Raw genomic sequence first — 70,709 nt, 5'->3', positions numbered from 1 at the left:
CTTTTATTGCAGAAGAAAAGGTCACACAAAGAAAAGCTGCAGAAGGAGGATGATGGATGAGAGAATGTTTAAAGAAGATTAGGGGTGTCAGGGGCTCTATTTGCTGGGGACCCGAGAACGAACTGAGCCCTTGATAAAGTTAAAAGTAGGTCCTCAGCAACAGGAGGTAGAATTTTTAGTAGATTCAGGAGCGGAGAGATCTACCGTTCAATCATTGCCCCAAGGGTGTAAGATTTCATCAGAAAAAGTACAAGTAGTCGGGGCAAAAGAAGAACCATTCGGAGTACCGGTAATTAAAGATGTACTCCTTGAAACAGATTCTAAAGTGGGGGTGGGATCCTTATTGTTAGTACCTGAGGCAGATTATAACCTACTGGGGAGAGATCTAATGATTGAATTAGGAATTAGTTTGGAAGTAACAGAACACAAACTTGAAATCAAACTATGCCCCTTACGGGTTGAAGATGAGGCTAAAATCAACCCTGAAGTATGGTACACTCCAGATACGGTGGGAAAACTGAATGTTGAACCTTTTATGGTAACCATCCGGGATCCTGAGGTACCGGTGAGGATTAAGCAATATCCCATACCTCTGGAGGGAAGGCAAGGATTAAAACCAGAAATTCAGAAATTAATAAAGCAGGGATTATTGGAACCCTGCATGTCCCCTTTTAACACTCCCATTTTACCTGTCAAGAAGGCAGATGGGGGGTATAGATTAGTCCATGACCTAAGGGAAATTAACAAAAGGACTGTAACTAGATTCCCTGTAGTAGCTAACCCACACACTCTCTTAAGTCAGTTAGGCCCGAATGACCGGTGGTACAGTGTAATAGACTTGAAGGACACTTTCTGGGCCTGTCCCTTAAAAGAGGAATGCAGAAACTATTTTGCTTTTGAGTGGGAGGACCCAGATACCCACAAGAAAACTCAACTCCGGTGGACAGTCCTACCCCAAGGTTTCACTGAATCCCCAAACTTGTTTGGACAAGCCTTAGAACAAATTTTACAGGATTACCAGATAGGAGATACCCTTACCCTAGTCCAGTATGTAGATGATCTTTTAATAGCAGGGGAGGATGAGGAAAGGGTTCAGGAAGAAAGTATCAAATTGTTAAATTTCCTGAGCTTAAAGGGACTGAAGGTGTCAAAATCCAAATTGCAATTTGTTGAAAAGGAAGTTAAATACCTAGGGCATCGATTAAGTCAAGGAACTAAGAAATTAGATCCAGAAAGAGTTAAAGGGATACTTTCCCTACCAAGTCCAAAAACTAAAAAACAAGTCCGACAGCTATTAGGGCTATTTGGATACTGTAAGCAGTGGATCGAAGGGTATAGTGAAAAGGTGAAGTTTTTATACACCAAAATAACTAAAAATGGATTATTAAAATGGACTCAGGAAGATGATCAACGGTTAAAAGAATTAAAAACTGAATTGATAAATACTCCTGTTCTGAGCTTGCCCGACCTAAAAAGACCATTTTTCTTATTTGTCAACACAGAGGAAGGAACTGCATTTGAAGTATTAGCCCAGGAATGGGCAGAAAAAAAGAAACCAGTAGCATATATCTCAAAATTACTGGACCCCGTAAGTCGGGGATGGCCTACATGCCTACAAGTTGTGGTGGCAGCTGCTTTGTTAGTTGAGGAAGCGCATAAAATAACTTTTGGTAGTGAATTAAGGGTACTATCACCCCATAATATTAGAGGTGTGTTACAGCAAAAAGCAGAAAAATGGATAACCGATGCTAGACTGGTAAAATATGAGGCAATCCTCATTACATCCCCCTACCTGACCCTTGAAACAACATCGTTACAAAATCCAGCCCAATTTTTGTATGGAGAACCTAGTCAAGATCTTTTTCATGATTGCCTCCGTAACATCGAGGAGCAGACTAAGATAAGACCAGATTTGGAAGAAGAGGAATTAGGGAAAGGAGAAAAATTATTTGTAGATGGATCCTCTCAAGTGGTAGAAGGAAAAAGAAAATCAGGGTGTGCCATAATTGATGGAAAAACTTTTAAGGTAATAGAATCAGGACCCTTGAATCCCAGCTGGTCAACACAGGCATGTGAATTATATGCAGTATTAAAGGCTTTACAATTACTAAATGGAAAAGTGGGAACTATATACACTGATTCTAGATATGCCTTTGGAGTAGTACATACCTTTGGAAAAATATGGGAAGAAAGAGGCTTAATCAATTCTCGGGGGAAAGGCCTAGTACATCAGGAATTAATATCACAAATTTTGCAAGCTATACGAGGGCCCAGTGAAATTGCAGTAGTACACTTAAAGGGACACCAGAGGGGGCTAAATCCTTTAGTACGGGGGAATAACCTTGCTGATCAAGAGGCAAAGAGAGCAGCGCTATCAGCACTGCACTTGGATGATCCGATAGAGGACAGAAAGCGGTGTGTTAATTGTGGAGATAATTACCTCCCCTGTTATGGTTGCTGGAAAGAATACGGAGTAGATGGCATAGAATGTGTATGTGAAAGACCAGGGTTTAAGTGGTGCTTTTTTCATGGAAAATCCTATGAACTTTTAAGTTTTACTGTTCAAGAACAAGCAAAATTAAATCAAATGGGGATTAAACAGAAAACTAATGGAAAATGGGAACTCCCGGACGGCCGAGAAATTCTCCCAAAACCCATAGCTACCAAAATAATGCAACAATTCCATAAAAACACTCATTGAGGAACCCAGGCATTAGTGGATCAATTTGCAACTAAATACATGTGCATTGGGATATATAATATAGCCGAACGAGTGATAGGAGAATGTCTTGTTTGTCAAAAAGTAAATAAACATCAAATAAAAAAACGAGTATATGGGGGACGAGAATTGGCTCATAGACCTTTTGCAAGAATACAAACAGACTTCACTGAATTACCAAAGGTGGGGAGGTATAAATACTTATTAGTAATTATAGATCATTTAACCCAATTCGTAGAAACCTTTCCCACAACCCGAGCCACAGCTCACACAGTAACAAGGATATTACTTGAAGAAATTATACCTCGGTATGGAGCAATAGAAGCAATAGACTCAGATAGAGGTCCACACTTTGTATCCAGAGTAGCCAAAGACACTTTGGCTGCGCTGGGTACACAGTGGCAGTACCACACTCCGTGACACCCGCAGAGCTCAGGGAAAGTTGAACGTATGAACGGAGAAATAAAAAAACAACTTACCAAACTAATGTTAGAAACTAAAATGTCATGGATAAAGTGTCTCCCTTTAGCCTTGTTAAATATCAGAACTCAGCCCCGAACTGATGTAGGCATTTCTCCCTTTGAAATGCTATATGGGATGCCTTATGATTTAGAAATGCCACCGGATCACCCCCAACTTGAAGAATTAAAGATAAAATCCTACCTAATACAGCTAATGGCAAAGAGAAAACAACTGCAGGCCCGGGGGATGGTAGTACAAAGACCTCCATTGGATGTGGCCATGCATCAAATCCAACCAGGAGATAAAGTACTAATCAAATCATGGAAAGAATCTTCTTTGACACCCCCGTTGGGGAGGACCCTATGTTGCTCTTATCACTACAGAAACTGCTGTTCGGACTGCTGAGAAGGGGTGGACACACACAAGCCGAGTAAAGGGACCTATACAGGATCCGGCCTGGAAAGTGACCAGCCCTCCTGGGGATCTACGAGTCACCCTTCAGAAAACCTGAAAGAGCTCTCTACACATTGTGAGAAAAGAACCTTCAAAGGACTCGATGAGTGAGACCCTGATATTTTGTCCAATTGAAACTTGTATTTGTTTTTCTTTTATATGCATAAAGTGTAATGTATGTAAAGAAGGCTGGGAGATTCATAATGCACATGGAATAAATCTTCGGTCTAGTTGTAATTAGTGTTATTAACGAGAACGGAGATTAACTAATCAGACCCTAAAAATTGGAGTAAAAACAGGAAAATAATTGAAGATTCTAAAATTTGATGGAAAATATTTACTAAAGGGATAAATCTTGAAAGAGAGTGCACTCACCCTAATTGGCCTACTGAATAACACCCTCAGAACCTAAGGGTGATCTGTAGAAAGCAGATCTCCTGGGTCCGGTCCCCTATCGTGAACCCGAGGTCAAAGATAAAACTTGGGAAACCTATGTGTCCCGGAGTAGAGGCAAACGTACCCCTGAAGAATACGGCTGCTGCCGAGAAGATGGAACACCCTGCTGCTCTAAGCAACAGAGTAGGCAGAGGAGGCAGAGACGTACCAAAGTGGGGAAAAACTTACTGCCCTACTCTGAAAAAAAAAAAAAAGGCCTCTGAGGGAAAAGGGTCAGACGAGAGTGCCAGACACCCTGATACAAAAGAGACTAAGAAAAAATATGCTAATTTATAGAATCCCGCCAGTCTTCTGTTGGAACTATTGGATAGTTTGGCTAGGTGTATTAACTACAATGAATACACTACCAGGATGGGCTAGAACGACTAACCAATCCCACCAATCTTTTGAACATACCCTAACTAACCAAATCATATGGCCTTGGACAGATGCTTATTATGGACATACAGGAAGTATGGATGCAGATTTGTATGAGACAGAGTTAGCAACTACCATACTAAACAATAACCTAACACTCCAAACATATAAATGGGAGAATTCATCCCATACCTGGACAGCTAAAAAAGGAGATGAGATACAGATAGGCTGCAGAGTATTCAATGTAAATGTGATAATAAGTCGACACCCTTTAATTCAAACCGTCCGTCAGCCCCCTTTTACTCAAATCGTTATCAGAGACAAAACGGAATCTAAAATAACTCAAACCCATTGTGAGTCAGAGGCCTGTTGGTATGCATTTACTACAACCCCACCGGTGTCCATAGTTTGTTTGGGAGGGACCAGGTCAAGAGATCAAGCTATATCTTTCCGATTTCCATTGAATATACAGGAAAAAATTACAACAACTACAACCCACGCTTCCAAAGAGACTACTCAGACTACTCATACTGTTCCAACACAACCAGCAGTCGTGCTTAGCCCAAGAATTTTTGAAATTAAACCATATGCAATTAGAAATACAGGTCAACAACAAATGCTGTTTAACCCGGCGTGGTCTCTCAAACAGGTTAAATTGCTGATGCAAAATAATGTTTCAAATATTCAACCAGCCTGTTCACCTTTCCTAAAGACTTCTTACGAAGGATGGACAACCTGACTGCAAAAACAAATTCCTCACGCAAAAAGAACGTAGAGAGACTTAACGGGTACTTTGGGAACAGGATTGGGAGTTTTAAATAGTATTGATTCGGAGGTGATAATGAACAAATTAGCTACCTCAATTAGTGATTTAACTAATATACAAAGGCCTTTGCGATCTTCCTTATTGGCTTTGGGGGCTAACCAGTGGCTGTTATCAAATATATTACAAAAAGGGGAAAAGGTAAATATAAAGGATCATGAATTGATTACAGATGCACTCAGTGTGCTCCAAAATAACCTATCTTTAGCTCTCAGCTGCATCCAGGCTCAAATATGGATGCAGTCGATAGCTACCTCAATTATAAAAGAAGGTGAAGAAGGTATTCTTCCTACTGAAATTCGGAAAATAATTTGGGACAGTGCTACTAATTTTGAAAAGAAACTCCAATCCTGGTGGAACCTGGTAAACTTTACCTATGACCCCATCACAAACACAGCTACTACCTTTATACTCACTATTTACAATGCCACCATATACCAAATTTACCCTATCATTGCCTTAGGTCTGAATCACAACGGGACCATACTCTACTTTTTGAGCATAGAGCATGGGCCCGAAAGGTAAACGAAAAATGGCAAACTGTCAATCTAGAGTCTTGCATTGTACGGGAACAACAAGGATTCATTTGTGAAGGCAATGCAATTGAGGCACAAGATATTTGTCTAGATACCGAACAAAATATTTGTCACTTTGAGGTCCATCCCAATGAAAATCCTAAAACAGTACTTATATATATTGGCGAAGGTTGTGTATGTTTGAGGACGGTTTGTGAATTCTTAACCGTAAACAAGATCATAATAGAAACAAAAAATTATTCAAATCTCTGTGTTTACAATTTCACAAAGATAATTGGATGTGACTTTTCCTATTTAGCCCCGGTCATGTCTTACGAATTCCTGCAATCCAATTATACATTAATACATAATTTACAACCTACACCCATTGGAATGAATCTCACTTTGGTTAGGCAGTTACTTCAACACAAAGACTTAATTAGAATTTTAGAGAAAATTAGAGAAAACGGACAAAAAACCTTAATAACTGTTCATCACAATGTGGAAGAAATACACCGAGTCTTGGAAAGAGCAAAAAAGAATGCAGAACATAACTGGTGGGACACCCTTTTTGGATGGTCACCTACTGCTACAGGCATCTTGAACAAGTTGTATCACCCCATTGTGGTTCTCTTGATATTAATCTTAATCAGTTTGACTTTGTCAATAATATTATATGTCATAACTTGGAAAATGATACAACGGGTAACATATCTGATGTCTGTCACCTGTCCAATACTCATTAAAGCCAAAAACGACCAATTAGATGATGACTTTAGATTGAAAAAAACTCTCCTGTTAAGTCAACAAGAATTGCAACGATTTGATGAACAAAATGATAAAAAGAAAAAGGGGGGATTGTGATAGACAGTAAACTGTTTGTTCATCAAATTCCATAGAAGATACTGGGAGCTCGTGACATGTTATTCCATAAACTATGTAGGCCTAAGCTTAATCTTAACTATTACACTGTGTAACGACTAACTGACTGTAAGTGCTTATCTCAGTTGAAATGCTGAAGCAAGGACTCCTACTAGGCAAAAGACTGAAAAGAGGGAGAAAGGGGAGAAGGACAAAGGGGAGAACAAGAAAAAAAAAAAAAGAGAGGGGTAGTGCTTATATTCTATAAGATATAAACAAAAACTTTGTGAGCCACTCTCAGGAAAGCAGGAAATACGAGGAGTTGGTGACGCGAGGAAGACCCGGATGGAGCGACCCCCTAGCTGCAAAGTGTGCAGACGCAGGATACACCTCTCAGAGAGACCCGATAACGGAAGGCGGAGGATATAAAAAAGACGGACCCTCGGGGAGTGATTGCGTGCCGTTAGTGAAGCAGGGACTCCCCGGCCGCCCAGCGCTGTTTTGCTTATTGCCGCTTGCTAAATAAACAATTTAAATTTAATTAGTCCTAACTTGCATAATTTTGGCAAGATAGTCTATAACAAGGAGGAAAGCAAGAAAGATTCCTCAGTAGCTCAACTGCTTCCAGTTTTATTGAAGATGTGTCTACTTCTCTGATGAGGACTTCTGAGCCCCATCTTCTTTCAAAATCTGGAATAAAAAGAAGCCGGGATCTTTCAGAAACAAAGGGTTTTACAAGGGAGCCCAAGAAATCTCTGCTGAATGTCAAGAAGAGCACCAGCTGCGGAAAGACTGCAGGACAAGTCACAGGTCAACTCCATCAACGCTACCTTCCCTGCACACTTCTAATTTTTGATTTCTATATGCTGTAAAAACACCCCATATACTTCCATGTGGGCTCTAGGACTGGCAATCACATGCTCAAGTAGGTTTTGGTTATTTTTTTCTCAAAGTTCAAAGGACTTCCCGGTGACATGAGATGCCTCTTGTAGCCTTCGTGTCTCCCCTGACACCATCGCCCCCCCTAACCAGGTGTGGAGGCTTATTTTCTAGTCATATTCTCTTCATCAGGTTCTGGTAGCTGTGACATCCCAATTCCCATCTCCAATGCTTTCTACTGTTCAGAAGGAAACTGCAGATGGAGATGGGTGCTCCTAGCATGCACATGACCACACCATTCTAATGTTGCTAGGGTGGGACTTTGAAGGAATGCTGTCCTTTTGAAGTAAAAGACATACAATGATCTGAATTAAAATGTAATGTTCTCAAATAGAGACAAGTGAAACCTGGTTAACCTATAGAGTGGTGAGGGATACATCTTTTTTTTTTCTTCAAGTCTTTTTGGTATGCTACACTCATCATACAAAAATGATAAAATGAATGAAAAAAGTACTTACTGTGAACTCTGTCTCTGTTCACCACCTTAGACATGAATCTAGGTATATTATATATTGTTAATTCTACAGGCAAATAAAAAAGCCTGTGGGTTTGACTTCCAGCATCACTTTCAGAGTGATTGCTTTCTTCTTTAGCAAAACATTCTCAAACTATACAGAGATTTTGTTCTGAATGGTATAGGAAAAAAAAAAAGTTTTAAAATTTTTCAGCAGTTCTGATAACTCTGTGTGGTTGCAAATGAAACACCAGTATTTACAGTCAGGATCGTTGCATTTGAACTTCTTTAAGCCATATTTCTAAACCCTAAAAAGTCTATAGAGGTGGTAAAACAGATGTTGATGTCCATCCTGAGACAAGCCCCTGGTTAGTTTGCTTGATATCAAAAGGAGGGAGAAAGGGCAAATGAAATGAAAACAAACATCAATAAGGGCAGTTTCAGAAATACGACCTTTGAGTTTAGTGGTATTCTTACAAAAATAACATTAAAATAGAGTACTGCCTTTCTTACAGTTGTGTTGCAGTTGTATTACAGTTAGTGTTGCTGAACACAACAAAACTATTTTTACTGTACAAGTGGTTGAACAACGGAATGGGTTGCCCAAGGATGTTGTGGAGGTGCTATCTGTGGAGATATTCAAAGCCCGACTGGATGCAGTCTTGGAACCTGTTCTACCTGACCCTGCTTGGACTAGATGACCTCAAGAGTTCCCTTCCAACCTAATTATTATGCAATTCTGTGACATTTTTGGAAAATTACTTAAATGAGTAAACATAACTGAATAGTGGAAATTTACTCTAGTGCAGTTTGTCTATATAAAAGTCCAGGCACTACCAGTCAAAGGTCAGTTCTGACTTGAATGATGAGAACCTGTCCATGAAGGAGGATAGATCATCTATGGTAATGCTGTCTTGGTGAAGAAGATAAATCTAGTTTTCTTACAGTCAAACTTCTGTCAAGGTTGGACTGAAAGCAGTGTAGTAATTCTTCCTGTGTTCCTAGAGTTTTCATTTATATGACTGTGTGTCCTCTAGATCCATTCTGCATGCTGACCCTAGGAACAGAACTTCTGTGACCGAATTCAGTGCACTGGGATTTTCATCAGAGATGGCTCCCTGTGTTGAATTTGCTCCTTAATCTTGTAGTTGTTTCCGGGAACACTCTTCTTGTTACCATATGTGTGGACTGAAGCCTCCACATCCCTATTTATTTTTTCTTGGGTAATATTTCCTTCCTTGAGGTCTGCTACACCAATATTTTTCCTAGGATGCTAACCAATTTCCTCACAGAGAAAAAAACCTCTGTTTCAGGGACTGTGCTGCATAGTTGTATGTTTGGCTCCTTGGGAGGAACCGAACGTCTTCTATTAGCCATGATGCCCTGTGATCGCTATTTAGCTGTCTGCAATCCTCTTCATTATGCAGCTGTAATGAACCAGAATATTTTTCCACAGCTAGCAGCTTTTTTTCTGAATTACTGGCTTTGCAGTCACCTTGGTGATCATTGTATTGATGCCAATTTGACTTTCTGTGGCCCCAATGGGGCTGCAGAATACCATTTCTACTCATTCATCTCCCTTCATCGTGACCTCTATTTTCTATGGGATCCTTGCTGTCATGTATATATTACCACCTGCCAATAATTCCCTAAATCTGAATAAAGCATTGTCCACCTACTATATAATTGTGATCCCAATGGTAAATCTCCTCATATACAGACTCAGAAACAAGGAGGTCCCGGAAGCCGTTAAGAAGTTCTGCGGTAGGAAATCAACTTTGTGTTAATATTTGGGGGGATTTCTGGATGCTGTAACCATCCTTGAAGATGGGGTTAATTTGACCTAATCTTAAGTGTGAGATTCAACTGCCCAAAAATTCACCATTAAAAGTGTAGATGTAGAAAAGTAACCACTACGAAAATATGATGATTTTTTCTTAGAGTTTGACCTCAGTTAGCTGCCAGATGCCCATGCAGCTCCTCTCTCACTCCTCTTCCTCAATAGGACAGGGGGAGAAAAATAAGTGAAAACGCTTGTGGGTCAAGAAAAAGACAGGGAGAGACCTTAGAAATTACCATCACGGGAAACCAGACTCAACTTGGGGAAGATTAATATAATTTATTGACAATTAGAAATAGAGCAGGATGGTGAGAAACAAAGTCAAAAACTAAAACACCCTCCACACATGTATCCTTATCCCAGGCTCAGCTTCACTCCTTCACTCCTGACTCTTCCTCTACCCTCCACCCTCACCATCTGTACAGGGGGGATGGAACATAGAGGGCTATGATCAATACATAGCAGTTTCTCTCTGGTGATTCTTCCTCCTCACAATTTTGTTCTGCTCCAGAGTGGGTCCTCTCCATGGGATGCAATTCCTTTAGCAAATATGCATCTGCTCCAGCATAGGATCCTCCAGGGGCTGCAGCATGAATATCTGCTCCACCATGGGCTGCAAGGAAATACCTTCTCCTTTCCCTCTTACCTTGCTGTTTGTACTGCTGTTCTCACTCTTTTTTCCCCTCCTGCTCTGCCTGTGTGGCAATTTTTACCTTTTCTTAAATACATTTTTACAGGGATGCCACCAGCTTTGCTGATTGGCTCAGCTTTGGCCAGCAGTGGGTCTGTTTTGGAACCATCTGTGACTGGCACAGGGCAATCTTTTCACACAGAGGTCACCCCTGAGCCTCCCCACTATCAAAACATTGCCATGTAAACCCAATACACTTGAAAAGCCTAGAACATCATAAACAGCACTAGACATCCATATTTAGGCACCTGAATCCCATGCCACATGGTATTCCATTCACACTCCAGCTGTCACTGCAGAAAATCAGTCCTTTATATCCTGCCTCCTACCTGGAAGGTGTTTCAGATACCCCAGAACAGCTGAAATGGCACTGGGTGCCTATCATAGGCACTGCAGTGATACAATGAAATCCACCCTTTATTTGACAAACCCTTCTTTAAAAACAACCACAAAAAAGTCATCTAGGTTGTGAGGATGAGTGAATTAATGCCTGCAAAACCAAATAACATTGGTCTTACATTTCTACGGAAAACATAAGAAAGGTACAGAGTAGGTAGGTAGGCATAGACAGACACAGACAGATAGATGTTTTTGTGTAGTATCTGAACAGGAATTTTCTCCCTGCGGTCTGGTATTTTGAGCAGATGACTATTTGGGTACCTCAGACAAAAGCAGAATGTGGAAAAATGAAGCAAAGTTTAGTATATGCATTTAGGGTTATTTTTCAGAATGCAGTGGAAACTCTTATATTTTGGTAAACAGCAAATGTGTGAACAAGCCAGCTGCAGTGGGCTGGCCCTGGACAGCAACTAAACACCCACCCAGCCACTCACTCACTCACTCACTCAGTCCCACAAAGGCACGATGTTAATGGTGTGTGATATATTCCTTTGGCCAGTTTGGGTCAGCTGTCCTGGCTGTGTTCCCATGCAGCTTCTTGCCCACCCCCAGTAGCAGAGTAAGTTCAAATCCTGAAGATGGTGGGCTCCACAAAGCAGCCTAACAGGGAATTTGCTGCCTCCAGACATTCATCCAGCTGGACCTCTGCAAGCAGAGAGAAAAAGTACAGGGGGACCACAACTCAGTAAGGGAATACAGTGTGTGCATATACAGTCTGCCTTACAGGAGCACTGGGAAAGAGGAACAAAGGTCAAAGGGTGTCAGCTGCGGATTTGGGTGAGAAAGACCCAAAGCAACTCCTCCCACCAGAATCTTCTTACCAGCCTGGTCCTGCAGCCACCTACAAGCTTTGCCCTCCAGAAGCTCTGACCAAGGTACCTTCCATTTATACTGGTGCAACCAGACTAAAGCCAAAATGGTGGCCCAGGCAGTTGGCTGCATATCCTGTGGGGGAAAACAGAACAATCAAGGAGAAGAAATAAAAAGACAGATCAGACCTAAACCAGCATGTGGAAAAAGTAAGATCGCCACACATACACACAAACTCTCTAAGCTTCTGAAATGCTCAAAATTGGAAAGTTCCCAGGTACCTCTGCTGATTCCATCCCACATCCTCCACACCCCCCTTCCACAAGGCTCTATATCTCAACTGCTTTGATCTCTTCCTCTCAGTTCAGCTCAGACTGGAAACTTGGAGCAGAGGAAGGTTCAGCTCATGACAATGCCCCGCTCCTGCCCCTGATCTGCTTACTTCACTGGGCCTTCGTCCCTCAACATCATCCTTGCTGAGCCCCAAGGCAGAAGCCAGGGCTGCGGTGAGGGCCCAGGAGCCATTTGCTTTCTGGAGTGCCACCACTACCCTGAGCCCAGAGAAGTCACACAGTCTTGTCGACAGTGGTGAAATTGTCCAGTCCCAACTGATGTTAGATGCTGGCAGTTCTTCCATCAGCTGCTCTTCAGGAGGAGGGTCCTGCTCTGGAAGACAGAAACAGTCACACAGCTCATGAGACAGGCAACGGCTATTAACCTTAAATTCTGCCTTCTCCAGATATAGTTAATGGTCCTCCATCCTCTCTGGACTTTCCATTTTTTTTTCCAGTCCTCCACAAGCATCCTGACCTTTTTCCAGACCTCCCAGAGCATCCTCAGATCTTCCCAGTCCCTTGTAAGTATCCTAAAATCTGTCCTATATGCTCTAGTTTACCCAACATAATTCTCTCTGAATACCTTTAATTCCTCCCATGATTATCATTAATATTACTCTTTCCTGCCACTTCATGGCTCATGTTCACCATTGAGGGCCCCACAGGGGTCCTTCTCCATCATCCACTCTTAAACTCACCAGCCTCAGCATGAGCTCTTCCTTTCCATGTTCCATGACAGCACATGGGCATTATAGTCCCAGGCATGGCTCAGTTCTGGAGCAGATTTAAGAGATTTTATGGGCAGAAAAAGAAGCACTTGGGCACAGAGTAGTTGGACCAGAACTAGGGGCCACTAGGGCTGGCCTAAAGGTATACAGAGGTTGGAAAGGACCTCTGGAAGTCAGTTCATCCAAATCCCTACTCAAAGAAAATCTTATTAGAACAGCTTGCTCAGGAACCTGTGTAGTCAAACTTGAATAGCTCTAAGAATGGACATTCCAATAATTTTTTATTATCTTCATGATTTTTGAATTCTGAGAAGGGCGGAGACCCCTGAGGCAGAGGAGGAGCAAGCTGTGTTACTGAGCATAAAAGATGACTTCTGGACAACAAAAATCGGAAGCTTCCCCATCAAGGACCACGACGATCGACGACGCAGCATCAGCTGGACCCGGGACCGTTAGGACGTCGTGAGATCAGTGTTGGTAGCTATAACGTCTCTCCCTCCTCTCTCTAAACTTAACTTTACTTTCCTCCTTTCTTTCACCCATCTCTAACTATCGCGTGCTGCTTCACGGGCAACACAATAAAGTTTCACTCTTTGACTACTGCTATCCCCTTTGGTGTTGGTCACCTTAATTTTGCACTTTCGAGATTGTAGCAAACGAACCATCACGAGTCCACCGAGTGGACCGTGACACTGCAAGAAATCCAGGAGGCTGCTGTTATGTACTGAAGCATATTTTGTGATGCAGGTGCTTGATGAACCAGCCAGGAGAGACCTGCTATTCACAAACAGGGAGGAACTTGGTTGAAGATGTGAAGGTCAAGGGCAGCATTCGCTGAAGCAATCATGAGACTGGAGTTTACGATCCTGAGAGGAGTAAGCAAGGCAAACATCAGAATTACAACTCCTGAACTTCAGAAGAATGGATTTTGCCTTGTTCAGGATTCTGCGGGAAATTTGTGGAGGCCAAAGGGTCCAACACAGCTTGATCTTCCAGCATCCAATCCTCCGAGATCAAAGATGGTCCAGTCCAGTGGCAGAAATTCAAGGAAGTGTGCTAGAAGGCCAGCATAGATGGACAGAGAGTTCCTTAGTTCCTTAGTTCCTTAGTCAGATCAAACACAAAAAGCAGGTATGCAAAGGTGGAAGTGGAGACAGACTACTTGAAAGCAATACAGAGACATTGCCCAGACATGCAGAAATGGAGTTATGAACACGAAAGTGCCGCTGGAGTTGAAATTTGTAAGGGAGGTGGGGGACCACAGGAAAGGCATCTCTAAGCACATTGACAGCAAAAGGAAGCCTAGGGCAAGCGTGGACATCTTGCTCAGTGGTGCAGGGGACTCTGTGACAAAGGATGTGGAAAAGGCAGTCATAGTCTCAAACTTTTTGGGCTCAATTTTTACTGGTAATGTTTTCCCTCAGGTCTACCATGTCTCTGAGTCTCCCAGCAGATGCTGTATGAGTGAAGCAGTACCCACAGCAGAAGAAGATAGTGAGGAAGCATGTAGGTCGGTTAGACCTACACAAGTCCATGGGATCAGGTGCATCCAAGAGTGCCAAAGGAGTTGGCTGATGCCACTGCAAGGTAGTGACTTTATCATCTTCAAAATATCATGGCAACTGTGAGAGGATCCTGATGACTGGAAAAGAGTGAGACATCTCACCCATCTTCAAGAAGGGAAAAAATTGTTCGGGGACCTACAGGTTGGTCAGCCTCCCCTGAGTCCCTAGGAAGAATATGAAGCAAATCCTCTTAGAAGGACCATCCTGTATGGGTTTATCAAAAGTAAATCTTGCCTGACCAACCTCACTGCCTTCTCAGATGACGTCACTGGCACTGTGGACAGGAGAAGGGCAGCGGATTCTGTATACCCCGAATTTAACATGGTCTTTGACAATCTCCCAAATTCTCCTTATCATCAGACCTGTAGAGGCAGAAGGCTGGAAGGAGAGGAAGCCTGGAAACTGCTGTGCGAATGGCTATGCCTCTGCTAGCTGGCTCTTTTTTGCTGAACTATATGAGGATAAAGCTAAAGATTCGTGAAGATATTTTGTGACAAACTTAGTGTTTGAGTATGGAGTCAAGGATTGTTAAAGACAAGGATAAGGTTACTTCAGGGACGTATTAAGGCATTTGATTCCTAGTTTCCAGCCCAGAGCTGAGATGCAGGAGTTTGCTTTGTCATTCCATCCATCCCCAGCACAATGATAATCAGGAAGTCTGGTGAGAAGATAAATGCTGAAAGGAGAGTTCAGCCCTAGTCCAACACAGTTTGAGAATGCTCAGCTAAGAAGTTTCTCCTTACCTTTACAGGATGCTGAAAGCAGAGTGAGTGCCTCAGTGTCAGGGGCTTTGTGACCAAGCATCTCAAGGCAGAACTGGCACTTCTGGACTATCCAAAGCTTGGTGGACTTGAACCACACAGGCATGAAGCCACGCAACCAGAGCAGCTGGCAGGGAACCAGGTTGCAAGAGGGAGAGAACAACATGGAGGAGTCTGGAGGCAAAGAATCTGGGGATAGAGACAGGGAGGTGGGGGTTAGACTCATGGGTCTTAGAGACAGGCAAAAGGGTGGTCAGGCCCACAGGATAGGAGGCTGCAGATGGTGAGGAGGCATCAGACCAACTAGTCCCGCTTTCTCCTCCCAGTCCTACCCCCACCGTTTCCGGCCTTACCATGGTGCCAGGCACCCCTCTGTTTCATGCGTACTGCCACACTGGATGTGAAGGGGGACGGAACCCCCAGGCTGAGGCTGGACTTAACTGCGCTGTGCAAGATGTCCTCTGCCCTGCTTGTCGCCTCCCAGTCCAGTTTCCACAGCAGGTGCATCATGGCCATGCGGTGCACAGGCAGCCTGCAGGGACAGGGAGTTAGTCCTTGGTTCCACCTCTGGAAGGGACATGGGATACATGGAGTAAAGAGGAGGGGGCAGTGGGGTAATGGTCACCCAGGTCCTCTCCCAAGATCAGGGCAGAGGGGACGAGATTCTCTTCCCACCTCAGGCTACAGTGCGAAGGATGCAAGTGAAGGACACCTGCTGTCCCTCCTCCAGACCTTGCCAATGCCGCTCTGGCTCATGGGCAAGTGTGTTACCGTCTCACCTGTCATCTGATGATGGGGACAGGGAGAACCTCAGTGTGTAACTGAAGGACTGGCTGCCCACGTGGTACTGAAGCGTCACGGCTCCCTCATCCACCTCTGCATCCTGGTGACACAAGGGAAGGAGTCAGACAGAAAAGTTTATCTGCTGGGCACAGGCAGCCTGGCTACTTAGATTCCATCCCTGCTCTACTAAGGTAGCAGATGCCCATGGTTGGAGCAGAGGCAGTGGTGTCTCTGGGGGAAAGGATAGGGTTCACAGAGCCTTGATGATAGTGGTCTCTCCAAGATCTAACAGAGGTGAAGGACTTCCAGTGCTGGGAAGGTGAAACAGGGAGTGAGCCCCTTACCTTCCAGAAAGCCCTGCCCCAGTGCATATGGTTCCTGGATCACTCTCACCTGTGCTTGCCCATGGATCTGGGCATAGATGGAGCTCTGATGTCCCTGGAATATCACCTCAGGAGCTTTTCTGATTGTTGACACCTCCAGGCCAGGTGGAAGGTCCCACTGTAGTGAGATCCCACTAGCTCTAGGCTGCAGAGCCCGCTGCAGACATTTCACTGCCTGGTGAGGGGGAAACAGAGAGCACAGACCACTTGGGTTCTCTCCCACTTCTGGGTGCGGGGAAGTTGGAGGGCATCTCCGAGTTGGAGTGGGTGGTGGATTTGGATTGCCTTGCATGTTTAGGAGAGCCGTGGGAGGCATTGAATAGAGCAGGGGGGGTGCTGGAAGCCCAGGCACGTGGGTCATTACCTCAGATGTCATGCTCATCCTAGAGTGGATGCACACACATTCACCTTTTGTCTCCAGGGCCATGGCCTGGGAAAGGTTGAAGCTGTCACAACTGTTAGTAGGAAAACAGAAACACCTGTACAGGAAAAGAGGGGGAGGTTAGAAATGGGGCAAAGGTGAGAGGCACGAAGGACAAGAGTAGTACAAATGACAACGTCTGGAGAGGTAAGGATGCTTCTAATCATAGAAATGAAACTGTGTCTCAGAGTTTTCCTGTTCCCTCCGGGGTGAGACATGTTGCCTGATGAGACCGTGAGAATGGGTTTTGGGCCTGCAGAGTGCATTGAGGTATTGCATGGTGAGGATGAAGAGGAAAAGTGCTGAGAAGAGCAGAGGAAGGTTCAGAGAGGAAGTCCACTAGATGAAGAGTATTAGTCTTAATGAAGTAAGGCAAGCATGTGGGGGGGTTGTTGCTGAAGTTCCATCGATGTAAAGAGAAGATCTGAGGAAGACTAGGATCTGGAAGAATGTTTGAAGGACTCCGACAGTCAAGGGGAGAGGAAGGCTGTGAGTTAGCATGTTGGGGGACAGACACAGGACTCCCTCATTACCGGTGGTGGTCCCGATAACGGTAGACCTCAGCCATGACAGCTTCCTCTTCATTGGAGATCTTCCTTTGGATGAAGATGAAAAGCTGAGGGAGAGAGGAGAGGAATCAAAGATTGAGAAGGCTGGGCACCCCCGTAGAGGAAAGACACCCTCCTAAGATGCAGGCAGCCTCTCCACTTTGCTCCCTTACCCTCTCATGCCCGCTGGCCTTGAAACAGGAAAAGAGATTGTGTGCCTCCTTTCATTAACACCAGGACACCTCTTAGCACAGAGGCACTCCACAGGGTAGTTGTGCCTTCCCCAAGTGCAGGCAAATTCCACAGCAGCTCTCCTAAGCTGCCCACCCCAAAGATGGTGTCACTTTCTGCCATCAGGATGCCCCCCACATGCCAACTCCTGGTGTAAGCAGCAGCAGAATATCTCATCCTGAGCCCTGAACTCTACTCCACTGTTTGCACCCATTCCCCTCCCCATAACCCTTTGGCCCCTGATACCTGGCGGGGATGCCCATGAAGGAGAGGAGTGCTGTAGATAGACCTTAGGAGGCCCAGCAGGTCACAGCCCCCCAGATCAGGGCAGATGGAGGAGATGCGCCCCACTGCATTGTCCATGCTTTCCTGCGTGTATTCCACACTCTGCCTGTGGGAGGGCACCCAGAGTGTCAGAGGAGGGAAAACGTGGCCCACAGCTACCCTCACATGGTCACTCCATTGCAAAGCCCTACCTCACTACAAGTGCTACAGAAGCACCTTGAAAAGACGACTGACTTACCCTCTCACTGCCCCCAACAGATCCTGCCCCATAGCTGCCCTCTAGCAAGAGCTTGTCCCATAGTTCCACTTGCAAAAGTCATACTCTACTTACCCCTCCATAATCACCCCCAACTCACGGATAGAAGGCTTTGAAAGTGGCCCCAAAACTGTAGATGTTGAAGTAACAGCCCAGAGGCAAACTCTTGAGGAGGAAAAGCAGTGTGTTCTGGGGACAGATGAAGGGATGGGCAGAGCTCAGATCGGGAAGCTAAGCAGAACATCTGCCCACATGAAGCAATTTGCCTCTATCCCCACCAACTGGGCATAAGTGCTATGGAAAATCCCCCCTGAAGACCTCCTCCAGTGGTACCTGTGCATCCTGGAAGAGGCTGCGGTCCATCAGAAAGAGGAATTCCCCAAGCTGGCCTGGATTGGGCGCCGTCTCAGGAATGTTGGGTATCAGTGTCACCATCACGACAGGGTCTCCCAGCAGAGACCCTGCAGTGCGTGGGGAGAAACAAGGAGGATCTTTAGATTAGAGCCCCCTTCCCTGTCTGTTTGCTTTTGTCCTCATCTCTGACCTATTGCCTGAAAAGCCCCGCAGATCCCCCCAGTCTCTCTGATACCCTCTCCCTAATGCTCACTTCCACCATCCTCACTCACCAGGTGGGGCTTTGGGATCTTGCCTCTCCACCACAGCTCTGAGAGTGGGAGGCCCTCTGTAATACACCAGCAAGTTCAGATTACCCTTCATCCAGGGTGATGATTTCAAGGAGAACTGAGGACAAGTAGGGTGTGGAGAGAAAAGAGAAGCAAATAAAAGGATTGAGGAGTCCTAACGAGCATCATCAGGCTGCAGACCCTTCCCTTCCCTCCCACTTTGGGACTCTCGCATCTGGCAGGGCCATACCTCAGCAGATGTCTGATCTGGAGCCGTGTATTGCAGAGGGGTGTAGCTGGTGTTAATGGCTATATGGGACACACCATGGGCTGACTTCAGACAGATGCTGAAGTGCAGATTTTCGGACATCTTTTCCCCAGAGATCCAGCCTGAAGGGATAAAGAGATGTGAGAAAGTGAAAGAAGAGACCCTAGAGCAGCAGACAGCTGTGGTGGGGCACTGTGTCTTGTTGGTAGAGGGGAAATGTGACATCTGAGATGTCCTCTCTGTGGTGCTTGGGGGGGGGGGGGTGGGGGGGTGGGGGGGGGTGAATCCGTAGACTCACACTGTGGTTTGTGTAGGGATGTGGGGGCATCGCTTGCTGTAGGATATATAAGGACACTTGTGGGGTTCCTGACTGTGAGGTGCAAGGGGGAATATTCAGATTCTCTCACTGAAGCACTTGTGCAGATACAGGGGTCCCCCCTGGAGGGATACTGGGGAGCAGTGTGTTCCTCCCTGGGGGATACACCTGGGAGATCACTCACTGAGGCAGTTGCTCCGGGGAAACAGCTCATTTGGCCAGAAAAACTTGGCAGCTCCATCAGGCTGCAGTGGCAGCTCCTGGACATAGCACAAGCTGATGGCCACCTCCGCATTAGGAGGCAGGGTCCCCAAGAAACAAGCAAACACAGGGCCCCAAAGATCGCACTGATCCTGCAAGTATCTTAAATTCTCCATGCCTAAAGTGGCTTTGCACAGCTGCTGGGCCTGTCACAAAGGGAGAGAAGTGTGTCACTGAGGTCTCCAGCGGATTTCATTCTCTCACCTCCACCCCTCATCCCAACCCGTGGACCACCCCTTCCCACGGCAATCCCAGTACCTCCTCCTTCTCCCAGAGCATTGCTTCAATACGAGTGTCCCCCATGGTAGCATAGAAGGTGTGTACAACAGTGTCAGAGTTCACAGGAAAGATGAACATGGTCTCCTTAGAGACTTGCTGAACATTGCGGAAAAACAGCTCAGACACCACATCAGCCACAAAGTCCTGGATGGTTACATTTACTGTCACAGTTTCCAGCTCCACATCAGAATAGGAAGAAAAGAACCATATTCTCCTCTTGAAGAAGCCTGAGGAAGACACAGCAGCTGTCAGACTCCCTGGTTGCCCATAGGAAACTTTAAATTTGGGGCATCTACTTGTAGTGGGAAACAGTTGCGTGCCCCAACCTGTCACAGAAATGCCAGTTGCAGAAGCTGACAAATAGCAATGAAAGGTCCCGGAGGCTGCCAACATGTTTCCCTTAGACCACAGTTCCTCAGCGCTCTAAGTCCCTTTCTGCTCAATGCACGTGGCAGCTGTGCCCTCAGATCACACAACTGTGCCATGCTACATGTTAGTTCAGGCCTACCATGGCATTAAGAGGGGTCTGTCTGTCCCACAGCATATAGCATAAGACGGTCCCACAATAGAGCTTCATGGAAATGGCAGGAGGTGCCCTGCAGCTCCTCAAACCCTCAGACCGTATCTCAGAGATAGGAGCTGGTCCCGCCATCTGCTTTGAGACTAATGCTCCAAAGAGTTGAGCTTGATTTTCAACTCAAGCAGATATACTGCTCATTTTGGACTACTGGAAGGGAAGGGGGACCGTACAAAGGGCATTTCGCATGGCATCAAAGGTAGAGTCACAGGAAGTCACCTCATCTCCTTTTCATTGTCAGCAGCAGAGATGTTTCTTGCTGACCTCCCTTTCTCACCTGTCATACTTGTAGGGTTTGGTTTATCTAAGGCCAACAATGTGTAAATGTGAATTTGGTTGGAAGATGGCTTTGGTGACCTCTCTGCCTGCTATGACAGCTGCCCATGGAAAGGCAACCTTCTCCATACCTTTGCCCTTGGTTTGAGATGAAGAGCATCTCATTTTAGGGCAAGGTTTGGCATCAGTGGGGCATCAAACTTGATGGTAAAATGGGTTGGAGTAGTGTCTTAGTAAAGAATGGTGTAACACTGTAGTAGGAATAGAGTTACACTTAGCAAAGGAAGGTGTAAGACCTTCGTAGGGGTTGCTGTAATGTCTTGGATGGGGATGGTGTACAGAAGATGGTACCTGGAGGGGACGATGCAGCTCACCAATCAAGTGATGTGCCTAGGTAACACAACACACTAAGTGATGATACAATATCATGGCACTGAGGAGTGTTGCCCCCCATCCCACAGTAGCAGACATCTCTTCTGCATTATCCTCCCACTTTGTGATGGTTTCCCTGGAAAGCCGTCAGCCCTATTCCCGAGATGGATCACACAAAAATACCTTCTGCTACTCCAGCCAGAAAAAGTGAAGGCTGACTACAGGCCATGTCCCTGAGATCCCAGAACATGGTGAGATGTGCCTCCCTGGCTGATCACCCAAGAGATCAGTTTCTTCCCACACTATTCCCCCAGCTAAAATCTTCCCCACTGCTCACAGATGCCACCCTTCTGGCCCCAACTCACCCCTAGCGATACACTGTTTTCTCAGGATGCCACTTCTCCTCATCTTGACTCTGTGGTTGAAGACAGCTTCTGTGTGCAAAAGAGCATAAAGTGAGCTATGAGGACCTCGTGAAAAAAAAACTGGGCACCTCCATCTTCCCTTCCTCCAAGATATGGACACACACTCCCCCCAACATGGGCCAGGATGACTCTTTGCTTCTTCACATCCCACGTCAGGATCCTTTTTGCCCCTCTCTCACCAGCCTCAGAGCAGATTAGTAGGAGACAGCCGGGAATGGGAATTGCAGGTGTCAAAAATGCTGACTGGTTCAACGGGGTGGTGGTGCTTAATTCAGATTAGAGCACAGGGAAGGCGGGAGCAATGGTGGGTCACAGACTGAGACACAAGGCACAGCATGAGTTTGGGCCTGAGCAGTGATAGCTGCACCTGGAGGACACCGGTACCAGTGCTGACAGAGGAAGAAATGGGCAGAAGGTTGGACAGAGCAGGGAAAGCATGGTCTGGGAGAATGGGTGGAGAAACGCATGGATTTGTGTGAGGAGAGTGGTGTAGCTGGAGAGTCGGAGAGGGCTGTATTTTGTGGCAGTAAGAGTGAGTGAATGGCAGAAAAAAAACGACCATATGGGGATTTGGGGAGGGGAATGGATGAATGAATTTACAGTTGGGATGCATGGATGCACATCCAGGGAAGTGGGGGGCGGGAGGGTGTTGGAGGAATTGATGAGCAAATGCGGCTGCGTGGAATGTGCCTGGTTTGTGACTCATCTGTCAATAGGCACCTAAAACCATCAGGTCTGTGTACAGGTCAGTGGTCTGAACTCTTCCAACACTGAGTAGAGCCTTACCTCAGTTGTCAAAACATTGGACAGGAGGGTCATTTGCAGTGAGGAGCCCTAGCACAGGTGAGTGGTCCTTACAAAGGTGAAGAAACCCAATCTAGCTGTCTCCTGTAGCTGTGCTGTACGCATTGGCGTCACGTATCTATCTTAGAAATGACAGGACATTTGAAATGATACTAGCCACCTGTGTTTCAACAATTAAATCTCAGCCCTCAATTTAAATATGAGGAAGGGCCTCTTCCTCTTAGCACAACAGTAGGATTCAGTTCAAGATTATTATGGTATTGTAGGTATTTAAAACAGATACATTCAGATTAACTTCTAAACTTCTGCAGGGGTTTTGCCAGTGCGCACAGAAAGAGGGGGTGAGAATGGGGCAGAGGAATGAATGAGGGGTGAGGGGCATGTGAGCTGAGACCGAACGAGGAAAGGAAGGAGGGATGTGCATTCTCTGCTGTAGCGATCCTGATGGGGGGACCATTGTACGCTGAAGAGTTAGTGGTCCACGTAGCAGTTAACCCAAGGAGGCACGGGACAGGACTGCACCGCGCTGCACATAACAGCTTGACCTTCAGGCCTGTGCTGCGCTGCACATAATCCCACGGCCGCAGGATAACCCCGGGCAGCTCATTGGAACAGAGCCGGCTCTGGAACATGCGCATTGTAATGTGCTCTGTGCTGATTAGAGGCCTGTTCGATGCTGCACAACCCGAGTTTCCCAGCATCTGAGGGGGCGTAAAATTATCTATGCTGTTCTCTCTTCCTTTCTAGTGTCAGCTCTAAGAAATGACATTTCAAAGTATGCTTTGCAGAATCTGAATGTCTTTCCTACTGGGATCATGGCGAAGCAGCACCTACCGCCTGGGGCAAAGCCTTTGGCACAGTCCGTGGGTCCCAGTAAGAAATACTTTTCTGGAGAAAGGATAATGAGGAAGATGCAGCCTGAGAGCCTGGCTGGTCCCCGCACACAGCCGCGGAGGGCAGTCACAACAAACTTGGCCCAGGTGGTTTTCCTGGTGAATCGGGAAAGTGAGGAGGAATTATCTGAATGTCCCAGCCCAGCTGAAGTACTAAAGTGCCTCAAGAAGCGCGGGGTAGGGCAAGGAGAACATGTGCTGTGCTTGGCTGTTGCTAACGGGCTCGGAGCGGACACGGGCACGTTTGGAGCTGAAGCTGCAGCCCCGGGTGAGCTGCAGGCGCAGCAGCGCAAGGGGGTCCCGGGGGGGACGGGGCGGGGGCAGGGGCGGCCCGTCCCGGGCACCGCTGAGACACGAGCCGCTTGGGAGGGGAGGGCGGGGCCGGGAGACCTCGGGGACCCCGGCGGGGACGGGGCAGGAGCGCAGCGACAGCATCTCCCTGCGGCCGCCGGCCGTGGAGGCGGCGAGGGACGGGGCGGGAGGGGCAGCGCGGAGCCCGGGGGCATCGGCCCGGCCGCCCCTGCCTCGGGCACGGGAAGAGCCGCCTGCCGTAACGGGGTGTCCCCCCCTGGAAACGAGCCCAGGGAAGGGGCGGGCCCCCTCCAGCGCGGCTCAGCGGGGAGGCGGGGGGAAGGGGACGGCGCGGGGGAAGCCACCGTCGCCCTCTCGCTCCGCTTATAACGCTGTGGATGGAGCCGGCGTGGTGACAGCGGGTTACGGGTCTGCCGGATACCGGGGCAGATGTAACCCTAACTGGTGGAAATCCGCCCCAGGATTGAAGCGGTAACTGTTACCAAAATCGGGGTGGGGGGCGGAGGAACAGTCTCCAAAAGGTTTTCTAACCTTGCGGCCGGGACTGTGCGATGCGCGGTTATGCCGGTCCCTCCCACGTATGATAACACAGCACCCAGGGAGCTGGGAGGAGCTGTCAGCTCTTGATGATCCTGCGCGGGGTGGGATTTCCAAGGGAATGGCTCTCAGGAACCTCCCTTTTGTCCCCAGGCAAAGAACCATCCGCGGTTCCCCTGACTCAGCCCAGCACTGACAGCTCTTCCATGCCAGCGCTGCCCCAGACAGGCCCGAGTTAATGCTCCCTTTTTCTTAGCACATGTAAATCTCAAACGACTCCACAAGAATCAACGTAAATTTTTCGTGTAAGTCTGGGATCTGTGCAGAGCAAAAGCAGAGAGCGAGAAAAGTCGAAGAAGAAAAGAAAGGAAGGAAAGTCAGCAGATCCAAACCCGGCACCAGGGATTTGGACTTCACTCACCACCAGACGTTAAGGACAGGTATCATTCTCCTCGCTTTACTCGTACGAGAAAGCACACGCGCTCTCTCTGCTGCTCTCAGACCTTCTATCTTTGGTCAGCCATCCTTGCTGCCAGTTTCTTTAACCTGTGCTTCAATAATCCTCCGGGCTCTGGAGGACCCCTTCGTCAGAGGAATTCCTGGGCAAATAGCACCTATGTGATGAGACTGGAAGTTTCTAAATTGATAAGAGACTAAAGATGTATTTCATAGTAGAAACCCTGGTTTAGATGCTTGCACATCCATGTTCCTGTATTTTATTGTCTGTCAGGTAAGAGACTGAGTTTACCAATAGCATGACCTGTACGTGTGCCTCATTGTGAATTTGGACCTTAGCCTGCTATCCTCCACCTCAAAGATCCCGAACGTGCAGGTACCAGTCGAATTAGGTGGCCTGGCAGGATGGGGCAGCAAACAGACAGACACACAGAAGCCTCCAAGCCTTTGCCAGGGTATGGCAAGCACAGACAGACAACTGCACACACGCACGCAGAGCAGGTCGGCAATCCTTCCTCGAGGAGGGAAGGAAGGAAGGATGGATGCACAGACAAACGCACTCACCATGCAACAGCAGACTGAAACAGGAGCAGCGAGCAGACAGACACAGGGAGGGCCCCGGGACTGACACCCGTCAGCTGCAGCATGAAGGGGTGTTCACAGCCGTGCTCGGAGGAGGAGGAGGAGGAGGAGGAGGAGGAGAAGGAGGAGGAGGAGGAGGACTGGTCTTTGCAAGAAGCCGCAGGGACAGATGGGAGATGCGGTCAGTGCCGCAGTGCCTGGGCAGGTTCCAGGAAAAGGAATGCTGCCAAATGTGCACTCTGGGATATACGGTTGGGAACCAGGGGTGCTGCCAGCCCTGCCTGCTGGGATGAGCTGGGGGCACTGGAGATGCTGTCAGCCCTGCCTGCTGGGATGAGCTGGGGGCACTGGAGATGCTGTCAGCCCTGCCTGCTGGGGGGTGGGAGGCACTGGGTGTGGGGTTGCTCCAGATGTCTGGGCAGCTCCGGGAGGTCAGTGGAGCCATGGGAAGCAGGAGTGATGGAGAACCCACACAGAGGGTGCTTTTTGGACCAGGACTGGGGAGCCAGGCTGGGAGGAGCAGCACTAATCGAGAAGATGCTGTGGGTTGGTCCTGTCCTGGGGGCTCCGAGCTGGGGATACCGCCTGGGAAAGGCCTCTTGTGTGTGGCAGGGGCTGCTCGGAGAGTGAACTGCAGCAGTGTTGCCTGTGGTGGGAAGAGGGTGCTGCCCGGTACCGCCTGCCCCGCGGGGGGGTTGGAGGCGGGGGAGGAAAGTGGGGGAAGGCTCCCGTGTTCCCCCGCACCAGAAGCTCAAGTGGCTGCTGGGCAGGGAGCCATCCCATTCCTGCAGCCAAAGTGCACCAACACAGGCACTTCAGCCTGCCTTCCTGACACTCTCCCCTGACTTCTCCTTTTCCAGTGGGCCTCATCGGGTCCGGGAGGATACAGGTAGGAAGTGAGTTTTGGACCAGTGAGAAAACCTTGGTAGAAGAGATGGTCATCTTGGGTCTTTATTCTAGACGTTGCTGAACTTGCTTGGAGTCATACACCTGCAGAAAAGTGAATGCTCCAGACCTGGGAGGGGTGCTGCTACGGGTGACCTCTGGAAGCCCACATCTTGCGGGACACCAAGACCTCCTTGTTCACCAGAGGACGGACTATTTAGGTTGAGAGCTGGAGTCACCTAAGTGCACTAGGGACATTGTGTGCAATCTTGTCAGAGGAGCAGCTACAAGGTAGCCTGATGTCCACGTGCGTGACTGTGGAGTAATAGATACAGTCAAATCCTGATTTGCTTCTGGAACAGTGAAATTTCTTTTCCTTACCCTGCAACATTTCAGTAAGCTGGGTTTCATCAGTGTTGTTTTTCAGGAATTTTCTTTTCCAATGTTGATTATTAAAAATGTGCCTTGAAAAACTCTCAGAATTCTTAGAAAGCATTGCTGAGATTTCTGCTAAATGCTGAGAGCTTGGTGGTCTGCTTCTGGATATAAACAGTGTTCAGTGCTTGAATGGATGAACGGATGAATTCAACCCTGGGCTCCCCACTGAACTGAACCACTTTATTCCATTCATCAGTATGGACACTGCACTGAGTATGTTTCCATCCGTGCCCCACCATCCCTGCATTTTAAAATGTTCATTCACAGTGTCCCTCCAATCCTGCAGCACACACCCTCAGTGTGTGAAAAAAAAGACAAAAGTAAACCCTCTGGTATCTTGCAACATGACTGTGTCTTGATTCCAGCTTCTTTAAACTGGACATTTCTTTCAAGACAAAACACCATTTTATCTCAACATCATTAGTGGCTCAGAGAAGACCTTGGCAGTGAGCTATGCACAGTGCATGCAGGCTGGCCCGCAACAGGGACTGCAAGCTCTGAACTAAGGCCTGTCCATACACCTGCCTCTGGCGGCCTGAAAACTCTTCCTGAGGTCTCCCACAAAGACGGGAAAGTTAAAACCTCAATTTTGGCTCACTAGCTAAGGGATTTATAAAGGAAAGTTGCCTTGTTCTCTGACTAGAAATGAAGATGTGCGCTATATCCACAGTTCTAAAAGAATCTGTTACAGTAAGTGATCCCTGACGCTCAGGGCAAGGGGGTGCAAAGCAACTTTGCTCCATACTCTGGCCTAGCAACCCACAGAGATCACCATGGCCACCCTCGGTAATATTTTGCCAGGGTCTCCTGTAGGAGCCATACAGTGACCCTCTCATCCATAACTTTTAGACACAATGACTTTGTTTTCATTTCAAAGTGCTTGAAATAAGAAGACTGTGGTGCAGGCAGCAAAGGTAGGATTTGTTCTGCATGATGATGAGGCTGCGTATCATGTGCAAGCAGAGTCTCACATGGGTGGTGCGGGTATTTTGGGGGTTGTAATGCGTGCTGGCACAGAGATGGAAGTGTCAGAAAGTTATGTAGAGAACGGGACTCAAGCCTGATTTCCTCCATGCAGCCTTTGGGAGAAATTGTAGTCTGAACTGTTACCATTCTTGCTGAGTTCAATTTCACATGGAATTGGCTATTTTGTTCCGAAGAACAGCTTGAAACTGACCTCACAGTCGTGCACTACAGAAGCTCGGAGTACAAGGAAATGGTGGCAAATCACACATCTAGGTTTTCTGGCTGTGTTGACCCAGCTCTGGGCTGGGTTCATTGACCTTCCCCTGGGTTCATTGACCTTCCTCTGGGTTCATATTTACCTTCCCCTGGGTTCATTTGTCAATGTCTTCCTTGTGTTTGGGTCTCAAAACTGGACACAGAATTCTAGAGGTCATCTAACAAGTACTGAGCAAAGGGAGATAATCCCTTCCCTCAGGCTACTGGCCATGCTCCTGCTAAGACAGCCCGATTTGCTGTTAGCTTGCTTTGCCTCTGGGGCATGCTGGTGGCCAGTTCTTATTATCTGATTTCTGTCTGTTAAGCGAGCCCAGGTTTTTCACCAGTTTCGTACTACACAGATATATCTCCATTTCTCAGCCTGAAACATACAAATAAGAAAACCCACACATCATGTGTGACCCACTCACTTGTCCAGGAGCATAAGGAAGTGTAATGAGAAATCTGTCAAGGCTGATGAGGCAAAGCTTTAAACAAGGTGCACTGGAGGTTGGGGGTGACAGCCTACAGCTGAGGACAGGAACGGAGGAGTGTCTGGTAAATCCATGGGGCAGGGTAATGAGCGTGGGAGAGCCCTCAGGAAAAATGAAACAGCATAAAACTGGGCTCTCTGCAAGTGGCTATGCACATGGAGAAGTGGTTAGAGCCCTGCAAGCCAACACACAACTGTGATGTCACTGGAGTAACTGAGCTCTTATTTGACTGATATTGTGCCACGCGAAGGCTATATGGGAAGGACAGGCATGGACAAAGTGGAGGAGGTTTCCTGTCACGTGAAGGAGCAACAATTCCACAGGTGGGCAGTGGGCCATCTGAAACGCGTGGGAAAGATTCATACCGTAGGCTATGTCCTCCAGCCCCAACCGCTTTCTTGGCACGCCACTGGCCTCAGTCCAGTGTATCAACATTTTCCTTCTCTTGTGGAAAACTGGATACAGTATTCTAGATGCGGTCAGATGAGTACTGTGTAAGGTGGACTAATCACTTCCCCAGATTTCCTGTTTGCACTCCTGCTGATAAGAGCTGTCAGCTTCCCATCCTGCCATTGCGGATTCTTGCTACCAAGGAAATAGTAGGTGGGATCCCATATGCAGCAGCTGTAAAGGGCAAAAGAGCTCAAGGGAACTCACAAATCTTCAAGGGAAATCTTCAAGCACAAAAGTGGTCCATCTGAATACTCAGATTTTATTTACTCTTAATGGATATTATTTAATCCTAATGAACAGAATGGATTTTTTCAACAGCTGCACTGATATTCCTCTCAATACCAGTATTTGATTCGGTATATGGTCATTCCAAACCCCAGAGAGCTGTAAGGTGTTTTGTAATTTCCCTAGCTGGCATTGTTGGGACAATCACAATCTAGTCCAATGGAAAGGTACACAGTTTATCATTCTCACAGAGGTATCCCATATTCCCATGAGAGTGTGAGACCAATTTATAGCATACATGCAGCTGAGCAAAAGGACTGGAGGGAACAGAATGCATTTCCTTTGTAACTATATTTAGAGAGAAAATAATAGGTGGCCACTAATATTCATGAAAGCCTTTGGGTTTAAATGGCAGGGGGAAAGAAGAGAAGCTATTGATTCACGGAAAAAAGACTCTACATCTCCAATAGAGTTATAAAGCAAGTATGTTTTGCTCCGGCGCCGAGGTGCAAGGGGATTTCTCCACAAAGCTTGCACACCCACCGCACATTTTACCAAAAACTTATCGAGTGTGGATATACATATCCATTGGATCACATAGCACAAACATCCATATGCATGAGTGAGGCTGGGTTGGTTCTAGAGGCTGGTGTCAGCAGTTTATGTTCTCTCTGCGCCTGCCCATTGCCTCCTGGGGGGCGTCTTTGGGGGCCTTTGGGAGGAAGGCTCACAGTCCTCCTCACCTTGTACTTTTCCCCGGAGCATGCGCAGATTCTCTTGGCCAATTTCTTGAATAATAAGAGTGTTTTCAGCCAGTTTACTGTTTCTATCTTATCTAAAAGTACCAGTGGAACTTCCAGCATCCATATATGGCTATCTTTATTCATAACCAAGACTAGACTAGTTAGAGCACATCTGTTTCCCAAGGACAAAAACATAATATTTTGCTGAACACTGCAGTTCTTGGTAGATTTTCACAGTAAACTGCTTTGTTTTGATGAGCACAGTAGTCCCTGGTAAAATGCCACAGAACCGTCTGGGCAAACAGGATTATTAGCAATATTCAAAAATACTATAACTAATACTATAAATTGCTATAAGTAAGTAAATAAGTTGCTAAGCAGTTTGTTATAAATAAATAAGTAAATAAGCCTCAAAACAAGTAATCATTTCTCTGTATCACTATAAATGTATTTAACCTTATGGATGCTGGTGTCAATGGGTGGGATTAGTGGGTGAAACGCACCTCCCTTATATCAGGGAGAGATTCCCATCCCATCGGTTGAGGTGCCTGCTGTGTAGGTATCTGCAAGCAAGCTGGGTTTCTGGGTTTCCACTGTCGGCAGAGGAGATCTAACTGATACCTCGGTGAAGTCCAGAGGACTGTTTGTCTCACCTTGTGGTCAGCAATGACTCACTTGTCAAGATGTCCCTGAGTCCATGGAACCTCACACAACCAGCTGTTGCGTTAAGAGCTCCATGAGAAGCCATCTGCATGGGAGGCAACACAAGTCCTATTAGCTGGTGTCCTTTCACAGGTGACAGAGATCTATGCAGCAGTCCAGGGTAAAAGTGTCTCACCCTGAAGCAGACAACAACTTTTGGCCTGAGCAATCAGGCCCTACACGTGCCAGGTTCTCGTTGCTGAGCAGAGAGGGTCTCAGGAGACCATCAGGGCTGTAGGCATCTGCACTACAGAGTTTAACTTCAGACAGGTGGAGTCTGAGCTTAACAGCAGAGCTTGGCTTTGTGCCGTAGTGAAACAATGCTCTTTAGTCTTCTGGTTACAGAAGGATTCGCTTTACCAGCAGAGGAACAGTGGAAATATTAATTATAGGTGAAGCTGGAAAAACTGAAGTGGCATGTGATAATCAGAATTATGGTGAATGATCCCATTGGTGACCTTCAATAATGTGTTGACCTTGGCTGGCTGCCAGGTGCCCACCAAGCTGCTCTATCACTCCCCTCCCTCAGCAGGATGGGGGGAGAAAATAAGGACAGGGAGATGACTCACCACATACCGTCATGGGACAAAGAGACTCTTCTTGGGAAAAATAATTTAATTTATTGCCAATTAATAACAGACTAGGATACTGAGAAATAAAAAACAAAGCCAAAATCACCTTCCCACCACCTCTCTTCTTTCTAGGCTCAACTTCACTCCCGACTCCAAGATGTTTGTGGGTGCTGTTCTATATGAAGTGCTTAGTTCTTCCTGGAAACAGGGAATGAGCATTAGTTGCTCTTCCTTTCCTTTGCCTTCCCCACACCTTCAATAAAAAATTGAGTCTCTTCAAGAAGTGAAGTGATTTCTTTAACACTTTCATCCAGTGGATCTCTTTTCTGCTGGAAGGAATGGAAATCATAACAAGGAAAAAAAGTCAAATCAACACACCTATTCACTATCCATTTGTGTATGCTTAGTCTGAAAAGGTGACTGTAAAAGAATGTTTCTGAAGTGAGAGGGGCAGCTGAGCTCCTGCAGTGAAAGTGATGACTTCCAACCTGAGTACCTGCAGAAGATGTAGGCAGTGGGATGGGTTTTGGCTCTTTGTTTTAGAAGAAATGCCTGGTATAATTTTCGTACTCCTAGAGGAAGAAACGGAAATGGAAATTCTAAATATTTTGCTTCTGAAGCAAAGAACAAGGACAAAATACTCTCAAGTATGAAATATCTCTTTCTTTCTATTGTTTCCAGTGAGCTAGTAAAACTTACACACCTACCAAAAATGGAGATAACATTTTTAAACTACATATTCATGGACAAGTAAAGATTTACTTCTTCATCAGCTCAGCCACCGTTCCAATTAGCACCTCTTTCACATCTTTATTCCTCAGGCTGTAAATAAGTGGGTTTAATGTGGGAATTATGGTTGTGTATATGAGAGCTACGACCTTCTTAGTGTCTTGTGAATTACTGGATTTCGGCCGTAAATAAATTAAAGTCCCACTTCCACAGTACATTGTTACAACAATGAGATGTGAGGAACAGGTGGAGAAGGTCTTGTGTCTGCCCTCAGTAGAGGAAATCTTCAGGATGCTGGAGATGATGCAGGCATAGGATACCAGGATGAGACAAAATGGTGCAAAGATGACCAGCACTGTGGCTGTAATGATCTGCTTTTCATAGAAAGATGTGTCAGTGCAGGAGAGCATAATGAGGGGGGGAATATCACAGAAGAAGTAGTTAATCTTCTTGGGCCCACAAAATGTCAGTGTGAACACCCAAGATGTGTGCACCACAGACACAACATTACCACTGCAGAACGACAGCAGGACCAAGGAATGACAAACTCTGCTGTTCATGATGACTGAATATCTAAGGGGTTTGCATATGGCCACGTAACGGTCATAAGCCATGGCTGCCAAAAGATACCATTCTGTAGATGCTAAGCAAACCACAAAGTAGAGCTGTGTGGCACAGCCCGTGTAGGAAATGCTCCTGTCCTCTGACAGGAAGTTTACCAGCATCTTGGGGACAACGGTTGATGCTGTGGAAATATCCAGGAAGGACAAGACCCGGAGGAAGAAGTACATGGGCGTGCGGAGGGTGGGGTGCACTGTGACCATGAAGATGAGAAGATTCCCAATGATGGTGAAGGTGTACATTAAGCAGAATGTGAAGAACAGCAAGTGCTGCAGTTCTGCGTGGTTGGACAATCCAGAGAGGACAAATGCCGTCAGCAGGGTGTGGTTTCCTGGTTCTGGTCCCTCTGTTGGCTTCATCTGGGAGGAATCAAATGGACAGACTGTCAGCGGGGTAGTCGCTGTACCAGATCACGGTGCTTCAGCCAGTTACAGAAGTGAGGAGTCTCTTGGGAATCCCCGGAGAGCCACTGGATCAAAGGGTGCAACTCTAGAGCTGGCTTAGCTGAACAGAGTAAGACAGCAATGGCTGTGTGTGCTGAAAGCACATGATGTTAGTGCTCTCTAAGTTTCATAGTCTGGGATAGTGACCAAGGAGGCAGCAATGAAGAGTCGGTATTAAAGGCTTGGCTCCATCATGGGTGTAGGGTTAATTGCTGGAAACACATGCTCCCCCAAAATGTCAGGTCTGTTGTCCCAGCTGATTCCATAGGCACCTTCTGCACTGATGGAAAGCCCAGCTGACAACCAAAAAACCAACAGTCCAAGGAAAGCAAAAGCATTTTGCTGCCCTGGGGGTGCAGTGGGCACTGCTCCACTTAGGAGCACCTGCTTGCACTCTGCTGGGACCTAGTTTTTTCTACTGAGTGGGGTAGACCTGCAGGGCAGGCAGCCTTCCTCCAAGACATGTGACGTAGCTTAGAGGAGCCCAACCTTAGATGAAAGCCAGGGAAGCTCAGTCTGTGGGAGGCTTTGGCTCATATTCACAGCCTTCCCCAGCTGTCAGTGAGACAGAAAGACTTCTGAGCTCAGCTCCAGGGAAAGCACCCCCAAATGGAGCAAGTAGAAGCCGTGAGGGAAGACCTAAACCAACTCCTGTCGCTGGAGGAAAGCCCAGTTGACAACAAAAAACACCCATAGTTCAGAAAAAAGCAAAACCAAAAAAAGCAAAACCAAATACCCTTTGTCTAGAGACAGGCAAAGGAAGAAGGAATAATTAGGGGGAAAGATGCCCATAGAGAACACTAAGGACGTGCAAAGGCTGAAGCTCACTACTGTCTATCAGCTTCATTAGTCACACTGCCTCATTACCTGATGAGTGTTGCCGTGTGTGTGATGCTGATAGGATATTCCTGCAGCGCTGTGCCGGCCGTGGTAGCTTTGTCTTTTCTCACTGCCCAGAATGGGAAACTGATGCACAGAAAGAGAGAAGAAATCAGCCACCCACAGAGGAGAAAGTGGTCATTAATTCTTGTCATCTCTTATCAAAGGGGCAACCAACCACTGGGCTACACCAGTAAATCTCAAGGCACAGAATGCATTTTGGCAGCAGAAATGTATCCATATATGGGGACAGAGGGGGGAAGAAGCTTTCCACTGTACACACATGGACCTGGTCAACACATCACAGCACACAGAGAAGGTCCCATCACGAAAGCAAGAGCAGTGCCTACAGCCCTGTCATGATTCAGTCCCTCCTCGTACTGGCTCCATCTAATTTCTCTTTCTGCTATAACGTAACTCACACAATATGCCTTTTTGTCCGTGGGTTTTTCTAACATGAACGTGAAAGCGAAAGCTGTGGAACTGGGAGCCACAGATGATTTTGACTTACAAGCACAATAAAGAGACTATTAACGTTCCCAGGCATTTAAAGGTCTCATGTATTTAAAAGGAATCTTTCTGGTTTTGACTGTTTCCATTCACATAGAAATAACAGAACACTGTGTTATCTGAAGCTCCAAATTCTGAGAGATCCCTCAATATAACCTGTGCATAACAGAATAGAGAATGACCTTAAAAATTCCCTGCAGTTTGTAATGGCACACACTCATGCGAGTTTTCTTAACCTGCTGGATCCATGTAGCTGAAGAAGAATCTAATTCTGCTCTTTGATCCCTTGTGAAAGTTTTGGACTGTTGCTTTGGTCATTAGCTGTGAATTAAAGTCAATAAAATGCACAGCAGTCATTGTTTTACTGATAGGTTAGCATTTTATTCCCTAATGCAGAAGACCTCTCAGAAACAACTCTCACTTTGTGTAATTCTTGTTCAGTGGCTATGAGGGCCTTGAAGTGTGGGTCTTAGTTCTTCCTTCGATTTGCTTTATGTATTCACAATAAGCATTCTGAAGTAAGTGTCCTACCTTCAGCAGCTCTGCCATCCAGTGCCTCCAAAATGGATCATGCAAATCTCACTAGAAGAATTTCCTCTGTTTTCTTACATTAGGGACAGCGTTGGCCGATCGATGACTCCTACAGTCAGCTTACGTTGCAGATTTTAAATTGCATTTCAAATGCAGATGCCCTCCTGCCACAGCTTGAATAATCTGTGACATTAGCACATGATATATTCCATGGAACGTCAGGCATGTTTTCTCCAAAGCACCATAAATAGAATTTACTTGTCCTTCACACAGATATCATAAATGACAGTTGCCAAAGACTAGCCTTACAGAGAAGAAGAAGAGGAATTTGCTAAAATTGTTTCAACTTAGTAGACTTGGATGCAACTGAAAAGTTAAAGATCTCAGTGCATCTTTTTCTTTTTCTTTCTTTTTTTTTTTTTTTTTTTTTCTTTTTTTTGCCAAGAAGAGAACAGCTGGGCTACATCAGAGACATGGCTTACTCCAGGTTTAAGTAGAGTCTCTTGAAATCCCTATTTCCCCTATGGGTGGGATTGATTTCAGCTGATTTTAGAAATGTCATAACTGGTTGTTCAACCCTCTATGGGCAATGGGAGGTAACAAGCCAATTATATACTTACAATAGCAGATGAAATGCTGTTTGGAATGGCACCTTTCCCTCCATTGTCTGTGAAGTGGGACCAGAGTGACTCCTTCAGACTTAGGCATATCATGTCTTACGTGTCTAACACTATGAATTGTGCGTCCTCAGCCAGCTGATGATCAATTGTTAACCAAGAATGTCTGAAAAATAGCTGAAAACATCAAGGGGTGTGTGATTCAAAGGACAGCATTAGCCTGATCGAGCCTACTGCCTTTGTCTAATTGGACTGGATGCCTTTACGGGCAGTGCTGTCTCTTGTAGCAGAGGTTTCATTCAGTTCTCCCTACTCACATTCAAATCTTCAGTCTTAACTGACTTTCACCCCTTCCCTTCCCTTCCCTTCCCTTCCCTTCCCTTCCCTTCCCTTCCCTTCCCTTCCCTTCCCTTCCCTTCCCTTCCCTTCCCTTCCCTTCCCTTCCCTTCCCTTCCCTTCCCTTCCCTTCCCTTCCCTTCCCTTCCCTTCCCTTCCCTTCCCTTCCCTTCCCTTCCCTTCCCTTCCCTTCCCTTCCCTTCCCTTCCCTTCCCTTCCCTTTTCTCCTTTTCCCCCCTCCTTTTCCTCCCCTTCCTTCCTTCTTTGCTTCCTTCCTGTCATAAAATAAAAAAATCAAAAAATCAATGCCATCACTGGCCATATCATATCAATTACAGTGGGAAAAATCAAACAACCAAACAAAAATCAGATTTGACTGAAATTACTGGAATTAAACGTGTACCTAGTACCAACCTAAAAAAAGTTCTGAGTATCTATTCCGTAGTTATGTTTCACTTAAATTTAGTCAATCTCTCTTTTATGGATGAGAAGCAAATTCCATGAAATTAAAAGATTTGGTCATTGAGTACAAAAGCTTCATTTCTTCCCCATTTGAACTGCTTTCATTTCACTTTTTTTTGCCTTGTACCTTATTTTCAGTTAAAAGTTCTAGTTTTCCATTTTTGGCATTGATTATTTCACATGACCTTTCCTGTCCATCTCCATTAAGAAGATACCAGCTTCAACCAATCATTGATGGTCCCTTTAGAACAGACTGAGAACCGGAAATATTTAGGTATAAACAACTCAAATTTTGCTGTCTTAAGGCAAGTTTTGCTTTGAAATGTCCCCTGCTTGTAATGCATGTTCTTTCTCAGTAATCCAGTCACCAAGGAAGACCAGCCAAAATTTGTTATTCTCCAAGTCCTCTAAATGCTGTTTCTTCAGCATGAGTATATGCTTCAGGTGTGCTCTTACATCTCTTAGAAACACACAACCAACATTATCATCAATACTGGCACCCCGTACCTAGAAGACAGAAGAGATCAGAAGGCCACACACATCAGAAGGCTTAAACATTTTACTAAGTGTCCAGTGTCTGCTTCTCGATGCAGAATAGAAGACAATGACTGCTTTTATCACAGTTATTTTGCCATCTCAGTGTTTTTGTGTCCCACACGGCAGTTCAAAACACTGGCAGAAATAATCATGATGACCAAAAATGTCCAAATGATCAACAAATTACTGCAATCCACTAGCAAAATGAAGAGGGGTGAAAAAACATGGAAGCATCTAGAGAGCAAGGCAGCAGCAAGAATTTGGGTATGATTCTCCTTGAGACTGTTAAATAACCCCTACGATGGGCACCATCTTCACCTCAGCTTTCAGATGGGGATTTAGAAAGATGGATACACAGACTGTATTGACTAGAGCAGGACTCGGACATCTATGAGAAGGCATCTAGTGTTATTTGGATGCTCTAAGGACTATGAGATATGAGTGTAGGAGAAATTGATATGTCTATGTTATTGCTCAGTAGGGATGTCTCGGGCCAATGCTTTGAGCAGCCAGATTTGACTCTGAATCTATTTGCTGTATTATATACCTCAGCCTTCCTCCAACACACGACCACCGTGCATTCTGTTCTCACTGCCTCTGGATCATAGATAAATGGTGTGAGTCAGCACATGTCATGGGCCTAGAAGATGAGAAGAAGGAGGGAAGGGAAGGGAAGGGAAGGGAAGGGAAGGGAAGGGAAGGGAAGGGAAGGGAAGGGAAGGGAAGGGAAGGGAAGGGAAGGGAAGGGAAGGGAAGGGAAGGGAAGGGAAGGGAAGGGAAGGGAAGGGAAGGGAAGGGAAGGGAAGGGAAGGGAAGGGAAGGGAAGGGAAGGGAAGGGAAGGGAAGGGAAGGGAAGGGAAGGGAAGGGAAGGGAAGGGAAGGGAAGGGAAGGGAAGGGAAGGGAAGGGAAGGGAAGGGAAGGGAAGGGAAGGGAAGGGAAGGGAAGGGAAGGGGTGAAAGTCAGTTAAGACTGAAGATTTGAATGTGAGTAGGGAGAACTGAATGAAACCTCTGCTACAAGAGACAGCACTGCCCGTAAAGGCATCCAGTCCAATTAGACAAAGGCAGTAGGCTCGATCAGGCTAATGCTGTCCTTTGAATCACACACCCCTTGATGTTTTCAGCTATTTTTCAGACATTCTTGGTTAACAATTGATCATCAGCTGGCTGAGGACGCACAATTCATAGTGTTAGACACGTAAGACATGATATGCCTAAGTCTGAAGGAGTCACTCTGGTCCCACTTCACAGACAATGGAGGGAAAGGTGCCATTCCAAACAGCATTTCATCTGCTATTGTAAGTATATAATTGGCTTGTTACCTCCCATTGCCCATAGAGGGAGCAGTCAGTTCTGAACAACCAGTTATGACATTTCTAAAGTCAGCTGAAATCAATCCCACCCATAGGGGAAATAGGGATTTCAAGAGACTCTACTTAAACCTGGAGTAAGTCATGTCTCCGATGTAGCCCAGCTATTCTCTTCTTGGGGAAAAAAAAAAAAAAAAAGAAAGAAAGAAAAAGAAAAAGATGCACTGAGATCTTTAACTTTTCAGTTGCATCCAAGTCTACTAAGTTGAAACAATTTTAGCAAATTCCTCTTCTTCTTCTCTGTAAGGCTAGTCTTTGGCAACTGTCATTTATGATATCTGTGTGAAGGACAAGTAAATTCTATTTATGGTGCTTTGGAGAAAACATGCCTGACGTTCCATGGAATATATCATGTGCTAATGTCACAGATTATTCAAGCTGTGGCAGGAGGGCATCTGCATTTGAAATGCAATTTAAAATCTGCAACGTAAGCTGACTGTAGGAGTCATCGATCGGCCAACGCTGTCCCTAATGTAAGAAAACAGAGGAAATTCTTCTAGTGAGATTTGCATGATCCATTTTGGAGGCACTGGATGGCAGAGCTGCTGAAGGTAGGACACTTACTTCAGAATGCTTATTGTGAATACATAAAGCAAATCGAAGGAAGAACTAAGACCAACACTTCAAGGCCCTCATAGCCACTGAACAAGAATTACACAAAGTGAGAGTTGTTTCTGAGAGGTCTTCTGCATTAGGGAATAAAATGCTAACCTATCAGTAAAACAATGACTGCTGTGCATTTTATTGACTTTAATTCACAGCTAATGACCAAAGCAACAGTCCAAAACTTTCACAAGGGATCAAAGAGCAGAATTAGATTCTTCTTCAGCTACATGGATCCAGCAGGTTAAGAAAACTCGCATGAGTGTGTGCCATTACAAACTGCAGGGAATTTTTAAGGTCATTCTCTATTCTGTTATGCACAGGTTATATTGAGGGATCTCTCAGAATTTGGAGCTTCAGATAACACAGTGTTCTGTCATTTCTATGTGAATGGAAACAGTCAAAACCAGAAAGATTCCTTTTAAATACATGAGACCTTTAAATGCCTGGGAACGTTAATAGTCTCTTTATTGTGCTTGTAAGTCAAAATCATCTGTGGCTCCCAGTTCCACAGCTTTCGCTTTCACGTTCATGTTAGAAAAACCCACGGACAAAAAGGCATATTGTGTGAGTTACGTTATAGCAGAAAGAGAAATTAGATGGAGCCAGTACGAGGAGGGACTGAATCATGACAGGGCTGTAGGCACTGCTCTTGCTTTCGTGATGGGACCTTCTCTGTGTGCTGTGATGCGTTGACCAGGTCCATGTGTGTACAGTGGAAAGCTTCTTCCCCCCTCTGTCCCCATATATGGATACATTTCTGCTGCCAAAATGCATTCTGTGCCTTGAGATTTACTGGTGTAGCCCAGTGGTTGGTTGCCCCTTTGATAAGAGATGACAAGAATTAATGACCACTTTCTCCTCTGTGGGCGGCTGATTTCTTCTCTCTTTCTGTGCATCAGTTTCCCATTCTGGGCAGTGAGAAAAGACAAAGCTACCACGGCCGGCACAGCGCTGCAGGAATATCCTATCAGCATCACACACACGGCAACACTCATCAGGTAATGAGGCAGTGTGACTAATGAAGCTGATAGACAGTAGTGAGCTTCAGCCTTTGCACGTCCTTAGTGTTCTCTATGGGCATCTTTCCCCCTAATTATTCCTTCTTCCTTTGCCTGTCTCTAGACAAAGGGTATTTGGTTTTGCTTTTTTTGGTTTTGCTTTTTTCTGAACTATGGGTGTTTTTTGTTGTCAACTGGGCTTTCCTCCAGCGACAGGAGTTGGTTTAGGTCTTCCCTCACGGCTTCTACTTGCTCCATTTGGGGGTGCTTTCCCTGGAGCTGAGCTCAGAAGTCTTTCTGTCTCACTGACAGCTGGGGAAGGCTGTGAATATGAGCCAAAGCCTCCCACAGACTGAGCTTCCCTGGCTTTCATCTAAGGTTGGGCTCCTCTAAGCTACGTCACATGTCTTGGAGGAAGGCTGCCTGCCCTGCAGGTCTACCCCACTCAGTAGAAAAAACTAGGTCCCAGCAGAGTGCAAGCAGGTGCTCCTAAGTGGAGCAGTGCCCACTGCACCCCCAGGGCAGCAAAATGCTTTTGCTTTCCTTGGACTGTTGGTTTTTTGGTTGTCAGCTGGGCTTTCCATCAGTGCAGAAGGTGCCTATGGAATCAGCTGGGACAACAGACCTGACATTTTGGGGGAGCATGTGTTTCCAGCAATTAACCCTACACCCATGATGGAGCCAAGCCTTTAATACCGACTCTTCATTGCTGCCTCCTTGGTCACTATCCCAGACTATGAAACTTAGAGAGCACTAACATCATGTGCTTTCAGCACACACAGCCATTGCTGTCTTACTCTGTTCAGCTAAGCCAGCTCTAGAGTTGCACCCTTTGATCCAGTGGCTCTCCGGGGATTCCCAAGAGACTCCTCACTTCTGTAACTGGCTGAAGCACCGTGATCTGGTACAGCGACTACCCCGCTGACAGTCTGTCCATTTGATTCCTCCCAGATGAAGCCAACAGAGGGACCAGAACCAGGAAACCACACCCTGCTGACGGCATTTGTCCTCTCTGGATTGTCCAACCACGCAGAACTGCAGCACTTGCTGTTCTTCACATTCTGCTTAATGTACACCTTCACCATCATTGGGAATCTTCTCATCTTCATGGTCACAGTGCACCCCACCCTCCGCACGCCCATGTACTTCTTCCTCCGGGTCTTGTCCTTCCTGGATATTTCCACAGCATCAACCGTTGTCCCCAAGATGCTGGTAAACTTCCTGTCAGAGGACAGGAGCATTTCCTACACGGGCTGTGCCACACAGCTCTACTTTGTGGTTTGCTTAGCATCTACAGAATGGTATCTTTTGGCAGCCATGGCTTATGACCGTTACGTGGCCATATGCAAACCCCTTAGATATTCAGTCATCATGAACAGCAGAGTTTGTCATTCCTTGGTCCTGCTGTCGTTCTGCAGTGGTAATGTTGTGTCTGTGGTGCACACATCTTGGGTGTTCACACTGACATTTTGTGGGCCCAAGAAGATTAACTACTTCTTCTGTGATATTCCCCCCCTCATTATGCTCTCCTGCACTGACACATCTTTCTATGAAAAGCAGATCATTACAGCCACAGTGCTGGTCATCTTTGCACCATTTTGTCTCATCCTGGTATCCTATGCCTGCATCATCTCCAGCATCCTGAAGATTTCCTCTACTGAGGGCAGACACAAGACCTTCTCCACCTGTTCCTCACATCTCATTGTTGTAACAATGTACTGTGGAAGTGGGACTTTAATTTATTTACGGCCGAAATCCAGTAATTCACAAGACACTAAGAAGGTCGTAGCTCTCATATACACAACCATAATTCCCACATTAAACCCACTTATTTACAGCCTGAGGAATAAAGATGTGAAAGAGGTGCTAATTGGAACGGTGGCTGAGCTGATGAAGAAGTAAATCTTTACTTGTCCATGAATATGTAGTTTAAAAATGTTATCTCCATTTTTGGTAGGTGTGTAAGTTTTACTAGCTCACTGGAAACAATAGAAAGAAAGAGATATTTCATACTTGAGAGTATTTTGTCCTTGTTCTTTGCTTCAGAAGCAAAATATTTAGAATTTCCATTTCCGTTTCTTCCTCTAGGAGTACGAAAATTATACCAGGCATTTCTTCTAAAACAGAGAGCCAAAACCCATCCCACTGCCTACATCTTCTGCAGGTACTCAGGTTGGAAGTCATCACTTTCACTGCAGGAGCTCAGCTGCCCCTCTCACTTCAGAAACATTCTTTTACAGTCACCTTTTCAGACTAAGCATACACAAATGGATAGTGAATAGGTGTGTTGATTTGACTTTTTTTCCTTGTTATGATTTCCATTCCTTCCAGCAGAAAAGAGATCCACTGGATGAAAGTGTTAAAGAAATCACTTCACTTCTTGAAGAGACTCAATTTTTTATTGAAGGTGTGGGGAAGGCAAAGGAAAGGAAGAGCAACTAATGCTCATTCCCTGTTTCCAGGAAGAACTAAGCACTTCATATAGAACAGCACCCACAAACATCTTGGAGTCGGGAGTGAAGTTGAGCCTAGAAAGAAGAGAGGTGGTGGGAAGGTGATTTTGGCTTTGTTTTTTATTTCTCAGTATCCTAGTCTGTTATTAATTGGCAATAAATTAAATTATTTTTCCCAAGAAGAGTCTCTTTGTCCCATGACGGTATGTGGTGAGTCATCTCCCTGTCCTTATTTTCTCCCCCCATCCTGCTGAGGGAGGGGAGTGATAGAGCAGCTTGGTGGGCACCTGGCAGCCAGCCAAGGTCAACACATTATTGAAGGTCACCAATGGGATCATTCACCATAATTCTGATTATCACATGCCACTTCAGTTTTTCCAGCTTCACCTATAATTAATATTTCCACTGTTCCTCTGCTGGTAAAGCGAATCCTTCTGTAACCAGAAGACTAAAGAGCATTGTTTCACTACGGCACAAAGCCAAGCTCTGCTGTTAAGCTCAGACTCCACCTGTCTGAAGTTAAACTCTGTAGTGCAGATGCCTACAGCCCTGATGGTCTCCTGAGACCCTCTCTGCTCAGCAACGAGAACCTGGCACGTGTAGGGCCTGATTGCTCAGGCCAAAAGTTGTTGTCTGCTTCAGGGTGAGACACTTTTACCCTGGACTGCTGCATAGATCTCTGTCACCTGTGAAAGGACACCAGCTAATAGGACTTGTGTTGCCTCCCATGCAGATGGCTTCTCATGGAGCTCTTAACGCAACAGCTGGTTGTGTGAGGTTCCATGGACTCAGGGACATCTTGACAAGTGAGTCATTGCTGACCACAAGGTGAGACAAACAGTCCTCTGGACTTCACCGAGGTATCAGTTAGATCTCCTCTGCCGACAGTGGAAACCCAGAAACCCAGCTTGCTTGCAGATACCTACACAGCAGGCACCTCAACCGATGGGATGGGAATCTCTCCCTGATATAAGGGAGGTGCGTTTCACCCACTAATCCCACCCATTGACACCAGCATCCATAAGGTTAAATACATTTATAGTGATACAGAGAAATGATTACTTGTTTTGAGGCTTATTTACTTATTTATTTATAACAAACTGCTTAGCAACTTATTTACTTACTTATAGCAATTTATAGTATTAGTTATAGTATTTTTGAATATTGCTAATAATCCTGTTTGCCCAGACGGTTCTGTGGCGTTTTACCAGGGACTACTGTGCTCATCAAAACAAAGCAGTTTACTGTGAAAATCTACCAAGAACTGCAGTGTTCAGCAAAATATTATGTTTTTGTCCTTGGGAAACAGATGTGCTCTAACTAGTCTAGTCTTGGTAATGAATAAAGATAGCCATATATGGATGCTGGAAGTTCCACTGGTACTTTTAGATAAGATAGAAACAGTAAACTGGCTGAAAACACTCTTATTATTCAAGAAATTGGCCAAGAGAATCTGCGCATGCTCCGGGGAAAAGTACAAGGTGAGGAGGACTGTGAGCCTTCCTCCCAAAGGCCCCCGAAGACGCCCCCCAGGAGGCAATGGGCAGGCGCAGAGAGAACATAAACTGCTGACACCAGCCTCTAGAACCAACCCAGCCTCACTCATGCATATGGATGTTTGTGCTATGTGATCCAATGGATATGTATATCCACACTCGATAAGTTTTTGGTAAAATGTGCGGTGGGTGTGCAAGCTTTGTGGAGAAATCCCCTTGCACCCCGGCGCTGGAGTAAACATACCTGCTGTATAACTCTATTGGAGATGTAGAGTCTTTTTTCCGTGAATCAATAGCTTCTCTTCTTTCCCCCTGCCATTTAAACCCTTTTATGGTTTAAAACCATAAAGGCTTTTATGAATATTAGTGGCCACCTATTATTTTCTCTCTAAATATAGTTACAAAGGAAATGCATTCTGTTCCCTCCAGTCCTTTTGCTCAGCTGCATGTATGCTATAAATTGGTTTCACACTTTCATGGGAATACAAAAAAATTGAGGTTTTATCTTTCCTGTCTTTGTGGAAGACATCAGGCAGAGTTTTCAGGGCACCAGAGGCAGGCGTATGGACAGGCTTTTGTCCAGAGCTTGCAGTCCCTGTTGCGGGCCAGCCTACATGCACTACATATCCTACATAGCTCACTGCCAAGGTCTTCTCTGAGCCACTAATGATGTTGAGATAATATGGTCCAAAGTCACAATGAGGCACACATAGAGGTCATGATAGTTGTAAATTCCATCTCTTACCTGACAGAAAATTAAATAGAGGAAGGAACATGGATGTGCAAGCACATGAATTTTGTTACTTGGTCCTTTGCCAGCAGTTCCTGACATTCCAGAATTTCTACTAGAAACAAAAAATCGTATCTTTAGTCTTGTACCAAATTAGCAACTCTCCGTTTCATCAAATAGGAGCTATCTCCCCAGGAATTCCTCCCCTAGAAATCAGAATTTTTTCCAAGTACAGTTTAAAGAAACTGACAGCAAGGGTGGCTGACTAAAGATAGAAGTCTCTGAGAGCACCAGAGAGAGAGAAAGAAGTGCAGTGGGGAATAAAGAGAGAGAGAGAGAGAGAGTGCTTCACTTTCTCATATGAGTAAAGTGAGGAGAATTATAACTGTCCTTATGTTTGGTGGTGAGTGAAGTCCAAATCCCTGGTGTTGGGTTTGGACCTGCTGACTTTTATTCCTTTCTTTTTTTCTTTGACTTTTCTCGTTTTGTTCTGCTCAGACCCCAGACTTATGTGAGAAACTTGTGCTGATTCTTACAGCTTCACTAAGGGCAAGTCATGCTTGACTAATCTAGTGGCCTTCTACTATGGAGTGACTGCATCAGTGGAAAAGGGAAGTGCTAGTGATGTCACCTACCTGGATCTCTGTAAGACCTTTGGTACGGTCCCCAACAACATACTTGCCACTAAGTTGGAGACGTATGGATTTAACTGTCAGGTGGATAAGGTATTGGCTTGATGGCTGTGTCCAGAGTTACAGTCAATGGCTCAATGTCCAAGTGGAAACCAGTAGCAAGGGCTGTCCCTCAAGGGTCCGTACGGGGACCAATACTATTTAATATCTTCATTAATGACGCAGAGAGTAGGGTTGAGTGCATCTTCATCAAGTTTGCAGATGACACCAAGCTGAGTGGTGCAGCTGATTTGCTAGAGGAAAGGGATGCCATCCAGAGGGACCTTGACAGGCTTGAGGAGTGGGTTTGTGTGAAGCTCATCAAGTTCAACAAGGCCAAGTGCAAGGTCCTGCACCTGGGTTGGGGCAATGACCAGAATCATCAGAAACTGGGGATGAATGGATTCAGAAAAGCCATGTGGAGAAGGATTTAGGGATACTGATGGATGACAAATTGGACATGAGCTGGTAATGTGCACTCACAGCCCAGAAAGCCAAGCATATCCTGGGCTGCTTCAAAAGAAATGTGGCCAGCAGGTCAAGGGAGGTGTTTCTCCCCTTCAACTCTGCTCTCATGAGACCCCACCTGGACTACTGCTTTGAGGTCTCCAGTAAAAGACAGACATGGACCTGTTCGAGTGGGTCCCGAGGAAGGCTACAAAAATTATCTGAGGGGTGAAACACCTCTCCTGTGAAGAAAGGTTGAGACTACCAGCTACTGTTCCCTGGAAGTTATGACACTGATGTCCAGTGCTTGTAAAGACAAGTGCTTTGAGAAGCGTGCTTAAGAAATGATGTGCCTTTCTGAAAAATAGTGCTAGGACCCCAGTAGCTGAAAGTGGAGAAGGGGACAAGAGGCAGGAGGTTTAGAGCTCCTGTGCAGCAAGCAGGACGTGAGCCATCAGTAAAAAGCTGTTCATGTGGGACTGTCTCAGCATTCTTTGTGCAGCAGCTATGCAGATGATTGATCGCTGGTAATTGTACTTACACCTCTGAGCCCTCTGATACCATCCTATGCCAGTGCTCAGGTTCTCAGCTATATCCTCCTCATTAGGGTTTCTGTGTCTGAGTGTTTATTTATTAAGTTTCTTTAATTTTCTCTTATCTGTCCTTATCTCCCCTTCCCTCTTTTTAATGCTGAATAGCTGCTAACCACATATCCTCACAAACTAGATCAACTTTCTACTCCAGGCATTTTTACAGAAAGCACAGAGAAATAGACTCATCCCCATTGACAGAGATTTAAGAACTGGATTGCTCCTTAGGCTAGCAGGTTACCCTTTTCCTGCTTCCTCAACCCCTGAAGGAGGAGTTAAACACGGGTGTGTCTTTCATTCCTGGCTAGGAGCTGATGGACAGTGCTGCTCCCTTGTTCTTCTTTGCATTACAAAAATACAGCTTGGGGATGTGAGAGGGAAATGTTTCAAAGACTTGCCTATGAATGCACCATTTTCACATGTGTAAATCCACTGGACTCCCTAGTTGATTATTTGAAGGGACCACCTTGCCTATCTCCCACCCAAACTGTGAACTCTTCTTCAGTATTTTCTCAGTAACATTTTATTCAGCTCTGTCGCAGAACAGTGTTTCTGCTGTGTAGGATAAAAGAAGCACAACACCTTGCCTTTCCTTGCTTTCTGGACCTGGAATGTTGGGCTCTTTTGTTTGTATCTTGTTGTGCTGTCTACCCACCCTTCTTGCAAGACAACTAGATGCTAATCTGCACCATATCATCACACCTTTTACCTGTGGGTATCTCCTTCCTAATATTTTTTCCCTGCTATTACCACAGCATGCAGCTTTATATAAATCAGGAGTTTTACTTGAAATTCTTTTTTTAAGATGCTTCTACAAGTTCAGGGTGGGGAAAACCAAATGCAAATAGAAGCTCATGTTATATTTGAATAAAACCTGAAAGCATATATATAAATGTGCTATATGTTTATGTATAGCTATTTAGCATTTATAAAGCTAAATAGAAATAGCTACAGCTCCCTGTACAGCTACAGCCCTTCCATATGTTTCATTGGTGATATTGTTGTAAATAGACTGCTCTCCTGCTTCTCAACCCTTTGAGCAGATTGAGACATGATGTTGTTCCCCTGATGAAGTAAAGGACAAATAATATTTCAAATGCTTAGGCTCTTTCTTTGTGGCCAGTTCAGACTCTCTTTAATTTCTCTGCAGAGGCTTTTCCCTGTGGTTTACACGGTTCTCACTCTCCCCGCATTTATTCACTGGGACAACTTTATTGAAGACAAATCCTTAAACGATACATTAGAAAAGAACTGTATATCCTGTATATGCTTGTGACACAGTCCATGGTAACAGGAGATGAGATGGGTGTTTCTAGATTTAGGCCTTATTTACATTTTCCACTTGTGGTAATTTGAACAGAAAGTCATGGCAGGAGCAAGGAACTGGGAAAGGGACATTACCTGAGAGGCTCGGCATTGTGTAAGGGGGGTTCAGGCTACCCATGAGCAGCCCTGGATTCAGCCAGATCCATGCAGTGTGAGAAATGATCTCCAGCAGAAAAAAACACACTTCATACATTCTATTCATTGTGGGAGGCATTGGCCTGTCAGCCTTGCACAGCCTGTGAGAAAGAGCTAGGCTTTGATGAAAAACAGGCCTTGGAAGAAAGATAAGAGGCTGCTGAGCTATGCCAAGGTGGCAGGGAAAAACAACGGACAGCTGCAACACTGAACTGTGGAAAAGTACTGAACTGTGAGAAGTTACTGCCGCAAGAACAGTGCGTGAATAAGAAGGTGATTGGTCTGCACAGCGCATGTTAGAGTGGTCTGATGGTGATAGGAGCAAAGGTTGATATCTGTCTAATTGCTGATTTGTTAACTATGAAGTAAGAGCTTTACTGACAGCATCCGAGAGCATAAGTATGTACCATTGTAACAATAAACTCTCTTTCTTTATGGATTTCATCAGGAGTCCATGTCTCAGTTGCCACAATTCATTGACAATCTAAACATCAAATATTGTGAAAGTATCTTACCTTTTGAGTTTAGATGCCTAAATGTAAACATCTGATTTCAGACTGAATCCTACCCTACATTAAGCCAGTTGAATTCCTTCAGAAATGGAAAGCTGGAATTTATCAGTGCCTCAAGCGAGCAGAGATGCCATGGCCAGCATCATCTGGGACCTCCATCCTCTGCCCATAGCTCCAGCAGCTCCACATAAGCTCAGGCCTGGATGCTCTTCCCCTACCTCCCCTCCCACCTGTGTAAGCAGCCCTGTGCCCCATCACCTGCTCTTCCTGACATGTTTCTAGGCTTCCTGGTTTGACCTTGGTTCTGACTTGCCACCTTGTGTTTATCAGATGATCAACGGCCCTCAAAGGCTCTGTTCTGCTCACCTTTTTGTGTGTGCTGCAGGATTGCACCCTGTTGGTGGGGTCACTGCCTCTGCCTGTGTTTTGGACACCCTTGTCTCCCGATTAGTCCTCTCTCGTGGAGAAGCATCATTCCTGCTGCTCTCGGTAGTGCTGTGACAAGGCAGATGAAAATGAAACATGTAAACACTGAATAACCCCTTGTTGCAGGTGAAGTAATTTTTGTTTCCTGAGGGAGGAATGGCTGGGGGGTGTGAGCGCTCATTAACAAGTACAGACAAAATGAGAATTTCAAGAAAACTCAAGTGACCGTGAATTCAACTTGAAAATAGTACACAGTTTGGGGGAAAAAAGGTAAGAGGGTGGGTAATGATGAAAGATATTTTACTCATTGTTATAAATTGTACTCTGATGCTCTCAGAATGAGATGTTTTATTTAAAATAACTATTTTCAGCACCTTTACAGTGAAACAGGCTTTAAAAAAACATAGGGAAGTTCAAATGGATTTTCAGAAAGAAAAAAAAAAAAGGTCACTTAAGCTGTGGCTGAGATCTAAGCTTAAGCATCTATATATGTACTTAGATGTGAACTTTAACTTCTGTAATAGGCGGGTGCTCCTATATAAGACTTTGATTTTCAACTGGGAAATGCTGAGGCATCTGATGTCTCCCCACGGGGGAAGATCTGGCAGAGGGTACATGGTAAACCTGTTTCTCTTCGGTAGCCTCACTAGGAGACCAGGCAGGATTGATTCACTTGTCCAGACACCGACTGAGCACCACTTGATTTGTTCTAGTATATCCTGTCTGGCCCACTGACATCATCCAGAAAGGAAACTTCCGTATTTTGGACACCCTCAGGCACTGAATTGCCCTCGAGACTCCATCACCTGTATTGGGCAGGTAGGGTGCATAAGGCATCCCAAATGACATGGCACCTCGGTGTGGGCAACTGAACTAAGGTGTATACCCCTGACTCTAGTGGGAGGATAGATAGATAGATAGATAGATAGATAGATAGATAGATACATACATACATACATACATACATACATACATACATAGATACATAGATAGATAGATACATACATACATACATACATACATACATAGATACATACATACATAGATAGATAGATACATACATACATACATACATAGATACATAGATACATAGATACATACATACATACATACATACATACATACATACATACATGTGGGCTGAGATGACTTACAGCATTCTGTCTGATGTCCCGCTGCCATTCTGAAAATGCACAAGTCTCCAGCAGGTTCTGTGCTACATCTGCATGACTGCAAAGTTGTCTCTGGTATCTAAGGACATCTAAAAGGATGTTTGATGTCTGTGTTTTGGCCTCTTGATCCCATTTTGCATTTACCTGCAGACACCTATATTTAGATGGCTAAATGCTAGTACCTTGATCTTTGAGTCCCAATAACACGGGTTTGGGGCGTATTTAGAATGGGTCCAAAATGCTTCATAAGTGACTGCAGTTACAAGCATACATGCTTTCATCTAGTTGAGTTTTTAATTTGATTTTGCTGGGTTTTCTCAAATAAAACCAAAAATCTTTGCACTGATTTTTTCAAGTTCTCTTTTGCTGCCCATCTGAAAGGTGTTATGTTTAGTGCGTTTCACTTCTTGTTGCATTTAGTTGTTGGGAGCCGAATTCATGCTAACTGGAGGTTGAGAAGTTAGCTGGTGAAGGTAGTCATCTAGACTCCCTCTGTAGTCAGAGAAGTGAGATCAGCACCCTAAGAAATCCATTTTCCTTTCAAAAAGGTACCTAAAACTAGGGAATAGATCATCTTTTGGGTATGCTGTTTTCTCTCCATTAACTACGGAGAAAGACAAATGCATCTGCTTCGGAATTAGGAAAAGTGAGGCAGTATCCATCCTGTCACTGGAAGATGGACTAGGATGATGACATTTCTCTGCTTCATGCAGCGTCTTGTGAAGTGTCTAGTGATGTACACCCTTAGGCCCATAAAAACGGCTAAAGAAGCCTTTGGAGGTTAATTGTTCCTTTCTTCAGACTCGCCTTGATTTTTTTGCACCGTTGCTGTTGCTTTGGTATTGCCAAGCAGCAGAGTCAAAGCATTACCTACTCGCAGCATCACTAGAAATGCTCGTTAACAGATGCCAAGTGGGAGTCTATGTGCTTGTGTATGGCATAAATGACGAAACAAGGGAGACCATAAAGTCAAACACAGCAAAGGGATCGTTAGCCCCAGAGCATCCAGTCAGAAGCATGCAGGGAGTTTTACTAAGAACTGGAGGGTACGTAAAGCATTTGGGAAGAGAAGACAGGTCAGAAGAGACTGCATTTCTGACTGTGACACTAAACGGGGAGGAGAAAGGAAACGGTGAAGCTTACCCTGAAATTGTCATAAGGCAAGCATGCCTTTCACTTCCTGGTTGGCTTGTTTCATTGCCTGCAGCCACTAGGAATGGGATTCACCTTTCTTTCCTTTACATAGTCTTAGACTTCAGAGAAGTATATGTAGAGAACAGAAGGGCAGCAACTGTGATGGCATTTTTCAACTGAAAAAAACATTTGATGGGAAACCAGGGAAGAACATGCTAACAAGTCTGTCTTAACAAAGAAGAGCATTCCTGAGACACACAGGTAAGTATGATACATTGGGAGAAATCAATATGGATTTTCTACAGCCTTGAGTTTCTTGACGTTATTAACAAACAGGTAGACAAAGCAAACCTGCTTATTACATTTTATTTGGATTTCCCCAGAGTTTTTCACAGAAATGAAGCCACCCTGTAACAAAAGGAAAAAGCCTTAATTTCATTTAAGAAAAAAACCCAACAAACGTGAAACAGCAGTAAATGAATACTCATCACAGGAGAAAGAATTCACCAGACAAATTCACAGACCCTTATGTTCAAATCCATTGTATTCAAGATACTCGTAAATATTCCTAAACGATCTGGAAAATGAATGAGTGAACTCAGCTGTGGAGACCTCCAGAAAGGCTGGATTGCTTGAGTCACTAAGTTTGCTAAGATGGCAGGTGGAATTTGATAAAGACAATTTAGAAGTGCTGCATCTGAAAAGTAACAATCCTAGGCAGGTGACCTGCTCTCCATAGTCTAAGAATGGGATTAAAAACATCTCCAGCGATGATGATAAGAACTTAGACAAGTACCTCACACAACAGTACATATTTTAAAAACAATCTGCACTGAATCCTACCCTTAGTTTTTAACATGCAAAATCATACAAAAGCTTGGTGCAATGAATCCTACCCTCCATCTAAGTGGTCTGTCAAACACTGAAGGAAGCTTCCATGTGTAAACCAGAATGGGGGTCTCTAGAATTTTAGAAGTTAAAGTATTGTGAATACCTTGGGTTAAGACTCATCTCATTCCATTTAGCCATCTAAAAGATAGGTGTAAAAGTCTGAGCAAGCTGTCAACAGTTCCCTCAGTGAGACATGGACCTCCAGAAGACAATCCTGGAGAAGCTGAAGTGCTGAAACAGAGGAACCTAGGGTCACTTGGGGTGATCAGAAATTATTTACCTGCAATCCAGGTGCTTTGCTTAAGACTGACTTCCTCAAGACTGACTTCTATAGCACACCTGTGTCACATCTGTCAGCCACATGTACATGTCTTGGGTACTCAAAAACATCCAGTGACTGATACAAGGAAATGATCACCTGCTTTGCAACTTATTTACTTATAGCAACTTATTGCAACTTATAATGATTTTTGAATATTGCTTAATAATCCTGCTTGCCCTGACTGTTCTGTGGAAGCTTACCAAGGACTACTGTGTTCAGCAAAAATAAGAGATATGTCCTTGGAAAGCAGATGGGTTCTAACAAGTTGAGTCTTTGTAGAGTATAGATAGCCATATATGGACAGTAGAAACTAGTATGCTAGTGCTTTTAGATAAGACAGAAAAAGCAAACTGGCTGGAACCACTCTTGTTGTTCAACAAATTGGCTAAGAGAAACTGCACATGCTCCGAGGAAAAGTACAAGGTGAGGAGGACTGTGAGCCTTCCTCCAACAGACCCCCAAAGACGCCCCCCAGGAGGCAATGGGCAGGCGCAGAGAGAACATAAACTGCTGACACCAGCCTCTGGAACCAACGCAGCCTCACTCATGCATATGGATGTTTGTGTTATGTAATCCAATGAATATGTATATCCACACTCGATAAGTTTTTGGTAAAATGTGCGGTGGGTGTGCAAGCTTTGTGGAGAAATCCCCTTGCACCCCAGTGCCGGAGTAAACATACCAACATACCTGCTGGATAACTCTTTGAGCTGTAGAGTCTGTTTCCACGAATCAGTGACCATACACTAATAATATCATGCTTAGTTATCTGGCTGTGCTGGTTTTAGCTGGAATAGACTTAAATGTCTTCATAGTACCTCATATGGGGCTATGTTTTGGATTTGTGCTGAAAACAGTGTTGATAACACGGGGATGTTTTCGTTCTTGCTGAGCAGGGCTTACACAGCATCGAGGCCTTTTCTGCTTCTCACACCACCCTGCCAGCAAGCAGGCTGGGGGTGCACAGGGAGCTGTGAGAGGACACATCTGGGACAGCTGACCCCAAATGACCAAAGGGATATTCCATAACCATACAACGTCATGCTCAGCAACAAAATCAGGGAGAAGAAGAAGGAAAGGGAGGACATTCAGAGGGATGGTGTTTGTCTCCCCAAGTAACTGTTATGTGTGATGGAGCCCTGCTTTCCTGGAGATGGCTGAACACCTGCCTGCTCATGGGAAGTAGTGAATGAATTCCGTATTTTGCTTTCCTTGCATGTATGGCTTTTGCTTTAGCTATTAAACTATCTTTATCTCAACCCATGAGTTTTCTCACTGTCACCCTTTCGAATCTTTTCCCATCCCACTGGCTGGAAGTGAGCAAGCAGTCATGTGGTATCTAGTTGCCAGCTGGGGTTAAACCATGACACTGACTGATTTAATCCAGATCATCTGAAGATACTCAGCTGCCCACCCATCTAGCACAGAGGGAGAATTATCTTGCCTGCTTCTGCCCATTGATTATGCAGGCAGCCTAAGGCCAACCTCTCTGACTCAGAAGTCTAAATCACAGATGGTTTTTGTGCTTAGAAGGACTGTAATTCCAAATTTATGCTCAGATTTTAGTGTTTTCTATTCAGAAGTGAGTTGTCTGATTCCTCTGGACCTTAGCTAGTAATCTAAAATCTAAGTTTGCTGGACAAGTTGAATAAAGAAGACTAACCATAGACCTCTGCAACTAATCATCTACCTTTGAGCTAGTTATTACTTGTTCTCTTACAGTTAGGAGAGACTGAGCCAATAGAGTCACTGGACTTTTATGGCAAGAGACATGTAAACTAAGTCAGACTAATCACTGCTGACAGTCTATTTCCAACATGAAAGGAAATTTTGAATATTTATTCTCATGTAAATATCTACATTGCCAATGTCTTAAGTTAGATAAAATTAATCCTGGAGGCAGTGACAGTTTCACTGGGAGTATGGAAAAGGCTTCAAGAAGACGGACTGACTTTCTGACTGCTAAGTGCCCTAATTTTATGGTTCCCAGTCACTAGTGTATGTCCAGATACCAAAAGCATGACATCCAAGTAGATCAAGCTTCTATTTTAAAAAGCTCTTGAAGTTTTTCAGTTAGTTTCTGACTTCAGCTGAAAATAACAATCATTGTAAATTATGTGATTTTTTTTTTTCTTAAACACAGGTACTCTCTCTGAGGACCTCTGAACAGAAAAGGCATTTTGTTTAAGTAGACAGTTAGCAGGACTTAACTCTGCCCACTGAACATCTTTAAAAATAGCTTTATATACCAGAAAATAAGGTAAAAGCTGAACATTAAATGCCCTTATCTTTCCAAGCTGATAGCAGGAGAAATGACTTTACCTTTGCTACTAGCTACTTGGCCATCTAACATGGCTGCTTGATGCTCAGAAAGTTATGATAAGCTGGAGTAAATCAATATTTGACTCTTACAGGAAAATGATACCTCAAGAGATGGAACTGAAAAGCACAAGAAAATGATATATTTTCATTGCACATAGTGAAATCTTTGGTTGAACTTCAAAATAAATACCTGTGACTGAAGAATTTATGTTCTCCGCACAACCACTGTAACTTGAATTTTCCAAAGCATCAAAGAAAGTTAGGTCCCCGACGTTCACTGAGAGTCTGTAGTACCAAGCACAGATTTTTCTTATCTAACATAAGGACTGTAACCCAGCTTTTTTTTTTTTTTTAATTTTATTTTTTGACATCTGAATAATAGTCTAAAAGTAGGCCAAGTCTTTATGTTCAAAGCATGGAACTCCGTATGATCCTTCTGATGTTAGTCATGTATTTTGTGTGATCTTGGCAACTTCTGGAAGGGGGACGGGTGAATCTTGACTCTGACAGGGAAGGTGGTGGAGATTAGCCTCACAGACATTAAGTTAGCTAGCATAAATACCCTCTTGGGAAACCAGGATTTTTGTAAGGGGGAAGAATTTTGTTTGGAAGATTCCTCTTTCTGTGTTAATTAACATACCTGTACTAAAAGTCAGCAGACTCTTCTCAAAAAATCAAAATATTTTCATGGACTTTACTATAACAGTTACAGTCAGGAGAAAAGCAGAGCAGGGGAATGAAACAGCTGTCATGAAATTCATCATCCTTGGTTTCCAAAGTATTCCAGAAGTACAGTTTATCTTCTTCCTGATGTTTCTAGTGACCTACATTACAACTGTGTTGGGGAACCTCCTGATCATGGTGCTGGTTGTGACTGATCATCACCTTCATAACCCCATGTTCTTTTTCCTGGGGAATCTGTCATTCTTGGAGACCTGTTACGATTCCACCCAGATGCTGGCAAGTTTCCTAACAAGCAAATATGTGATTTCACTTAATGGTTGCTTTCTGCACTAATTTTCTTCACTGGGCTAGCAGGCGCAGAGTGTTGCCTCCTGTCTGTGATGTCTTATGACAGGTACACTGCCATATGCAAACCATTGCATTACAGAACCATAATGAATGGCAGGTGCTGCCTCCAGTTAGCAGGTGGATCCCGGGTAAATGGATTGTTGGCTAGTGCCATAGTCACCTCTCTGATGCCACAGCTAACTTTCTGTGGCCCAAATGAAACTGATCATTTCTTCTGTGGCTTCACACCGGTGGTAAAGCTCTCCTGCAGTGATACCCACTGGACTGAGATTGTAACGTTCATCTTGGCCTCCCTTTTAACACTACCCCTGTTTCTCTTGACACTCCTATCTTATGTGTACATCAGCAACACTGTCCTCAGGATCCCATCCTCCATAGGAAGGCATAAGGCTTTTTCAGCCTGTTCTTCCCCCTTACTGTGGTGACACTTTTCTATGGGATCTTGATTGTTGTGTACTTGGTACCAAAACCAAACACCCTGGGAAACCTCCACAAAGTGTTTTCTGTTTGCACACAGTTCTGACTCCACTGGTCAATCCCCTCATCTATGGCTTAAGAAATAACAACATAAAGAAGGCTTTGAGAGCAGCCGTGAGCAAATACAGGGTTTTTGATAAGGTCTAGAAGCAGAAAAAATGATCTCAGAGTGAGAGGAGGGCTATGAATACTTTTAACTTTACCCTTACTGACAATACAGGCCCAGCTTCCAAATACAGAAGCTATAAATGTAATCTCTACTGATCAAAGAAGTACAATGACACTGAACCTATGAAGTATGTGCCTTTTTGAACCAGCAGACCAGATGAGCTCCTGAAGAGCATCTCAACAGCACTGTCAGTGGGCAAATTATTTGATTCCTGTAGTCTGAGAATCCAAAATATGCACTGGTGTGGTTTCATGTGAACCATTTCCTAGGCTTTTATTACAGTTGTGACAAGAGCTAAGGAAATGTAACTGTCCGATAGAAGGATGAAAATAATTTGTCTTTTAGTTATAACTGTGGTGTAGCTTTGTGCAAACACATTCTACTTAGTCATTAATTCCCTAGGTGGTTCAGGAACTGCCCTGCTCTCAGCATAGATGAGTCAGTGGCCTGACCTGGGACACGGTGCTAAACCTAGACCAATCAATAGGCTCTATTTGTATACGTCAATGTGTTGGTTCACATCCTGGACTGAGAGTCTCTCTGTCCCAGAGACTTCTCCCAGCAGTTCCTACCAAAGAACAGATGGGCTTCTACATAGATAAGACACCTGGAAATCACAGAGGAAGGAATGATCCCAAAGTACAGGGATTTAAACATAGGACAGGAAATGTTTTCTGCACAGTTAGGATGAAAAATAGCAGGGCATCATGCATGTGCTGGACTGGTCAAAGAGGGCCACAGACCAGATTGATAGAAGAATTCAGGAGAGAAACATTCCAAGGAGTCTCATCCTATCCACCTGAAGATGCTGCTGCAAAGACTTTTTCAACAGAGTCCCATCACCCCCTGGACAGGGACCAAGCATCCTCTCTGGGAGATTTTGATTCACCTTCTGAGCATTACTTTTGCAAAGAACCCAAAAAGTTACTGTTACATTTAATAAACCCTCTGTGACCATCTGTGCAATGTAGTCAACGGAGGGTGTCCTGGGTCTGGCTGGGATGGAGTTAACTTTCTTCAGAGCAGCCCATACAGCGCTGTGCTTTGTATTTGTGACCAAACCAGTGTTGATAACTGTGTGTTAGGTTTATGCTGCAAGGCTGGGGGCAAGGGGTTAGGTGAGGCTGCAGAACTGGCCTCTGTGAGAAGAGGTCAGGTGCTGCCCCTGTGCTGGGCACGAAGACATTCCAGCCAGCTCCAAAACAGACCCATGGCAGGGCACATCTGAGCCCATCAGCCAAGCTGGTGGTTCCCCTGGGAAAACACATGTAAGAGCAGAAAACCTCAGACAGGCAGAGGAGGAGGGGAAAAAAGACAGTGAGTCTGGAACAAGGGGAGAGGGAATATGTTGTTCTAATTTTTATCTTTGTTTCTTACTACCCAAATCTATTTTATTTGTCAGTAAACAAAATTAGTTTTTCCCCAAGTGAAGTATGTTTTGCCCATGATGGCAATAAGGTAAGTGATCTCCCTGGATGAGAGAGCAACTGGGTGGGAGTTTGGCTCTTAGCCAACATGAACGGACCACAATGACACACCAACTTCTGGCTCTTAATGAACAACACTGGCACAGCACCAAGGCTTTCGCGCTTTCCCCCCACTGCCATACGCACACAGAGAGTAGGCTGGAGGTAGGCAATAGGCTGGGAGGGCACATAGCCGGGACAGCTGACCCGAAGTGACCAAAGGGATTTTCCATGCCCTGTGACATCATGCTCAGCAATAAAAGCTCAGGGAAAGCAGGAGGAAGGGGGAACATATTTGGTTATGGCATTTGTGTTCCCAAGCAACTGTTACATGTGCTGGTGCCCTGATTTCCAGGCATTGGCTGGACATCTGCCTGCTGATGGGAGATAATAAATGAATATTGTTTTGCTTGCACACACACCTTGTGGTTTTCCTATCAAACTCTCATTATCTCAGTCCATGAATCTTCTCTCTTTCCTTCCATTTTTTCACCATCCCACAGGAGAAGGGAATGAGAGAGGGGCTGCGCAGGTGTTTGCTGGCTGAGTCAACCCCCACAGAGCATTAATTGATGCAGCCAGTGGAGTCTGGAGAGTAAACCAGCTCACTCAGAGGTGGACCCTCACTTGGTCAGCTGAGGTTATCTTTATACATGGCTGAATGTATTGACTAAGGGCAAAATTCAATCACTCAGATGTACCTATATGTTGCCACCTGATACGTCCTAGGATGTTTCCTCTGGCATCCAGCTGTACCTCCAAAAGGGAACAGGTCTCTACACTCTTCCCATCATCACAGGCAAGAAATGGACTTTTCTAGAACATGTTCACAATGACGTAAAGACATTTATTTACTAGATCTGTGCATCAACAGAAGTCTTCAGATCTATAAAATGACATTTCAGCAAAACAACTCAAATTTCCTAAGCCTTCATTCCTTTTGCATGAAATCATAAATGGGATTGAGAGAGAAGCAAGCTAGAGAGAGACATTATTTTGATTTATGTCTTGTATGAAGATTTTAAAAAGCCCCCAAAGAAGGCCCTGGAAAAAATATCAATTTTATAGACAGAACTAGATGAGTTCACAGAAGAGGTTAGTGTTCCTCCATGTACTTGTCTGCTGAGATTAGTTCTAGAGATGCAGAGATCAAACAGGAACTGTCCACACGTTCTTCTTGGAAGACATATTCACCAGGACACTGGGGACACAGTGGTGCTCTAATTGTCCTCATTGGTGTCATCTGGGCTCTCCACCCAGACACCCTCTGTCCATAGGCCTACCATCTCCAAATAAGCTCAGGCCTGGACATGTCCCCACCGCCACACACACACTTGCCTGAGCTGTGTCATAGGTAAGCCTATGCTAAGCCCTGTCCCCTGCTGTTCCTGACTTGTTTCAAGGCCTCCTGAAAGGAGAAAGCTACATGGCAGCAACCATGCAATCACCTTATTATACACAATAATATCCACTGAGATACTTCTATAATTAGAAAACTTCTCCAACATAGTGTCTACGTAAACAGTGGGTCCAATCCAGCAAAGGAACTGAACACCTATCATACCAGTTTTCTTCACAGAAAGTTTCTAAAAGTTCAGTTCAGTACATATAATCAAAGAGCATCAGATCTTGAGTAAGTTTGGATGAAACATAGAATCATAAAATGGTTTGGGTTGGAAGGGACCTTAAAGATCATCTAGTTCCAACTCCCCTGCCATGGGCAGGGACACCTTTCGCTAGATCAGGTTACTCAAAGCCCCGTCCAACCTGGGCTTAGCCACTTCCAGGGAGGGGGCAGCCACAGCTTCTCTGGGCAACCTGTGCCAGTGTCTCACCACCCTCACAGGGAAGAATTTCTTCCTTACATCTAATCTAAATCTACCCTCTTTCAGTTTAAAGCCATTACCCCACTTCCTATCACTACAATCCCTGATAAAGGGTCCCTCCCCATCTTTCCTGTAGGCACCCTTCAAGTACTGGAAGTACTGGAACAGACATGGTCATGGGACTGTCTTGAACACTCCATTCCATCCTCATGACAAGATGCAGCACATTCAACATTCAACAAACAGCATCCTTGAGCAACGACACAGCCCGCATGCCTCTTCAGGCACTTTCCATTGAAACAATACCAGAAAAAGCACCAAGCTGCCTTAGAGCTCAAGCCCAGTGTAGCTGAAGGAGAGCTCCCTGGAAAGATCAGGCACATGCCATTCTCTAACACTTACTCTGGGGACCAGAGAACACTCCTGAGGATTCACTGTCCAAGCAAGATGGAGCTGCATTGAACCACGTAGTGCTCTGCAGGGTTTATGTGCCACACTGCTGTAAGGAAAGCAGCGTGGATGCCTACTTTTCTCAGACAAAGTGGAAGAGTAATCCCTGGAGTGGTTCACAAAGGTAGTATAGACTGGGCTTCAACCATCTTCCACATCAGATGAGCCAGACACCTGAGCACTCATTACAGCCAGGAAGCTTCTTTTCATGGGAGCCTGGTGCATGTGACATTGCTCTTTAAAAGACTTCTCTGAAAAAGGTCAGAGAAACCATGGGATTCTAGAATCATCCAGGCATGAAGGGGCCTTCACAGTCAATTATTACAATCTCATGCTCAATTCAGGATCAACACTCAGTTCAGCTCAGGTTGCTCAGGGCTTAGCCTGGTCACATCTTGCAAGCCTCCAAAGACGGAATTCCACGGACCACTTTCAATGGACAGCTATTGTCAGAGCATTTTTTTTTCACTAAATTCACTTAGACCCTCCACGTCTTCAATCTGTGTTCATTGTCTTGTCCTCCTGTCATGTACCTCTATAAAGAACAGTGTTTGTCTTCTCAGTAGCCTCTCCTTTGGTAGTGGAAAGCTCTCATAAGGTCACACTAAGCCTTCTGTTCTCCAGCATCAAGAAACTCAGTTCCCTGACTCTCACCAAATACAGTGTGTTCCAGCACCTTGGCCATCTTGGTCATCTCCACCAGAATCACCCAAGCTTATAAACATCTCCCTTATATTGGAGGACCCCAAACTGGATACACTATTACAGAGTCTGTCTAACCAGTGCTGAGTAAAAGGGAATAAACGCTTCCCTCTGTAGCCTGCTGGCTATGCTCCTCACGATATGGCTCAGTACATTGTTAGTTTTCAAGCCCAAGAACCACAAACAGAAGTTTTGAGCAGAAATCAGCTTTGCTGATATCAGTGTTGTCAAGGAGGGAAAATGAGGAGAAACTTCTCCCATAGAGGCAAATTAGCTACAACCCATCTGGGCCCCACTCCACTGGGCATTCTCTTCAGCTAATGCAGGTCATGACTTCAGCGGTGAACTAAGTTACCACTACCAGGCTCCTCCTCTTGGAGCATGCTTTCGAGCTCATTCTAGGCTACATTCACATGGGAGGAGAAATCCCCAGAGGAAACTGTCTTGATAGATGGGGTGTATTTTAAGATGCTGCTTCAGAAAGCTGTGTTTGTGAACACAGTTTGTGCCTCTGATGAAAGGTGAGAATATTAATCCTTTGTTGCTGGCTCCTTTTCTATTTTCTTTGCTGTTTTCTCTTTCGTATATTCTTCACTGGGTCTAATAATGCAATAGTGAGTTATATTCCAAGTTCTATAGTTGTCTGACTCTTCCAGTGTAACTAAATGTTACAGTTTTAAATTAATATTTTAGTGTCATGAATGTTTATATCACCATCTTTAATTCCATGGAAAATTAACTGAAACCTCCTCCACACCTGTTCATCCCAGTAATGCCTTCATATTGTATGAAAAACCTGAGAATTGGAGGTTCATTCAACCCCAAGTTAGGGACCTAATTCTGAGCTAAGTTTTAATCAACACAGGAGAGGAAAGGCCGATTCAGGCAAACCATGTTAGACTTGTATCTTCATCAAGAGATGAGTGATGCTATAGAAGGGTCTGTCTCTCTCCATTGACACTAGTGGAAGGGGAAACCACCAGCAGAGTCTGTTTGAAGATTGCCTCGAAGTGCAATGAGATGAGGTGAATGCTACTGAAAATCTAATTCTGTGCCCTTAGACTCCAAGGCAGAAATTATAACTCTGTTGTACCTGAGTATCAGAGCCTCTTCTCAGTCATTTGGAATGGAATTCCAGGCACAATTGGGTGGATCTTATTTGGGAAGATCTCCAGCTGCAGCTTGCAGCACTCTAGCTTGGTGAAACACAAGCCCAGAAACAGCTTCAGCCTTACACTGTTGAGTAAATCGTCAGGCAGAGAGTCTCTGATCTCCCTGAAGACAATCACCAGAAATGGACAGAAATGTCACCCTTCTGTTTGCAATTAACAGCTTTGCGCCTTCAGTCGCTGAGATCCCCTCACAGGCCTGATCAGTCATAGATAAAGTATGAAGCGTGCATGATGCACAGCTGGTAAACATTGTTTCTCTATTCCTCAGGTAACATTAAAATTATTTTAGAAAATTAATTATTTAAATTGCATATTTGTTTATAAATTAGCAAATTAACATCTCTGTTCTCTTCTGTCTACTTATCACCCTGTGGTACAATACACTATTCTCTCTTCCTCTCCTTGCTTTCACTTCTGAAAGGTCTTGCTTTTAGCCCAGTGCAGATTCATTCTGTACCCAAACAGACCTGGTGGAAATCAGGTCTCAGCATCTATGTTTTGGGATTCATGTGAAGAAGTCAAAGTCTGTACCACAGCCAGGGAAGATCCACTATGCCATGGGATTGCTTTAAATGTCTCTGATACTATTTCAGGAAAAAAAAAAAAAAAAAGAAAAAAAAAAAGTCCTGTTAATCCTTTGAAGACCTGCACTCAAAAATTACTTTATCTTATTTATCTATTATTATTATTATTGTCGTATCTATCATTCTATTCAAGTACTGATGTGACTTCCTTGAACACTGACATATTTTCTCCCTTATTTTCTGTGATGTGGGGGTTTTGGTTTGGTTTGGGGTTCTTTTCTCTTTGGAGACACATCTGTCTCTCTCTGTGACTTTCTCTGTTTTTTACATTGGGTTGAATATGTTCTGGCCATGATGCAGTAATGTCTTTCTTTTTATTCCTACATAGGGGACACCAAGGCAAATGCATCCACGGAATCTCACCAAGGTCTCTGAATTCATCCTTGAGGGTGTTTTTGACAACCCTCACCTTCAGGGTCTCTATATTGCAATATCTTTGTGTCTCTACCTCGCTGCTATCCTCAGCAACTCCTTTGTCATTATAGCTACCCTTGCCCACCCACCACTTCACACCCCTATGTACTTTTTCATCTCCAACCTGGCCATCCTTGACTTGGTAGGCATCTCCTCAGTTCTGCCCAAGATGTTGGAGAACCTGATCCTGAGCAAGAACACCATCTCCTTTGAGGGCTGTGTAGCACAGCTCTACACCTTCACTTTCTCAGGCTCAACAGAGCTTATACTGTTAACAGTCATGTCTTATGACCGGTACCTGGCCATTTGCCAGCCCCTTCACTACGTAGCCATGATGAGCAAGGGGACCTGCATCTCTTTAATGGCTGGCGTCTGGGGAATCGGTACCGTTAATTCCCTCATAAACACTCTTCTTGTAGCACAGCTGGACTTCTGTGGGCCAAATTTAGTCCAAAATTTCTTGTGTGAGATACCCCCGCTCCTTGCCCTGTCCTGCAGCTCAACCTATCTCAGTGAAATCATGGTTTACATGGCAGACATCATCTTAGGCATGGGAAACTTCCTGCTGCTCATCCTCTCCTATTGCCTCATCATCATGACCATCCTGAAAATCCAGGGCTCTGCAGGGAAGTGGAAAGCCTTCTCCACCTGCTCCTCACACCTTGCTATTGTTGGCTTGTTCTACTCCACCATCATCTACACCTATATCCAGCCAACTAGGGCTCCATTAAAGAAAAACAAAACAGTGAGCATTATGTACGCTCTGGTGACTCCCACACTGAACCCTCTGATCTACAGCCTGCGCAACAAAGTGATCAAAGTGGCGTTCTGGAAAATTGTACCATTTCACAAGACATATTAATACACGTAGCTACATGCCCGTACTTTTCAGCCCTGTTCTGCACGGCCCACAGCCATGGGTAGCTGCAGAGTTGTGTCAACCTTTGCTGCCAATAAGAGTGACATTGCTTTCACTGAAGTTCATATGTTGCAACAACGTTACTTCTTAAAGAGAAATTATCTAAACTGAGGATACCCAGAGCAGGGTGAGGTGAAGCGTACCTTAGAAGTGTTTGTTACTCTGGATCCTCTAGAAAGGGAAGCAAGAGCACAAACTCGATGGAGATGACTACATGGTAGCTTTGATCAAGTGTTCATACTTATTTCTATCAGCTGAGACTAGAGTTCATTAACAACCCTAGATTTCTTTTCTTTAGTCATCTGATGGAATGCAAATACTGGTCAGCTCTTGAGTCAATCTCCCTTTTTGGTCAGCAGAGAGGCAAAGGCACTTTAAGGATGGAATTCATCTGAATTTTTCAGACCTTCCTCTGCTCCTGAAATTGTACCTTAAAGGTCTGTTTCTCCCTGTTTTGAAGGAGAACGGCCTCCTACAGTTAACTCAGCCTGCCTATTGATAAACTATCCAATATTTATGTTCTTAAAGCTTTTTAATATAAAATCAGATCTTTACTGAAGAACATAGAAATCATGAATCAAATCATCATTTAACACTGTGAGAAATTAATCACCATGATTATGTGCTCAGTCTCAGGCTCTTGGTCATGACTTTCCCTCATTCTTCCCAAGATTTACTTTTTTTAAGAATCTGAAAAAGAAAACAACAAAAAGTAAAAGCCTAAGTACATAACAATAATGTGCTAGAAATATATTATTTTTAAGATATTCCTCTACCAGTATTTGTGTGCTCTTGGATTTTTAGATTGTGTGTACAATCCTGTGCATAACTGTTTTCTGAAGGATATACTGTATGCCTCAGAATACACTCCTGTCCTCAGGTGGTAGCAGATATTTGTCCACCTGAGACGGACCTACAAATCCTCCTCACAGTTAGTGGACCTCTAACTTGTTGGACAAAATGAAAAAAGTCTTAACAAAATTACTTAATGCTTTGGGAAATAAATTTTAGATGAAGTGGGTTCAATGGGGAAATTGATTATTACTTTCACTGCTTTATTGGTTGCTTTACCTTTTACGGATAGAAGGAAGGAAGGAGGGAAGGAAAGAAGATTGAGGGATTTAACCATCTAAAATAAAACAAACAAGCAAAAGATCTTCTTATTGCTTTTGCATTTTGCTTAAGGTTTCAGACAGTTTATCTTCTAGGGCTTGTACAACACTTTTTGGACGATTTTGATCATTTTTCTTACAGAATCAGAATCATCTGGTAAAAGAAGAAATAACTTTACCTGCTGTGAGGAAGGCACAGACCTCACCAATCTTTAGGAACCACCAGTGAAGAGAGATTCCTCTGACCTTATCATCTACTCTCTTGGTTCCAACAGGAAACAATCCCAGACACAGCCAGATGAAGGAAATTCAGTTCAGAATCAGCCACATTAAGGAAGGTTAGGAGACACCCAGCTGTCATTTCCTCAGAGCCTGTAGGGTTTGTCCCTGTTCTTACAGATATTTCTCACTGAATACATACCCAATCCTAAAGTAAATAAGTAACTTTATTTCAAATGGCATGCTGATTTTGATCAGCAGAGTCTCTGTTTCTTGCGGGTAAGAGGAATGTCGTATGCCCATGTTCTCACCTTAAATATTGAACATTTTCACATCCCTGCTCCTGACCTGGGGCTCTCTGTTGAAGCCGTGCAGAGAAAGACTCCACAGAGCAATGCCATGCCAACCATGTTAGGGACCTGTGACAGAGCCTACTGTTCATACAAGGACCCAAAATGTCACCCCAAAACTCCTTTCTGTCCAGTTCCACCTGCTGCCCTGCAGCTGAGATCACACTTGCCACATCCTTTATGCTAGATTCTCCAAGCTTTTCTTCCACAGATACACTGGTCCTTCCACTCACTGGGACAACCTCTCCTGGTTCTGCCTCATTGTTTCTTCCCACTTTATCTTTTCTTTCTTTGAATAAAGCTCTCTTCTCCAGGGAATCCATGATGCTGAAGAAAAGGGCTGGCTGAACCTAAAGGAAATGTCTCCCCTAACACCATCAATGGGATGATGGGAAAGATGACATCATAGGAGGAAGGGACCTGCCACTGTCAGAGGACAGACCCACTTGCTCATCTTTCATGGCACTGCAGAAAGAAGTCAGACAAAGAATGTAAGTTTTTTTCCAGTCCCTTCAGGCCTGAAAACCTGGGATCTATAACACTCTGATCTCGCCTCTGCGTAGATCCAGCTCTGTGATTTCTATCAGCATCAGTATCTGACACCAATGGGTGAGAGGAAATGTCCTCGAGATGCACTAGGGGAGGTTTAGATTGGATATTAGGAAAAATTTCTTCACTGAAAGGATTATCAAGCATTGGAACAGGCTGCCCAGGGAAGTGGTGGACTTGTCAGTGTTAGGCTTATGGTTGGACTCAATGATCTTAAAGGACTTTTCCAACCTAAGTGATTCCATGATTCTATTCTATCCACAGTTCTGTACGGAGATCGTCCTCTATCCAGTTCAATGAGAAGAGGTGAGCTAGCTCACCACCTCTGATGCTGCCTGGGATCTAGGGCTGGGATTCTTCTCAGCTACTTTTCGGGCACAACTGAGTTACCTAAAAATAAGCTTCTGATAATATTTTGGAGGACCTGAAGTATTCTCTACTGCTAACACTCCTGTAGGACATCAGTCTCCTGTACCTTACCTGCCAGCTCCCATGTGACCATGTCTCATCCAATGACACAAGATGCTCGTATTTAAGCAATTCAGCCCAAACCTAAAGAGAGGGAATAATTAACTCACCCAGCTTTATGATTCTAAGGACTACAAAACGAAGTCAACCTAGAGCACTTATACTCTCACTTGAGCCAGGGCAGCAAGGCAGGCAGGGTCCATCCACTTGGCAGTCACATAACACCAACATTTCTGGACAGAAGTGTTAGAGAAAGGAAACAATTCTCTCCGGATGTCCATTTCTCTACGCTGCACATCAGGGAGGAAAGGTTCCAGGTTGACTACTGGCATTTAGAAATAATATTTTTAGCTTTTCTAGTTATACACAGATCTGAGGTCAGCCTCACTGCAAAACTGAAGGTGTTAATTACAGACAGTTATCAGGATAGGCAATCACCTCTTATTGTGGGCAGTCACAGCCTGGCTCTGGAGCAATGGGATCCACCTGCTACTCATGTTCTCCTCATCAGCGCAGCTGAACTCTGCAGTGCTCCTGGAGAAAGTCTGTGGGATCCTGAGCACACAGGTTCTCCCAGCCCTCATCCCTGTCTCAGTGAGGCAGATTCAAAGCACTGAAGTGCCTCAAGTCAGCATCTCTCCATAGCTGCTGAACGGTACCCCAAAGGACCCAAGGATGAACAGCAGATGGGCTCCTTTTCCCACCACACTTGAGAGGCGTCACTCACAGCAGTGGAAAGGGAGAACTGAAACAAGAAGTGAAAGGGTTGTCAAAGAGAACTGGAAAGCAGTGAACTTGGTGGGCACCTCACAACAAGCAAAGGCCACATTTCTCACCTTTCTTTTTGAAGAAAAAGGCTCAATTTCATCCCATTGCAGTGGAAGTTTTGTGTTTCATTCATCGTCAAAGGAATCATTGTGAAACCTCTTTTTCTCTCTTATTTAATGTGAATACAGGCTTTGCAGAAGACTGCATATTTCGCAATGCTTACCACCTTCTCAGGTCAGGGGACAGGGTGGCAATGTCTATGAAACAAATGAGAAAGCCCACAAACTAACCCTTCTGAATTTTTTTATGGGAACTCCTCCTTTTCCTCTTGGGAATTATTCCTATTCCAGTCTCCTTCTCTTTTAGAGTCCGAACTAGGTATTACAAAAGATGAGTAGACTTTATTTCTTTGTTCCACCCATATTGTTAGAGTTTTTTATAATATCATCTCTGGTACATAAGCTGAGAACTTTTTACTTCATACCATCTGGAACAATTGCTTTGTGTTTATGTCTGAACTTCTCAAGGATCAAAAATTAGAGACTTTTTGACTGGTGAGCCTGGCACAGTAATAGACAAGTTGTTTAGTTATATAACAAATGAGTTATGCCCAGGAATTTCTCCTTGGTTTTTTATTGCATTAGTTAAGTTCAGCCTTGGACCAGAGCTGCCTATCTTCCTATTCAGTCCTCATTCACCTGTGTTGATGTATTTAATTAAAGAACAACTAAAATTTTGTGAATTACCTGAAACCTTACTCTTGATTTCAACTTTTAGGAAAGAAAGAGCATTTGGAAATAAAAGTGCTCTCCACGAGCCAAGTCAGATTGCCCACTCTAAAGAATCACAGAATCATTCAGGTTGGAAAAGACCCTTGGGATGATCGACTCCAACCATGAGCCCTACTCTACAAAGTTCTCCCCTACACCATATCCCCCAACATCTCATCTAAATGACCCTTAAACACATCCAGGGATGGTGAGTCCACCACCTCCCTGGGCAGCCTATTCCACTCTCTGACCACTCTTTCTGTGAAAAACTTTTTCCTAATGTCCAGTCTAAACCTCCCCTGTCTCAGTTTAAAGCCATTCCCTCTTGTTCTGTCACTAATCTCCTGTGAGAAGAGACCAGCACCAACCTCTCTACAATGTCCTTTCAGGTAGTTGTAGAGAGTGATGAGGTCTCCCCTCAGCCTTCTCCTCCTCAAACTAAACAGTCCCAGCTCCTTCAATCTCTCCTCACAGGATTTATTCTCCAGGCCCTTCATCAGCTTCGTTGCCCTCCTCTGCACTCACTCAGCACCTCGAGATCTCTCTTGTATTGAGGTGCCCAAAACTGGACACAACACTCCAGGTGTGGCCTCACCAGTGCAGAGTATAGGGGGACTATCACCTCCCTACTCCTGCTGGTCACACTATTTCTAATACAAGCCAGGATGCTGTTGGCTTTCTTGGCCACCCGGGCACACTGCCAGCTCATGTTCAGATGCTTGTGAATTAGAACCCCCAGATCCTTCTCTTCCAGACAGCTCCAGCCACACCTCCCCAAGCCTGTAGCCATGCAGGGGGTTGTTGTGGCCCAAGGGCGGGACCTGGCACTTGGCCTTGTTGAAGCTCATCCCGTTCACGTTGGTCCATCGATCCAAGTCTCTCTGTAGAGCCTCCCTATCCTCATGCAGATCGACAGTCCCGCTTAACTTGGTGTCATCTGTGAACTTACTGATGATACACTCTATGTCCTTATCAAGATCATCATTAAAATGCTGAACAGAAATGGTCCCAACACTGAGCCCTGAGGAACACCACTTGTGACTGGCCACCAGCTGGATTTAGCTCCACTGACCACCATTCTCTGGGACCATCCATCCTGCTTGACCCAGCAGACCATTCACTCATCCAGGCCATGGGCAGCCAGTTTTTCTATGAGAATTCTATGGGGAACTGTGTCAAATGGTTTTTGAAAATCCAGGTAGACAATATCCACAGCTTTTCCCTCATCCAATAGTCCGGTCATCTTGTCATAGAAGGAGATCAGCTTTGTCAGGCAGGACCTGCCTTTCATTAACCCATGCTGACTAGGCCTGATCCCCTGGTTGTCCCTTATATGACTTGTAAAGGCACTCGAGATGACCTGCTCCATGACCTTCCCTGGCACCGAGGTCACACTGACAGGTCTGTAGTTTCCTGGATCTCCTTTCTGCCTTTCTTGTACATGGGTGTCATATTTGCCACCCTCCAGTCCAATGGGACTCCCCAGTTAGCCATGACTTCAGGTAAATCATGGAAAGTGACTTGGCGAGCACATCTGCCAACTCCCTCAGCACCCTTGGGTGTAACCCATCCGGTCCCACAGACTTGTGTGCAGCCAAGTGGTGTAGCAGGTCTCTGACCACTTCCTCTGTAATTGTGATGACCTCATTCTGCTTCCCCTCCCCATCCTCTAGCTCATGAGGCTGGGTGTCCAGGGAACAGCCAGTTCCACTGCTAAAGACTGAGGCAAAGTAGGCATTGAGCACCTCAGCCTTTTCCTCATTCTTAGTTACCATGTTTCCCTCTGCATCCAGTAAAGGAGGGAGATTTTCCCTAATCCTCCTTTTGCTGTTAATGAATTTATAGAAACATTTTTTATTATCTTTAACAGCTGCAGGCAGGTTGAGCTCTAGCTGCGCTTTGGCTCTCCTAATGCTCTCCCTGCATAACTTCACTTCATCTTTATAGTCTTCATGAAAGACCTGCCCCCTCTTCAAAAGGTCAAAGATTTTCCTTTTGTTCTTGAGATCCAGCCAAAGGTCCCTGTTTAGCCAGGCCGGTCTCCTTCCCCGCCTCCTTGTTTTCCGGCACACGGGAACAGCCCGCTCCTGTGCCTTTAAGACTTCTCTCTTGAAGTATGTCCAGCCTTCCTGGACTCCCATTTCCTTCAGGGCAGCCTCCCAAGGGATTTTGTTAATCAGTCTTTTGAACAGGTCAAAGTCTGTCCTGCAGAAGTCTAAGGTGGCAGTTTTACTAACCCCTCTCTTTGTTTCTCCAAGGATCCAAAACTCAATCATCTCATGATCACTGCACCCCAGACGGCCTCCGACCTTTACCTCCCCCACAAGCTCTTCCCTGTTCACAAGAAGCAGGTCCAGGAGGGCACCTTCCCTGCTCGGCTCACTCACCAGCTGTGTGAGGAAGTTATCCTCCACACATTCCAGGAACCTCCTGGATTGTTGCCTCTCTGCTGTGTTGTGATCCCAGCAGATACCCAGGAGGTTAAAGTCCCCCACAAGAACAATGGCAGGTGACCGCAAGATTTCTCCCAACTGTTTATAGAAAGCTTCATCCCCCTCACTGCTTTGGTTGGGGGGTCTATAGCAGACTCCCGCCGCAAGATCTGCTTTACTGGCCCTTAACCTAATCCAAACACTCTCAACCCCGTTATCACTATACTTGATTTCTGAGCTCTCATAGCATTCTCTAACATGCAGGGCCACACCACCACCTCTCCTTCCCTGTCTATCCCTCCTGAAGAGCTTGTAACCATCGATTGCAGCACTCCAGTTGTGTGAGGCATCCCACCACGTTTCTGTGGTAGCTACGATGTCATAGTTCTCGTGCTGTATCATGGCTTCAGGGTCCCCCTGTTTGTTGCTCATACTGCGTGCATGAAAGAGACACAAGATGCTCGTGTGTGATTTTGTCTCCTTTTCATTTCATTTCATTTGCTGGGTGAAACACTGTCTTTTGCAGCACATATTAAAGGGTTCTGATGAAGAAACACTAAAGAAAGCTGAAACTGTAACTTGCTCAGTTCCCTCATCTACATTTGACTTCAGTAGCTAGAAATAATGCAGATAATATCTGTGACTCAAGACAGACCTAACCATAAACTTCTGACCTCACCCATACTGCAAAATACTCCTCTCCCTAACCATCCTCACTGATCTTGAGCTTAACCACAATTGAACAAGATGTTTAATGGGAAGAAACTGTAAAGCC

The 70,709-nt window shown here is 45.0% G+C and overlaps 4 protein-coding genes and 1 pseudogene across 9 annotated transcripts; 3 read left to right on the top strand and 2 right to left on the bottom strand.

Annotated features, from left to right (window-relative positions):
- Window positions 1-10,138: 10,138 nt before the first annotated feature.
- On the bottom strand, window positions 10,139-25,140 carry LOC141934105 (von Willebrand factor A domain-containing protein 5A-like). 6 transcript variants are annotated; one of them, XM_074849396.1, is made up of 21 exons: window positions 25,039-25,136; window positions 24,013-24,336; window positions 23,107-23,265; window positions 22,259-22,394; window positions 21,413-21,481; window positions 19,802-20,049; window positions 19,467-19,689; window positions 18,949-19,088; window positions 18,702-18,816; window positions 18,409-18,536; window positions 18,176-18,264; window positions 17,781-17,925; window positions 17,289-17,371; window positions 16,699-16,813; window positions 16,345-16,509; window positions 15,948-16,051; window positions 15,522-15,700; window positions 15,151-15,357; window positions 12,222-12,445; window positions 11,791-11,914; window positions 10,139-11,614 (listed from the first exon to the last, which is right to left on the bottom strand). In XM_074849396.1, exons 5-21 carry the CDS (start codon window positions 21,453-21,455, stop codon window positions 11,535-11,537), a joined length of 2,412 nt encoding a protein of 803 aa, XP_074705497.1. In that variant the 5' UTR covers window positions 21,456-21,481; window positions 22,259-22,394; window positions 23,107-23,265; window positions 24,013-24,336; window positions 25,039-25,136; the 3' UTR covers window positions 10,139-11,534. The 6 variants fall into 6 exon arrangements, with proteins under 6 accessions (XP_074705497.1, XP_074705496.1, XP_074705500.1 ...); XM_074849395.1 differs by having other exon boundaries at window positions 23,111-23,265; XM_074849399.1 differs by lacking the exon at window positions 22,259-22,394 and having other exon boundaries at window positions 23,111-23,265.
- Window positions 25,141-31,547: 6,407 nt separating this feature from the next.
- LOC141934092 (olfactory receptor 5I1-like) lies at window positions 31,548-32,531 on the bottom strand. Its single transcript, XM_074849370.1, has one exon. The coding sequence runs from the start codon at window positions 32,496-32,498 to the stop codon at window positions 31,548-31,550; it is 951 nt and encodes a 316-aa protein (XP_074705471.1). The 5' UTR covers window positions 32,499-32,531.
- Window positions 32,532-40,346: 7,815 nt separating this feature from the next.
- Window positions 40,347-41,330, top strand: LOC141934121 (olfactory receptor 5I1-like). The gene has a single exon (XM_074849425.1). It carries the CDS (start codon window positions 40,380-40,382, stop codon window positions 41,328-41,330), a length of 951 nt encoding a protein of 316 aa, XP_074705526.1. The 5' UTR covers window positions 40,347-40,379.
- A 13,412-nt stretch (window positions 41,331-54,742) lies between these two features.
- On the top strand, window positions 54,743-55,711 carry LOC141933983 (olfactory receptor 5AR1-like; annotated as a pseudogene).
- A 4,980-nt stretch (window positions 55,712-60,691) lies between these two features.
- On the top strand, window positions 60,692-66,677 carry LOC141933982 (olfactory receptor 13G1-like). Its single transcript, XM_074849134.1, has 5 exons — window positions 60,692-60,698; window positions 61,142-61,202; window positions 61,459-61,543; window positions 62,262-63,185; window positions 66,651-66,677. Exons 1-5 carry the CDS (start codon window positions 60,692-60,694, stop codon window positions 66,675-66,677), a joined length of 1,104 nt encoding a protein of 367 aa, XP_074705235.1.
- The last annotated feature ends 4,032 nt before the right edge of the window (window positions 66,678-70,709 follow it).

This window comes from Strix aluco, chromosome 24 (assembly GCF_031877795.1).
Source record: "Strix aluco isolate bStrAlu1 chromosome 24, bStrAlu1.hap1, whole genome shotgun sequence".
Lineage (NCBI taxonomy): Eukaryota > Metazoa > Chordata > Aves > Strigiformes > Strigidae > Strix > Strix aluco.
The sequence above is the reverse complement of the archived record's forward strand: the minus strand, read 5'-3'. Positions and strand labels throughout refer to the sequence as shown.

What these genes read in the sequence shown, in the direction of transcription:
- LOC141934105 (XM_074849397.1), bottom strand. Translation starts at nt 21,455, where the DNA reads ATGAGGAGAAGTGGCATCCTGAGAAAACAGTGTATCGCTAGGG. An exon ending in ACTTTCAAAGCCTTCTATCC is followed by an intron (nt 17,926 to 18,175) that starts GTGAGTTGGGGG and finishes GCCCTCCCACAG; the next exon opens with GCAGAGTGTGGAATACACGC. An exon ending in GTGGCTGCAGGACCAGGCTG is followed by an intron (nt 11,615 to 11,790) that starts GTAAGAAGATTC and finishes CTCTGCTTGCAG; the next exon opens with AGGTCCAGCTGGATGAATGT.
- LOC141934092 (XM_074849370.1), bottom strand. Translation starts at nt 32,498, where the DNA reads ATGAAGCCAACAGAGGGACCAGAACCAGGAAACCACACCCTGCTGACG.
- LOC141934121 (XM_074849425.1), top strand. Translation starts at nt 40,380, where the DNA reads ATGAAGCCAACAGAGGGACCAGAACCAGGAAACCACACCCTGCTGACG.
- LOC141933982 (XM_074849134.1), top strand. An exon ending in TCGCTGAGATCCCCTCACAG is followed by an intron (nt 61,544 to 62,261) that starts GCCTGATCAGTC and finishes ATTCCTACATAG; the next exon opens with GGGACACCAAGGCAAATGCA. An exon ending in AAGTGGCGTTCTGGAAAATT is followed by an intron (nt 63,186 to 66,650) that starts GTACCATTTCAC and finishes GATGAACAGCAG; the next exon opens with ATGGGCTCCTTTTCCCACCA.